Raw genomic sequence first — 60,948 nt, forward strand, 5'->3', positions numbered from 1 at the left:
AAACCTTACTTTACTATTGTAAATAGGAAAATGGTGCCCTAAGTAAGAGCAATTGTAAAAAATAAATACACTCAGAATGAGAACATCATGGTTAAAGTATAGTTAAGACCCTGCTAAGCCGGGCGTGGTGGCCCACGCTTGTAATCCCCGCGCTTGGGAGGCGGAGACAGGAGGATCACGCAGGTTCGAAGCAGCCACGCTGACTTAAGAGACCCTGTTTCCAAATAAATATATCAAATAGGTCTGCGAATGTAGCCCGGAGGTAGAAGGGTTTCCAGGAATCCCAGTACCACCAAAAAGAAAAAAAAAGATTCTGCTACCTTGGGCTCTTCTTTAGAAAGTAAAGATGTACTGGCACCAAGCCGAGCCCCATCTCCTTCCCTTTATCAGAGATTCAAAGGGAAGGAGGACTGACCTCCTCACCCTGCAAGTCAGAGTCCACGTGTGTCCCACCTACAGTTCCCCTGCATGGGGGCCACGTGCCTTAAGATATGTGTCTGAAGGCAGAGCTGGTTGAAAGGGACGCACACTTTAGAAAGCTTCCGAAGCCGGGCGTGGTGGGCACGCTTGTCATCCCAGCATCTGGGCGGCTGAGACCGGAGGATCACGGTTCACGGACAGCCTCAGCTACTTAGTGAGGCCCTCTGCAACTTAGCGAGACCCTGTTTCAAAATAAAGAATTAAAAAAAAAAAATAGGGCAGGGGGTGTAGCTTGGAAGTCGAATGCCCCTGCATTCCATCCCCAGACCCGCCAAAAAAAAAAAAAAAGCTTTTGATGAGCCAGTACTTGGGAGGCTGAGGCAGGAGGATCACAGGCTCGAGGACGGCTTCAGCAGCATGGCTAGGCTCTCAGCAACCTAGTGAGACCGATTTAAACACAGAAAAGCAAAAAAGGCTGGGAGTGTAGGTCGGAGGTAGAATGCCTGAGTTCAATCCCCAGACACACACACACACACACACACACACACACACACACACACACACTTTTGATATGCGGAGCCCAAACATAACCCAGTGTTTACTACAGGCTTGCTAAGAGTGCCCATTTTACTTTACCTTCATAAATATTAAGCATTACTAATAAAAATATTAAGATGGTTAAAATAATTAAAATAGTTAACATTTTAAATTATTCAGTGAAAATTATCCAGCACCCAAATTTTTAAGGCCTCTCTCTCTGTAAACAGGGTCTCACTGAGTCGCTAGTCAGCTGAGGCCATCCGTGAACGGGATCCCCCAGTCTCCGCCTCCCTGATGCTGGGATGACACGCGTGCCCACCACGCCCGGCAAGGACCCTCTTTCTACCCCGCGCCCCTCAGGACCCTGCTCTAGGGCACGGTTGTTATACGACCCGTCAGTTAGCTGGGAGTTTACATAAACTGATAAGGCGCTTGGTTTACCCAAGCTAAAGTAAACAGTCTGGCATGAGGAAGTGACTTCAGTATTTGCAAATTCTTTAGAACAGTCTTTGTGCCAGCAAAGGTCAAGCGAGGATCGCAGCGGCAGGAGTTCCAAGTGCACTTCTGAGTAATAGGAGGCCGGGAGGAGCACTGCTCACGACAGGCAGTTTCTACAGATCTTCAGTAAGTCAATAAAAATACAGAGGGAAATGCATTGCAGCGTGCCCGCCCGGCCTCAGTATGCAACTACACACGGAGGTTGTCAAAGACCAAGATGGCTGTCAGTAAGTTGGAAAGAGAGTCTGGTGTGGTGGGCACGCGGGTCATCCCAGCCTTAGGGAGGCAGAGACCGGAGGATCGAGGTTCCGGACAGCCTCCGCTACTTAGCGAGGCACTCCGTAACTTAGTGAAATAAAATATCAAGCTTTATTTTAATCAAAATGTAATAAAGTGTATCACGCATGGAGGCTACGCCAGTGAATAATTAAGCTGTACAGCAAAGACGATGGGGGCCCTTCTCCTAACGAGTTCTCCACAAGTTTGTGTTCTGCTGTTTTTGCTTTATATATTAGTATTGAGCTCTCTCAGATGCTTGAAATTTTCTTTTCCTTGGGACCTCAGATTGTAAGGAAAGGGACCTCCTTTACTTGCTAAGGGCTACCTACTGTACACCCATAGCTAAGATCCTACTTAATAAACTACATTTTTTTTTGGTAATGGGAATTGAACCCAGTCCTATTTTATTTTTTTATTTTGAAATAGATTCTTGCTGTTAAAGCACACTGGCCTCAGACCTGCGATCCTCCTGTCTCAGCCCTCCCCGTACTGGGATTACAGACGTACAGCGCCACGCCCAGCTCTGTCTATTCTCTTTAAGAAATGGAAGCAGACAAGGACATTTGCGATTCCCACCACCACAACAGGATTATAGAAGCAGCTGCCACTATGAGGAGATAATAAAGAAGAAAATCAAACATAAAATGGGAGGGGCAAAAGTCAGTGTTTGCAGCTGGCATAATTATTTACAAAAGAATCTCAAGGGAATCTGCAGAAAAGCAATCAGAATGATTCAGAGCCCAGAAAGGAAGCTGGATGTAACTCCAACCTACAAACCATTGCGTTCTCCGCAACAGTAGCAACCAACTCAAAATAGTAAGAGAACTTACTAGACAATAATGCAACAAAATATCACTTGTAATAGTAATATTACTGAATCTAAAGATTATCTTAAAAAGTATATTAAAAATTTGGCAAGGCCAGGTGTGGTGGCCCACGTTTATAATCCCAGCATTTGAGCCCGGCGTGGTGGCGCACACTTGTAATCCCCGCGCTTGGGAGGCTGAGACAGGAGGATCGCACAGGTTCCAAGCCAGCCTCAGCTACTTAGTGAGGCTCTCAGCAACCTAGTGAGACCCTGTTTCCAAATAAAGTATAAAATAGGTCGGAGGTATAGCCTGGAGGTAGAGGCCCCTGGGTTCCATCCCCAGGACCACAAACACACACACAAAAATAATAATCCCAGCATTCAAGAGGTGGAGACCAGAGCATGGCAGTTCACAGACAGCCTTAGCTACTTGGCAAAGGCCCTTTGTAGTGAGACCCTGTTTCAAAAAATAGAATAAAAATAGGACTAGGGGTGTAGCTCAGAAGTAGAATGTCTCTGGTTTCCATCCCCAGTACCTCAAAAAAAAATTGCAGATAAAAAGTTTAAAACTCTAGGAAAGTACATAAAAGCAAACATGAATAAACAAAAAGAAACTATAGATACAGAGATTCCCTGACATCGAAAGGTATTAATAATTATCCCCAGATCAATTACGACTTCAATTCAACTCCAGTCAAAATTTCAGAAGTACTTTTTATGAAATATCTAAATGGATCTTAAAATGTTTCAGGTGGAACAAAAGCCCGTGACAAGCTAAGAAGAGTAGAAAGAGCAAGAAGTGAAGGCGTATGACACAGCAGCAGTCACAAAAACAAACTCCAGCTGGAATAAAAGCGTGAGCATGGAACCGGGCACGGTGGTGTCGGCCTGGGTGCAATCCCAGGACCCGGGACGGTCAAAGGTTTGCAGCTACCTTCAGCAACTCAGTGAGACCCTGTTTCCAAATAAAAAAATAAAGTGGGGCTGAAGGTATAAATCAGAACTAGAACACCCCTAGGTTCAATTCACCTTCAGCAACTCAGTGAGACCCTGTTTCCAAATAAAAAAATAAAGTAGGGCTGAAGGTATAAATCAGAACTAGAACACCCCTAGGTTCAATTCACCTTCAGCAACTCAGTGAGACCCTGTTTCCAAATAAAAAAATAAAGTAGGGCTGAAGGTATAAATCAGAACTAGAACACCCCTAGGTTCAATTCCCCTATACCCCCACACAATGTGAACATGAATGAAAAGGTATAAATTTAGAAGAAAACATAAAAATTATTTTATGATCTTCAGTTGAGTATGAGTATTAATTTATTTTTGTGTTACTAGGATGGAACCCAGGGGCCTTCTACCTCCCAGCTAAACCCCTAGCCCCATTTTTTATTCTTTATTTTGAAACAGTGTCTCACTAGGTTGATGAAAGTCTCACTACTTTCTGAAGCTATCTTTGAACCTGAGATCTTCCTGTCTCAGTCTCCCAAGTAGTAGGATTACAGGTGTGCCCCACAACGCCCGGCTTCTGAGTACACACATGGTTAATAAATTCATAAAAAGATACCCAGCATAATCAGCCATCAGGGAAGCACGGGTCAACACAATCATGAGCTACAACTTCACACCTACTAGGATGTCTTTCCTTCTGTAATAAAAACGACAGCCAATAACAAGTGTTGGCAAGAACATGGAGAAACTAGAACCCTCCTCCTGTGCTGTTGGTAGAATCATAACACAGTGCAGCTGCTTGGGAAACAATCTGGAAGCTCCTCAGAGTGAAACAGAGTTAGCGCATGCCCCAAGAATTCTACTTCTAGGACTGTGACCCCAAGAGAAATAAAAATGGCCGGGCGTGGTGGTGCACGCTTGTAATCCCAGCACTCAGGAGGCTGAGACAGAAGGATCGCGGTTCGTGGACAGCCTCAGCTACTTAGCGAGGCCCTCTGCAACTCAGGGAGACCCTGTTTCAAAGTAAAGAACAAAAAATCAGGTTAGGGGTGTAGCTCGGAGGTCGAATGCCTCTGGGTTCCATCCCCAGAACTGAAAAAAAGAATAAAAAAAGTTAACCTCAAAGCTATTAGGGCTAAGAGGCAGAAGCCAGTCACAACAGACATGTTATATAATTTGATCAATATGAAATTCCCAGAAATATGTAAATCTATAAAAACAGAAAGTCGAATAATGCTTGCATAGGGCTGGGGAGGGGAACACGGAGGCAGCAACTGCTGATGGCTTCAGGGTTACTTTTTGGAGTAATAAAAAGGTTTTAAAATTGGATGATGGTGCTGGTTACTTAAACCTGTGAATACCATAATAGAAATCAAGGAACACTGTATACTGTAAGCAGGTGAATCTTACGGTCCATAAGTTACATGTTAGTAAAGCTGTTGATAGTAATAATAAGGAAAAGGAGAGTATAAATAGTTAACAGATGGGTTAACAAAACGAACAGAAGATGTAAACACCTACATCTGCCAAGGAATGACCGTTTTGGGGGTGGGTTACTGGGGACTGAATGCTGAAGTGTTCTACCACTGAGCTACACCCCCAGACCCCCTTTTTTGTGGTACTATAGATGGAATCCAGGGGCCTTCTACCTCCAGGCTATACTCCCAGGTCTATTTTATATTTTATTTGGAAACAGGGTCTCACTAAGTTGCTGAGAGCCTCACTAAGCTGCTGAGGCTGGCTTCGAACCTGCACGATCCTCCTGTCTCAGCCTCCCAAGGACAAGCATGCCCCACCACACCTGGCTTCCCTGCCCTTTTTAGCTTGAACCAGGGTCTTGCTAAGTTACTGTGGACTGGCCTCAAACCTGTGATCCTCCTGTCTCTGCCTCCCAAGTACTGAGAGTAGAGGTGTGTGGCATCACACCTGGTTGTATCACCATTTTAATAAAGATATTATTATGCAAATCAGATAGAAAAATACCAGAAGCCTAAAAGAAGGGCAAATGAGATGGACAGGCAGTTCACAAATGGCAAAACAACACCTAGAGATACTCAGCTAAAACAACCTTAGAAGAGCCGGGCGCGGTGGGCGCGCTGTCATCCCAGCACTCGGGAGGCCGAGACCGGAGGATCGCGGTCCACAGCCAGCCTCAGCTACTCAGTGAGGCCCTCTGCAACTCAGGGAGACCCTGACTCAAAGGATAAAAAAAAATAGGGCTGGGGATGTCGCTCGGAGGTAGTGTGCCCCTGGGTTCCATCCCCAGTACTGCAAGCAAAACAAAACAAAACAACCATGAAGAACTAACTGCTTTAACTTACCAGGTCGATTAAAAGTAGCAAATTAGAGAAAGCAAGTGCAGACAGATGTCAGAAAATGCACTGGGGGGGGGGCAGAGGAAGCCAGCAAGTATTGCCAGCAAGTATTGCAAAGCGACCATCTTCAGCGAGTCAGCACGCAGGTATTCTACAATCAGCCACGCCATATCTATTACCGACCTCTATCCACCCACCCACCCACCCATCTTTTGTAACAGCCAGGAGGAACAAACTGGCTTCACACACAGTGACATGAATCGACCAAAACATACAATACTGAGGGGAAAAATGAGATTTACAGCACAGTGGTGCTTACTTAGGCAAGTGCCACACAAGAGGAAAGCCTCCTGTCTTTCCAGACAGGCATCTTCCTCGAGCAGACATGACGAAGGGCGTTGGAAGGACAAGAGCCTTGTCTGCTCAGGGCGGCTGCTGAGGTTAGGGGAAGGTGTTGGCGGAGTTAGGACGGAGGGGAAAAGTAACCAACCAAGCCAAAGGAAAGAGAGGCTCTGAACGGACCAGGGACAGCTCAGTTTCAAGAGCCCAGCGCCTACGGAGAAGCCCACACGTTGCTTCCTAATGAAAAATTAATTAAAATAAATGGTATCACATGCTGCGGCTAACCCAATACTCAAGCTGTGGAGAAAGGAGGTAGGGGCACGGCGTCGGTTTCAGGAAGGGGGGAGCAGGAGCCTGGCCTGGGACAGTGGTGGCCCGGCTCCCCCCATCCCCTCAGCCCCTCTAGACAAGGGAGGAAAACCCATCCATGACAGGTTCCGTTCACTACAGGAGGGAGGGGGAAGGCGCAGGGGCAAAGGCGTGCTCCTGGTAGCAAGTCACAACACTTAAAACAGGAACTCTTAAAGACAGCAGCACTTACTAAAAGCAGCGAAGACTCCACGCCGCCCCAGGCTTTTAAGAATCGAGACGTCGGATCATCTTTTGTTGAATTCAGATGGCTTTTTCAAAGTTAAAGTTTTGTTTCAGTTGTGGGCCTTTGAGTGTGTGTGTGTGTGTGTGTGTGTGTGTGTGTGTGTGTGGTGCTGGGGATGGAATCCAGGGGCCTTCTACCTCTGAGCAACACCCCCCAGCCCTATATTTTATTATTTATTTTGAAACAGGGCCTCACTCCGTTGCAGAGGGCCTAAGTTACGAAGGCCGGCCTCCAGCCTGTGACCCCCTGTCTCAGCCTCCCAAGTACTGGGCTTGCCGGTGTGGGCAAACACCCCTGGCTAGGCTAATTGTTACCAAGCCTGTCCTCACTCAGATGCAAGCCAATGAAGATTCAGTAACTTTACCCCTAGGGCTTTGGCGTCCTCCGTCCCTCCTTGTTGGACACGCCTGTCCTGTGGGTAACCGAGTGCTACTTGAACTTTTCAGCCTGGGATGAAGGTGTGTACCCCTGGTGGCGGGCAAGCACCAGGCAGCCCTCGCCTTCTGCTGGGCTGGGCTGCACTGACAGATCTCCCGGTCTGGGGAGGGTCCCCGCTGCACCCCTCTGCAGCCCAGACCCTACACAGGGAACTTTTGCCTTCACAGGGAGGGCGGGGGGAGGGGCTGCTCTCTGGCCCAGATGAAGAGAGGTTCCCTGGGTTTGCTGCCCACCACTGGGAAGGCCCCCAGGTGAGCCCAGTCTGGCACACTCACCTGCGATGCGGCTGAATCCACTAGGTAAGGGGGCAGGGAGAGTAAATGATAAACTCTTCGCTCAGCCAATCACTGTTGGATTTTATCTGCATCCCCCCCACTTTAGTTCTTCACCCCCAAACCCCACCAGGTCGGTATCCTACAAACAGCAGGTGTACGCTCAGGCGACCCGACCACCGCGGTCCCACCTCCCACCCCGGACTGCAGGATTGGGGCGCGCTAGTTTGAGGCCTCCCGGGCCCTCCAGCCCGGCGGGGACTCAGACCCCCAAGCCCCGAAACCCCGAAGGTGGCCCCCAAGGCCCTGCGTCCCTCCCGCCGGGTCCGCAAGGAGGAGCCCTTGAGGCGCGCTCACCTCGCCCGGGACCCCGCTCCAGGCCGGCACCCGCGCCCCAGGTCCGCATGGCCGCTGCGCCGGCCCGGCCACCGCAGCTCAATTTACCCCGACGACATCAGCGCATCTGGGGGGAAAGCGAAAGCGAAAGCCCCCGGGAGGCGGGCGCCGGCCGGCGGCCAGGGCGGGGGGCGGGAGGGGACAAGGACCTGGAGGAGTCCGCGGCGCTAGGACCCGGCCGCGCCACCCGCCCGCCGCGCACCTGCGGGGATGCGCTTCGCTGGGATGCGCTGCGCTGGGAATGGGATGCGCTGGGATGGATGCTCTGGGATGGGATGCGCTGGGAATGGGATGCGCTGGGATGGGTGCTCTGGGATGGGATGCTCTGGGATGGGATGCGCTGGGATGTGCTGCGCTGGGAATGGGATGCGCTGGGATGGATACTCTGGGATGGGATGCGCTGAGATGGGATGGGGTGCTCTGGGATGGATGCTCTGGGATGGGTGCTCTGGGATGGGATGCTCTGGGATGGGTGCTCTGGGATGGGTGCGCTGGGCTGGGCTGCGCTGGGCTGCGCTGCACTGGGATGGGATGCGCGGCTCTCCCCCACCACCCTCCACGTGACACCCACTCGGGGACCTGGGTGGCTGGAACCAGGCCTTTGAGGGTCCCTGTAGGCTTCCAAGCACCTCATCCTGGGCTGGCAGAGAAATAAAAAGTCAGTACCAGCAGAGAAATAGGGGACCCTTCATCTGATAAGAAAAACTGGAAGAGGGACAGCAAGCCTCAGGTTTGGAGTGCCTGGTCTAAGCGCTGTCCATCATCCAGCGGGGCAAGCCTGGCCTGGCTCTCAGGCAAAATGTGTGGTGGTGGTGGTGGTGGTGGTGGTGTGTGTGTGTGTATGTGTGTGTGTGTGTGTCGTGCTTGGGATTGAACCCAAAGACATTCTACCTCCAAGCTATACCCCCAGCCCTATTTTATTTTTATTTCTTTATTTTGATATTTCTTTATTTTGATTTTGTACTTTTTATACTTCTTCCATTATTTTTTTTAAACAGGGCCAAAAAGTGAACCCAGAGCTTTGCGCGTGCTAAGCAAGCCCTCTGCCACAGAGCCAAATCCCCAACCCCTATTTATTTTGAAACAGGGTTCTCAGTAGGTTGATAGGAGTTTCATTTCTTGCTGAGACTGTATCCAGACCTGAGCCATCCTGTCCCAGCCTCCCAATCCCTGGGATGACACGCGTGTGCTGCCACGCAGGGCCGGGGCAAAGCGTTTAACCTTTAGCTTCCTCCTATGTAGGATGGGCATAATAATCTCCACCTCGGGGATTTTGGAAGGAAGTGGGACAATCTAAGGAAGAAAATACTTGGTCCAGTGTTTCCTGTTAGCCTCTCGGTGGGTTCCTTGAGGGAGGAGGAGCCCGTCCTTACTGGCCTAGACACAAGACGATAGCGGTCCTCCAACAGCCGTTGGGTAAAATTGGAGGTGTCCAGTGATAAGAGGCTAGCTTTTAGAGCTGGCCTGTGCCACCCGTAATGCCTCAGACTTAGCCTGACCGTTAGCCCCTCTATTTGGGGCCCTGGAGCCGGGTTTTGCTCAAGTAAAGCAGCGCTGCACAGGTGGATGGAGTTCCCTATGAGGCCAAGCTCTGTCTAGCACAGGCCACGAAGATCTTTTCTACCCCCTTGTTTTAGGAAACACTGCTAAGACTCCATATTCCGAATGAAGTCCGTGTGCGCATGCCCCATCAGAGAGCAAATATAAAGTGGTTTTTGTAGTAGAGCACAGATAAGGCAATCTAAGAACTGGAGCAGAAAAACCAAATAAACTGTTTAATCTGCCTCGAGTCCCTTTAGTTTGTGTAATGGTGATCTGAGTACATTTCCTGGAGGTCTCAGTCTGTGGCCAATGCAGGGCTTTCAGTATTCCCTTCAAGGGCAGGTGGGGATGGGGCCAGGCCCAGTAATGACCTCAACAAAAGAACTGGTGTTTCCCCTTGCAGAGGATGACGCTTAGGGTCTGTATTATGAAGGAAAAAGAAAAAAAAAAAAAGCCAAAGGAATGCTTTGGGACAAGCCTCTTTCTCGTTTTAGGACAGTTCGAAATTTGTTTTGAAAGGAAGGTCAGGGAAAAAAAAGAGAGAGAGACTGAAGGGAGAGCCCGGCCTCGGTTTATTTCACAGACATTGCGCACCCGAGCGCTGCCGGGAGGCCAGGGCGGGCTCACGCCGCAGCTGGTGACTTCCCGAGGTCTGCATTTGGCCCTTGACCTGGTGGCACCAGAAAATGCCATCTGATCTTCGGTGTTTCAGAGTTGGTTAGCACTGCTGCGTAAACTCAGAATCCCATCCTTTCAAACCTGGTGATGCAGATAAAAGTAAAACCAGCCTCTCGGGTGGTTCATTCGACAAACATCCTGCGGCAACTCCAAGACGCCTCGCGGAAGCCGGGGACTCAGCGACAAGCAGAGGCCGACGTGTCTCTGCCCTCGAATCAGTTCAGGAAGGACACGGCGATCAGACAGCTGAATCAGCTGAACACCATGGGAGGCTGGCGTGCACGAGGCGCTGGGCCCGGAGGAGCGGGGCAGGGCTTCCTGCACACAGGGCTCGGATGGCTCACAGGCAGGCCAGGCTTTGCCCCATAACCCACCCCTCGCCCCTCACCGCTTCTCTTTAGCCTTCCTCAGTAGTCTCCCTTGCAGACACTTGCACTTTTTTTTTTTTTTTTTTTTTGGCGGTACTGGGGATTGAACTCAGGAGCATTCTATCACTGAGCTACACCCCCAGCACCATATTTTTTATTCTTTATTTTGAAACAGGGTCTAAGTTGCAGAGGGCCTCACTAAGTAGCCGAGGCTGGCCTTGAACCTGCGATCCTCCTGCCTCAGCCTCCCAAGGACTGGGATTACAAGCGTGCGCCACCAGGCCCGGCACCCTTGCACATTTTATTCTACCTTGGTGATGGTTGAAGGAGGACCCACTCTCATTCAGTGGTGGCCGGCCTTGGGCTGGAGGACCTGGGAAGAGGACCATTGTGGAGAGCTTCCATTCTGCATGTGCTGGGGGAGGTGTGAGATGTCAAGAAGCCTCCATGAATACTTTCCCACTCTTAAGATACACTTGTAGCCAGGTGTGGTGGTGAATGCCTATGATCCCAGTACTTGGGGGGCTGAGACAGGAGTATCACAGGTTTGAGGTCAGCCTCAGCTACTGAGTGAGGCCCTCCACAACCTAGTGAGACCCTGTTTCAAAATAAAGAATAAAAAATAGGGCTGGCCGGGCGTGGTGGCGCACGCTTGTAATTTCCGCGCTTGGGAGGCGGAGACAGGAGGATCGCGCAGGTTCGAAGCCAACCGTGCTGGCTTAAGAGACCCTGTTTCCAAAAAAGTATAAAATAGGTCTGGGAGTGTAGCCCAGAGGTAGAAGGGCTTTCAGGAACCCCAGTACTACCAAAAAAAAAAAAAAAAACCCATAAGGCTGGGGTATAGCTTAAAGGTAGACTGCCCCTGGGTTCAACCCCCAGCACCACACACACACACACACACACACACACACACACACACACACACACGGCTTGCTCTTCACCACTGAGCTACCAATGTGTCTTCTGGTGAGCTGGTCTCTGGTCTTGTTTTAAAAATGTTTGTTCCATAGAAGAGCTCCAGTCCTTAGTTTAGAGCACAATACTATGGCTATTTCCCTCTAGAAAAAACTACAGCCAGCAATAGCAAAATAGAACACTTTGCTATCCCTGGAGAAGAGCCTAAAGTCAACAACTCAAAAGGGTGCCGGCTGGTGGTGCACGCTTGTAATCCCAGTACTTGGAAGGCTGAGGTGGAAGAATCCGGATTCGCAGCCAGACTCAGCTATTTAGTGAGGCCCTCTGCAACCTAGACCCTGTTTCAAAATAAAGAATAAAAAAAAATTGGGAATGCCCCTGGGTTCAATCCCAGCACCACAAAAAATCCAAAGGGTGTGAGTAATTGTTTCTGAACCATCAGCAGTAAATAATTTTGCTTTGGGGGATTTATTTTTGGAGGGGTCATCTTATATAAATGTTCCTTGAGGATAGCTCTTACCTTTTTGGCAGCCTGATGGAAATCTTGGTCATTCTGAAATTAAAGGGGAAAAAAAAGTGAGATCTGCAAAGACACCGGGCTCTGAGCTTAGTCCCCGAGTGAGGCGCCCCTGGGGGGCTGGCGGCAGAGGATGGCCCTCCGCTGAGCCTCACTACCCGGCTGCCTGAGGAAGTCGCTCGGCTGGGGTTGAGCGCGCCACAGTCGGGTCCCCCACAGACGCAGGCTGGAAGAGGAACCAGGACCTTCGTGTGAGCGCTTGAACTCCGAGCGCCCGGGAGGCCAACGATGGCACCTCCCTCACCAGCCGTGCACCCCAGGCAGCCCACACCCATCCCCAAGTGAAGAGCCGTAGGTGAGGGGTTTGGCTCCATCTGGAATGTTTCCGAGGCTCGGTGCTGAAGGCGCGGTCCCCAATACAGCGGTGCTCAGAGATGGGGCCTCTAGAAGTGATCAGAAGCCAGGGCTCTGACCTAATGGCCGACGGGATCATAGCTGAGTGGACTAAGCGCGTGCTCCCCGCGCTGGGGCTGTCTCACCAAAGGCCCAAGTGAGGGGCCCAGTGACCATGAGCAAAGTGCCCCCATGTATTGAGTCACGGTGGTGAAACCTGATGAACACTGTGAGGTTCTATGTTTATAATCGGGGTTTCAGAAGCCTGATGCCATTTGTCTATTTGGACTGAAAAAGAGAAAGAAGATTTGGGCTTTGTGAAGAATGTTCTTTTCTTTCTGAGAGCTGTCTCAGAAAAGTATGGATGATTAATGTATTTGCTAAATTAAAAAATACTACCAAATGTAAAGCAACGACATTGCTTAATTCCCTTAGAGAAAGGAGGCCTGTCTACCCCCAAACATATTTATAATCTCTTTTATGAGACCAAACAGGATATGATAAAGACTAATTACTTGCAGAGTCCATAATTAAATTAGGAAGGTCAAGAAGAGGACGAAGACTAGCGATGTTATTATTGTCAACGCAGATTTAGTATTGCATAGCATTTTATGCATGATCTGATTTAAGCTCCAGAGAACCCAGTGAGATAAGCACTTTACAGAGGAGAAGAGCTAAGTGGCCGCCCAAACTCGGGGAGCTAGACAGTGGGGAGTGCACCTGGACCTCACAGTCTGTCCCTCTAGGTCTGGAGCCTAAGCTCTCACGCCCCCAGGAAGGAGGCGCCCTTGTCAACCTTGAACATGGGTAGGTCAGGTATCAGAGATGGAGGAGGACAGATGGACAGAGGCAGGAAACAGAAAATTGGAAGTGTGCAATATTAGGAGTTGAACTACATACAAACATATGTTGGAAGGCTAGAGGAGTTTTAGAAAATGCTAAAAGTACACCGAAAAAAAAATTGTAGCCAGGAGTGGTGGCGCACGCTTGTAATCCCAGTCCTTGGGAGGCTGAGACAGGAGGATGGCAGGTTCATGGCCAGTCTCAGCTACTTAGTGAGGCCCTCACCAAGTGAGACCCTATTTCAAAATAAAAATAAAAAATAACTCAGTGAGACCCTATTTCAAAATAAAAATAAAACATAGGGCTGTGGGTGCAGCTTGGAGGTAGAATGCCCCTGGGGTCAATCCCCAGTACAGCAAAAAAAAAAAAAAAAAAAAAAAAAAAAAAAAAAGGTCAGGGATGGTGATTCACACCTGTATCCCAGTTACCTGGGAGGCTGAGGCGGGAGGATTGCAAGTTGGAGGCAGCTGGGCAACCTAGGAAGACCCTGTCTCAAAATAAGAGAGAGAGAGGGAGTAAGAGAGGGAGGGAGAGGGAGGGGGAGAGGGAGGGAAGGGGAGGGAAGGGGGAGGGGGAAGGGGAGGGGAGGGGGAAGGGGAGAGGAGGGGAGGGGGAGGGAGGCTGCTCTCACTTGCGCAAGCTAGGAGTATAGCTCAATGGTGGCCCACGTCTGGTTCAATCTGTAGTACTGAAAAACAATTAGGGAGGAATTTTAAAAATTGAGACATAATTCACACGTCATATGATTTGCCCATTCAGGTGCACAATTCAGTGTTTTGTTGTTTTGTATTGGGGATTCAACCCAAGAAGACAAGTGATTTCTGCTGAAAACCCTGTGATTCTGTCACCCCGAGCATCCTGTATCTCATGGGGTTTCTGTGAGAATTAAATGACATATAGATGCATTTTTCCAAAGTGTTTTTATAGGAACAGCACACAACAGAAGGTGCCAATGGGCTGCACCAAGCCTCTCTCAGCCTCAGCGCCCTGAAGGAAAAGGCAGGACGAGACACCTCCAAGGTTTGTGGTACTCCTGCCCCGAGAGCAGGGCTCTCTGCCCAGCACCACACATTCGACGACATATCCAGCACAATGATTCTCTCTGGCCACGACAGCCCTTCTTTGAAGAGAATCCTGATGGGAACAAACTAGTTGCCAAGGCCAGGAAGATAAGGGGCAGGTCCACTGTGCCTTGTACGATTCCCCTCCTCCTTTCCTGACCCCTCATATGTCCCTGGGTGAACCGCGCGTGCGGGTTTCTAGTTAGCGTCACTCACCGGGTCTTCCTGGTGGCCCTGGGTCATGCACGCCTCTCTGAGGGATCACTGACCACTGGTCCTCCCAGCCTCGCGGCTCTGATGGGAACAGGCCGCACTGCAGTCCAGTGGGCTCTCAGAGAGGGCTCGGATTTTCAGACACTTGGCTCAACCGAGGGAGCAGTGAGCTGGGCTGTTGTCCCGCCTCGGGAAGGCAAAGTGCTCAGGCTTTTGCCCTCAGGAGGCCGTGGATGGCTCGGCCCGGAGAGACTGCAGACACGGCTCACTCAGGCAGCAGGAGAAGGCAAGTGGCGCCGGAATCCAGAACTTGGAGGCCCTGTGAAGCCAGCTCATCAAGGCCCCAGCACAGGACCAGGTCTGAGAGTGGAGGAGCCAAGTGTTCCAGAAGATGCGGGTCTCCCCTCCTGCCTAAGCCTGAGGCTGCTGGGCTTGTTCTACAACATGCCCTTTGAGCTGTCAGTCCAACACTGGGCTTTTTATCCAGGGCCATCCACAATTTCTAGGTCTGCTCACCCTGGGACAGACAGTATATAAACCTCGGACACCTCGTGTGCACCACACCCAACTCCAATCCTCTCTGCCTACAACCTACTCCAGCCAGGGCTGCAGGGACCAGGTCAGACTCCAGTCAGCTCCAGAGATGCGGCAGGACCGAGCCTTGCTCTGGGCTTGCTCTCTATACCCGTGCAGCCCGTGGAGCCGACGCGTTGGGGCTGCCTCTGGTGAGCGCTTCCTTTATCCATCTGCGGATGGTCTTGAGGTGCAGCCCACAGTGCTGCTGGCTGGAGCATCCCTGCCCCGGGTGCCGGGGCTCCCTCGGCCTGCTCTTCTCCCCAGCCCTTGGCTCCGGCTTCCTGGAATCTTGTTTCCAGATAGGCCACCAACCTGCACAGACTCGCTGGTCTCAGGAACCCAGGCTCAGACACTTGTGCAAGAGGGCTCGGGCAGTTGGCTGTCAGTTTCTAGTCTAGTAACCTCACAGGCTAATCCAAACCCATGCTAGAGGTAGCCCCAAGGACACAGACAAGGTCAGGCATCGCCGTGGCAAGGGATTACCGACTTCTGCTAAGAAACGTAGGCACAGTTATTTAAAAAATCATTTTATTTATTAAAACTTCCTTGTTTCCTAAGGCACTTCAGTAGCTTTCACAAAAATACATTATTTTAAAAATCAGGTGAAGCATATGCTTTGGAAGTACCAGGTAACATAATTAGAAAAGAGAAAAGAGAAGACGATCACACTGGACACGCGGTATCTCCTAATGATCCCACGCGACGGAGGTGAAGCGGTGAACATGATTGACATTTCTGTAATCTTCGCATGATCGGCATCGCCAGAGGCGCACGCACAGTGACACCATTCTTGGCGCGCGGAGTCGTGCTAGTGGCTGAGGCTGGTGAGGCCTCGTGCAGTGGCGCCCAGATCTGGCCAGAGTGATTCTGGGTTGGACAAAAAAGACACATCCCATAGGCTCAGGACTAGCCCTTCCCAGGTCTCTGATGAAGGGCAAATAAGTTAAGGAGGAGGAGACGATAACAAAAAAAACCCAAACCAGAAACGACCACAAAACCCTACAGGTTCCGAGAGAGGAGACGAGGGCTCACTAGTACACATCCCCCAGGCCACAGGTAAGAGCGCTTACAGAGGCTTGGCTGACGGCAGTGGGAACCAAGGACGCAGTCCATGGGCTGGACGAGCAGGGGCTTTGGTCGGACGTACAGGAGCCCACCTAGGAGCCGCACTGCCACAGGTCCACAAGCCGCCAGCGCTGCGTCTGCGCCATCCCTCCTTCCTAATTACTGCCAGGTTTCCTGGATCTGTGCAATCCCAGCCAATGTCTATCGTAGCTGAGAAAGTGTGAGAAATCCAACTCTCCCACGGAATTCCTTCTTTCCCTCTACCTTTCCCATTCATGGAAAGCAGGGGGAAACTCAGACCCCCGGTTTTACCAGGGTCCTTTCAGGATGTCTGAGATTAAGAGCACACCTAGGAAGTGCTCTTCACGTTTCCACATCCGACTGGTTCCCACACGTCATTAGCTTCTTCAGAAGTGTCTACTCCACCACAGAGACAGCAAGGATTGGTATAAGGTGTCTGCAGGGCCATCCGTGTGCACCCTCAAGTGGGCACGCGTCCTCAAGCAGAGCAGACACAGGCCAACAGAGTAAATGGCAAAGTCCTGGTCTCTGAAGGGCTCAGAGTCTGGACAAGCCTCACCGGAGCAGGCCTCCCTCTTCAGCTCCTCCGCACCGGAGGCCGGGTTAGAAGGCTGTGCTCTTAAGGATCGTGGGGCTGTCTTCACTGTCTTTCAATATTCGCGTGTGGCTTGGGGTTTGCCTGTATTTTATTCTAGTAAAACAAGCAAAACAAATGTTAGTAACACATCTTAAAAGTATGCCTGCCAGTTTCAAAACAAACAACAAACCAGAGAGGATAACTTCATGGGGGGGGGGGCATAGAGCAACTGGGAAAGGTTCTGCCTGGCCTTGCACCCGCCTAGGGCTGCTGTTACCATGGAGACGTGCGTGGAGACAGGCCCCCACAGGATCAGACCCCCGCCCCTGAGAACCCTCTGACGGCTAAACTGGTAGAAGGTGTTTGTGAGCGAGTCTGAGGGGGCTCCACTACAAGGGCCCAGAGCCACGTCCACACCAAGGAAGGGCCTTACCCTTTGACCCTTAACATCTGGTCGATGGTGTCCGGGAGAGGGACCCCGAAGCTCTCGGGGAAGAACAAGGTGAGGATGGCCGTCAGGATGGTCAGACTTCCCATGAGGATGTAGGGCAGGAAGCGGTCGTAGGCACCTGTGGAAGAGCAGACGGGCCCCAGCCCCAGGCTGCGCTGAGCCTCACTCTCCCCTCCAGACCCCTAGCGAGGGGTCACCTCCTTGCTGGCCTCGCACTTCCCAGAGTCTGAGCTGCCTCGCTGGAACCTGGCGCCCAGACAGGCTCAGAAGCTCGAGCTGGCTCAGGCAGCCAGAGGGCCAGCCGTCCCCTGCAGCGAGGGCGTGCCGAGGAGCCCAGTCTGTTTCTCAGTGCGGGTTTCCAAGGGACAGCAGGCCCTCGCCCAGGGACGGGACAGCTCGACCTCCTCTGCAGGTGCGCCTCGGCCACTCCATCCGCCTTCGGGCTAGACGAGGGGCTCCTGCCTGCAACAGCCGCCCTGCATGCGCACAGAGCAGCTCCAGCCTGGGGTCACCAGGGTAGGTGCCAGCCAGGTGTGTGCCAGCTGGGGACATGTAAGGAAGGGCAGCTGCCCTGCGGAAATCACTAGGAGGAACCGAACTCCCCAGAATGCCAAGGCAGAGCTCAACGTGGCCCGCACCCCTGCAGACGCGCACAGTGCAGCAGGCTCCTTCCACGGACAGACAGCTTTGCCCTCGCGCGCCTGATTCCAAGAGTGCATTTCTCCAGTGAAGAACCCTGCTTCAGCCGGGCGTGGTGGTGCACGCTTGTAATCCCAGCATTTGGGAGGCTGAGACCAGAGGATCTGGGTTCGCAGCCAGCCTCAGCTACTTGGTACTGGGGATGGAACCCAGGGGCATTCTACCTCTGAGCTATACCCCCAGCCCGATTTTTTATTCTTTACTTTGCAGCGTGCTTGACAGGAGGCCGCCCAGCCAGGGCCCTGGCCCTGGCTGGACCCGCTGGCCTGTGCTTGTTTTCTTGTTAACGGGTGAGCTCAGCTTGCCCTAAAGCCACCCAGTGTCCCTGCCCCGACCCCAGGGTGCCCGTGGCCCACGGCACTCACCGAGGTAAATGAAGTAGGGAGACAGGATGCTGCCCAGGCGCGACGCCGTGGAGCTGACGCCCACGCCCATGTTCCTGACCACCGTGGGGTAGAGCTCGGCCGTATACATGTAGACCATGGAGAAGGCAGACGTGATGCCGAACTTCCCCACCATCACCAGGACCGTGGCCAGGTAGTACAAGTCTGGAGAGGAAAGGAGAGAGGGCGGCGGCTCTCCACACTGCCATCCACGGGCCCACTTTTCGTGTTGCCCGACACAAATACTTTTCCCCTGATTTTGGAGGGCAGCGACTTTGGGGTCAGTCTAGAACTTTCTGAGATAGGGAGCCCCAGCCAAGATTTCCCTCCGGGTGATGCTGATAACTGTGCGCTGATGCTGTGTGGACTTGCATTCTCAACTAGAAGCCTCCAGAGCAGGCTCCCCACAGCCCAACCAACAGGCCTTCCGGACACCACGTCGGGGAGCCGGCTGCCCATCTCCTGCAGGCGCTGCGGGACTAGCTGGTGACTGGGATGAGGGAGAGGCCAGCTCTAACGCACTCTATGCTTCCTTCTAACCAGACCTCAAAACACCCACAGACCCCTGGCCCTCAGGATGGTCCTCCCACCTAACCCCTCACGTCCAGCGAGAGGACCCGAGGTCCCTCGCAGCCCAGCCGACCTCTACATCGGCTCCTGGCTCCCCTGCCCTGCCACAAGCAGCCTGCTCCTGTACGGAGGGTTCCAGCCTGACGGGCCCCAGAGTGAGTGCTGGAGGCCCCTACTGTGGTGCACTGAACACCGGGGCACCGTGATGGACAGACAGGCGGCCATCAGTGTTCTGGACACTGTCAGGAAGGGCTTCCCCATCAGCTTGTGGGGTATTGAGACAGTCTTAGAAAGGAAACCTTGCCAGTGGCCTCTGGGAATTCTCCTTGTCGTCCTCTAAACTAACTATCTCTCTCTCTCTCTCTCTCTCTCTCTCTCTCTCTCTCTCTCTCCATCCATTCTTCCTTCCTTTCTTTCCTTTTTGTACTGGGAGCTGAACCCAGGGGCATTTTACCTCCAAGCTATACCCCCAGCCCTATTTATTTTTAATTTTGAAACAGGGTCTCCCTAAGTAGCTGAGGCTGGCTTTGATCCTCCTGCCTCAGTCTCCCGAGAACTGGGAGCACAGGTGCGCCCAGCCTTCCCGCTCGCTCCTTGCCAGCTCTCTGTCCTCCAGCACACCAGCCCGCCCTGTCCCTTCTTCCCGACGCCTCCCAGCCCTCAGCCAGCTCTCGGTCACTGCGCGTTTCTGCTGAAATGCCTGCTCCCGGTTCAGGAGCGCTTCCCGAGGCCCTTCTACGCACCGGCCCCACCGCCCTTCCTTCCCATCCACAGAAGGCAAGCCAGCCCGACAGCAATGGACATCTCATGTGTCTGCTGGGTCTTGACTAGGACGCGAACTGCACTTGGGCCCGGGCCTTTGCTGGCTTGTTTACTTCTGTCTGGTCAGCACCCAGCCCAGAGAAGGCTCCCTACAGCTCCTGCTGAAGGGACAGATGAGACGGTCTGGGCTGGCTCTTCTCTTTCCTTCCACTCTGGACAGGAAGCGCGTCCAGCCCTGACGGCCGGCCCTCCCACTCCCCAATGCCCAGGCCACAGAGGAACGCTCCGGTCCCGTGGGGACCCTCTCTTGGCGCTCAGGAGCAGAAGGCGTCTGTGCGGAACGCCGTGACGGGAGTGACTGTCCCCTTTGTAGCTGAGAAGGCAGCCTGGTGTGCGCGAGTGGCTGGCAGCAGGCCCGAGGCTGCTGACGCAGGGCCCCTACCTGGGGGCACCAGCTGAATGAAGAGCAGGACGCTGCCGCCCAGGAAGAGGGAGGCGGCCATGGAGTAGCGCCTGGGTGTGTGCTGCAGGAGCAGCCAGGCCAGCACGTAGGCCGGGACCTCCACCGCCGCCGACAGGAAGCAGTTCACGTAGATGTCCCCATGCAGGTTAGGAGTGTCCAGGGAGAGTCCGAAATAGCCCACCGAGATGGTCATCCTGCAGCGGAGCAGAGGAGGGCTGGAGGCGCGGCCTGGAGGGCGCATCCCCGAGCAGGGACCAGAGGTGGTGTGGCTTGAACCCCGTGCCTCACCTCACAGAACAGGGGAGACTGTCCCCAGCCCAAGCGGTCCTTGGGCTGAGCACTTTCAGAACATCCCACATAGAAGGGGTACCAACAAGCGGGTTTAGATAATTCAGACAGCTTTGCCTCACTGGAAAAAATATTCTAACCTGGCTTTCGGCCTCAAGTCCCCAAAGCCAAAGGTTTACAGAAGCCTGCTTCCAGGGTCTGTGAACCTCCCCAAACCCAGCCCTGCCGGAGCAGCAGACACCACACAAACTGTTAAGGGCAAAGGGCGGACGGGGGGAGGGGGCACAGCAGTAGGGGCGTCTGAAGAAAGCACCCGCAGGCTCTGTGGATGGCTCAGGCCTCGCGCTAGGACCACGGACAGGAGTGTGGCCGTGCGTCCCTGGGGAATCGGGAGCGGGCAGCGGGCCGGCTGAGCTGCCACGCGGGCGAGTCACGTGGCCAGCGGGGATGACCCTGTCTTGAGACGGTGCCCGGGAGCGGAGCTCTGCCCTGAGGGGCGCTGGGCCATTCCTTGGGAGTGGGTGACTCACAGATGTGATGCCTCACGCGGGCCGAGTCCGGCTCAAGGACCCTGGAAGGAAGCCGGCCTCTAGCTTCCTCACCAGCAGCCCGCACTCCAGTGCCCACGGGCTCAGGTGGTCACCGAGCACCCCAGGCTCTGGCCACGGAGGAAGGCTGTCCAGGCCCCCACGCCTTCCTTCTCCCCAAGGCTCACTTTGTGAATCACGAATCCCTTCCCGACACTTTATGAAACGTCTCCTTAGAAAGGAACCTGGCGAGGACGTCGAGGCCCAGGCCCCAACTCCAACCCAGTCCCCGGACACCCCAGGGGAGGCATGTTCCACTCCACATTTCTAGCAAGTTCTAGAAGCCTCTGTAGCCAATAGGCCAAGGTTGAGGATCACTCAGATCCTTTTTAAAAGCCCCGCCTGTCCTCCTCGGACACTGTCTTGCCCCAGTGGGTAGGAGAGGTTAGAGGAAGAACAACTAAGCAAGGGCCAGTGTAAGTACCCTCGCCTCGGCCCGTGAGAGCCGGTTTCCCAGTGGCCTCCCCTCCTCCCCTCCTCTGCAGGAGTAGTGACGCGGCCACTTCGTCGTCCATCCCAGGGGACACCCTCTCGCTTTCTGATGACACCAGCCTTCAGTTCTGGCCTGAGGCATGTCTGTACACAAGAAGCCCGACAGCCCCTCGGAAGCTCCCCGGAGGCCTCTGCGGGCCTCGCATACGCACCACAGGACTATGGACATGATGGTGATCGTTCGGATATTCCGGGTTCGGAGCAGATCCAGCACGCGGTGGGACTGCGGCTTCTCAGAACTTAGGTCTTGTAGCTTGGGATGGTGTGAGGCGGCGTGGGGAGGAGAGGACAGAGATTCAGAACACGTGGTGATGTGCCCGAGCCCTGGCGCCCAGCTCTGTGCTTCTGAGCTGGCTGGCGAGTGTTTTGTGTTTCTTCTTTGAAAGGGACAGTGTAGAGACAGTACCTGGGGCCACTAAAGGCTTCCCCGGGCCTTGTCCTTAACAAGCAGAGTGAAAGCGTGAGGAACCTAGGTGACAGTTCCCCAGAGCGCTGGCGATGCCGAGGCCAGCTGACGGACGGCTCCTCCTCCCAGCCCGTCCACCGCCCGTGGCCGCGCTCAGGGAGGCTCCGGGGAGGCTGGAGCAGAGCTCTCCTTCCCCAGACTGGCTCCCCGCCCTGTGGATCAGAGAAAGACACTGGCCGTGCAGCTTACTGATCTGACATTTTAAAAGAATTAAATGTTTTACATCCTCAAACCATGTAGTTATTGGTCTACTTCCAGAGGAAAAGAATTCAAATTGAAAAACAGGAAAATTGACCTGAGCTTCACCCAGAGTGAACTTCCCATGACACTCAGCACAGCCGAGGCCGTCAATAACGCGCATGTCTAAACACACTGTGCTGCCTTCTTAAGCAAACCCAGCTCTGGAGCCTGTTTTTCTCGTTAGCAGTTCAACCGAAGGTCAACTCTGGCCTTAGAGATCGCTAGAGCAGCCTCGTGTCCTCAGAGACACCAGTGGGGCTCAGCCACGCTGACCTTCACTCACAAGCCACCTCACTTGGAAACCTGCTCCGAGCCCAGCCTGGCGGCACACGCCCGTCATCCCAGTCTTGGGAGGCTGAGACGGGAGGGTTGCAGGTTCAAGGCCAGCATCAGCAACTTAGCGAGACTCTGTTTCAAAATAAAGAATAAAATAGGGCTGGAGGTGCAGCACAGAGGTAGAATGCTCCTGGGTTCCATCCCCAGCACAAAACAACCCTTCTCTGCCGCGCTCAGGCCCTGAGCCTGCTGCTCCGGAGCCTTTCCAGATAGACCTGCGCAAAGCCGCTCCTCCTCAGGCAGGGCCCGGGGCCCTGTCAGGGCCGCCGTGGTCACTGGCTTCTTTGCTGCCCACAACAACTGGTCCCTCCCCTCAAGCCCTGACCTCCGGCATCTCCAACACGCTCAGCATGGTGCCTGTGTCTGTCCTCACAACAGACCCTGTCTTCCCCTCAGACCAGAAGGAGACACGGCCCAACGCCACAGCAGCCAGCAGCTGCGGCTCCCAACTCCTCTGCAGGCCCGAGTCCTGGGAAGCTGCGGCGAGGGCGGGCGAGGAGGAGACTCCAGAAGGCCCAGCTCCAAGGCGACACGCACCACAGCACGGGAGGGCGGAGACCAAACACCGACGGCAAACCTAGCTTTCTACGTCAGGGACTGGACTGACTTTTTTATTTTTTCATTTGACCTCCAAGCTACACCCCCTGCCCTATTTTTTTATTCTTTACTTTGAAACAGAGTCTCAATGAGTCGCGGAGGGCCTCACTCAGTAGCTGAGGCTGGCCGCGAACCGCGACCCTCGGGTCTCAGCCTCCTGGATGCTGGGATGCCGAGCCACCACGGCCGGCTATGGACGGCCTTTTTAAGTGGAAAGTCATCTTGGGCATACAAACTTCTCCTGAAACGCCGATGTTCTGAAAGGCCTACTTCTCATAAAGGGTGCTTATTATTAAAAATTAAAGCTGGGTGTGGTGACGCACGCTTGTTATCCCAGTGCTTGGGAAGCTGAGACAGGAGGATTGCAGGTTTGAGGATGGCCTCAGAAACTTAGCGAGACATTGTTTCAAAAATAAAAAATAAGAGACAGCCATGGTGAGACATGCTTATAATCCCAGTACTTGGGAGGCTGAGGTAGGAAGATCGCAGGTTTGAAGCCAGCCTCCACAACTTAGTGAAGCCCTGTTTCAAAATAAAGAATAAAATAGGGCTGAGGGTATAGCTCAGAGATAGAATGCCATTGGGTTCCACCCCCAGCACCACAAAATAAATAATTAAGTAGGTAAATAAGGCCGAGTTTAATCCCCAGTAGCCCCCCTCCAAAAAAAAGGCACAAGAACGCAAACCCCACAAGAAGAGGCAAGACTTGCAGACAGCGGGGCCTGAGTGCCAGAGGCCCGGCTCGGGAGGCCCAGGCTCAGGCTGCTGCCCCAGTTCTTGGCCAGTGCAGCGCCCACCAGTCCCCAGTCGCCCACCTCGCTCGGTTCAAAGATGGTGGCGGGCGCAACGATCCCATTGATTTTGGCAGCTTTGCGGATGATCACCTCCGCCTCTTCAAACCGCCCCTGAGCGATGAGCCAGCGGGGGGACTCCGGGATGAACCTGGGAGGCAGGCAGGATCTCAGTGAGGCCTCCTGCCCGGCGGTGGGCTGCCAACGGGCAGACGGCAGGGCTGGGGGTGGGAGACGTGGTCTCAGATCCAGAGCGGCTTGTGGAGTGTCAGGCACTCACCAGCCCGACAGGGAGGGGCCACGCCAGTGACAGCCTGCAGGGGGCGCTCTGGAGCCTGCTGCAGCCTGGCAGGGGGCGTCTCCTCCAGCTGCCCCTCCACTTCTGAGGAGTGGTGGGCCCCGAGGGGGTGGGTCAGTATGGAAGCCGGGAGCCTGGCCTCGTGGCTGGGCCAGGGCTCTGCTCTGCCCCGCCCACCCGTCCCGGCGCCCACAGAAGCTCCTGCCCTGGCCCTCCCCATGTGTCCAGCAGACTTGTCAGCCTCCACCTAAAACAACATAGCTCTCCACGCACCTGGGGCCTGGAGCTGGCCGGCTGGCTCCCATCTCACTGTGACCAGGGAGCCCTTGGGTCACAACCCGGCCCAGCATGGGGCGCCTCCTCTCCAGGAGTGCCCGAAGTGCCCGTGCTCCTCCTGGACGTGCCCGCAGCGGCCTCTCTCTGCCTGTCTGTCCTGTCTCCTGTCTGTCCTGTCTCCTGTCTGTCCTGTCTCCTGTCTGTCCTGCCTGGCAGAGGTGCAGCCGCCCTCAGGTCCCCTCAGAGCCCTCTTCTCCCAGTGGCAAGAGGCCTCGGCAACCCACAGGCAGAACCAGCCCTTGTAGCCTTGCCCAGGGTTGCGTCCCACCTGGTCACGCTGGCCTGGCTTCTCACCGCTACCTCTTCCTCTCCTACACTTAGGTCAGCCAGGCCCAGGACTGGGAACAAGTCAGCTGCTGTCTAGGGATTCTGCTTTGTTTTGGCTCTTCTGCCGCTTTCTGGAACAACTTATAAATAACACACACTTCCTGCCTCTGGGAGCCCAAGCAGGAACCCAAGGGCTGCTGCTGCCCTCTAGCGGCAGCCCGAGGGACGGCGCCCTGCGGGAGGGGCTGGGCCGGCGCTCACCACCAGAGCAGGACGCACAGCACGCCGGGCACCGTCAGCGCCAGCAGCAGCATCCGCCAGTCCCGGATGAAGTAGGCGAACAGGGGCAGCACCATGTAGCCAAAGGCATAGAATATGCACACGCCGAGCGTGGAGAAAACGATGCGGACCGACTTGCCCAGGATCTCCGTTCCTGTGCAAAACAAGGGGGCCGAGTTAGCGCTTAGGTTGGGTTATTTCCTTACTAATCTCCCAAGGTGTCATTTTTCCACATAGAGACAGGGAGGCGGCCAGAAATATGTCTGAGTTCCTGAGCCCCAGGGAGGGGATGGACCGGAACCAGTCCAGCCCGACCACCTCCCGCGGGCGCCCTGCTGAGGCCTGCTGGCCCCTTGGCGACAGTTCTGTTATGGAAATTTCACCACTGCCCTCTGCCACATGCTAAACTTCAACCCTCGCATGAGGGAGAATCCATTAAAGGCCAAGTCTGTCTAAGTCCACACATGCTGCCTATTATCCTCGGAGGAAAATATATTCTATTACATGTGAAGAGAAGAAACAATCCTTTCAACGACACACCCCAAGGAGCCCAAAGACTCCACTGTTTGGAGTCAGATGCCTCCAAACAGTGAGACCAAGGACTGTTCAGGGGAAGGAGCTGGCAGGTCTGAGCCTCAGCCCTGCAGCAGGACTGGGATGCAAACCCGAAGGGGAAGCCGGGCGTGCTGGCCCACGCTTATCATCCCAGCATTTGGGAGGCTGAGACAGGAGGATCACGGTTCATGGACAGTCTCAGCTATAGGCCCTTTGCAACTCAGCGAGACCCTGTTTCAAAATAAAGAATAAAAAACAGGGCTGGGGGTGTGGCTTGGAGGTAGAATGCTGCTGGGTTCCATCCCCAGTACTGCAAAAAACAAAAACAAACCCAAAGGGGCCTGGAGCCCAGTCCCGCCCACTCCTGCTGTCCACTGGGGACATCAATGGCCACAGCACTCTACAGAGGGGGCTCTCCTCCTGCCTGCCGCAGCCCCTTCTGTGCCAGGCTTTTTAAAAAGGACGATCCCGGTAACCACTACTGGAATGGCTGTATTAACAAGTCCAAGGAGCTACACCCTGGAGGCCAGAAAAGAACCCAAGTCAAAGGTCAGGCTGTCGTGCTGCGGGGAGCCGAGGCTGGCCGCTGTCTGGCTCAGTTTCCCGGCCGAGCACCTGGTCCAGTGGGACGCTGAGAGATGTTGCTACAGACCGCTGCCCACGAGGGACGCCAGAGCTGTCTCTAGAAGGGCAGGAGGGCGGCGGGGATTCGCGGGGCAGGGTCCTCAGTCCAACCCGACAGCCATACCCAGCACAAACGCGGCCACGTAGTTGGAGATCTGGCCCATGCCCACGAGGACGAAGAGCACGGTGAACATCTCAAAGTTCCTGGAGAAGACCTGCAGGAAGCTGAAGCCGGTCTGCATGGCCATGGTCACAAACAGCACCTTCTTCCGGCCGAACCTGCCAAGGAAAGGGGTGGCCAAGACTTGGGGGAGGCGGTCGGATGGGCGGCACCAGGAGGGGCGCCCCTCCCCAGGGTGAGCATGCGGCCTGGGCACCACGTGCCCCAGGGCAGTGCCGCCATTCTCACCATGGCTACGGGCCAGTGAGACATGCTGAGTCTGCCTAAACCCATGCATTCATGGTGGTATTTTATTTTGTTTTGTACTGGGGATTGAACCCAGCAGCATCCTACCCCTGAGCTACACCCCCAGCTCTCTTTTATTTTAATATTATTTATTTGTTTATTTATTTGCCATACTGGGGATGGAATCCAAGGGCATTCTACCTCCAAATTACACCCCCAGCCCTATTTTTTATTCTTTATTTTGAAACAGGGTCTCACTGAGTTGCAGAGGGCCTCACTAAGTAGCTGAGGCTATCCGTGAACCTGTGATCCTCCTGTCTCAGCCTCCTAAATGCTGGGATTATAAGCATGAGACATCGCGCCCGGCTCCCCAGCTCTCTTTTAAATTTTCATTTTGAAACAGGGTCTTGCCAGGTTGCCGAGAGTCTCGCTACATTGCCGAGGCAGTCCTCAAACCTGCGATTCCCATGTCAGCCTCTCGGGTCCTGGGACTGTAGGCCTGCGCCACCACACTTGGCTTACAACGATATTTTAAAAACTCAGTCAGCTTTGAAGGATAACAGAGAAGTCACTCGTTATAAAAGAAGGCTGGTAAGTAAAGGGAAAGAAGCGTAGTCCTTTGTAAACTATAGGAACAGTGAGCAACAACAAATGAGTCGAGTCATTTACAAAAGTATTATGAACAGGAAGGGAAAATGACGAAATGAGAATATCACCATTTTACAGCCCCCCAAGAACTAACAGACACAGGCGCTCTGTAAGAACCACCGCTAACACCCCGAGGGCACGGTCTTGTGCTGCCTGGCTCCTACCCTCCTCCTGCCAAAGGGATGGAACTCAGAACCCAAATGAGTCTCTGGATCCAGCTGTCTATCTGCAAAAAATGCAGGGAAAGGGGGAACATCCTGAACTACACTAGAAATACACAGGTAGCAAAACCCACGGAAAGTCTACAGGTGGGACCGCCCAGGGGTCTTCAACAGATAAGCTGGGAGGCTTAGAAAGGGGTGGGAAGAGAACCCATAGATTAAGTAGGTTGAAAAACACATTAAATTTGCTAAGTGAACGAGACTAAATTTCTTTTCTCTTTTTTGTGGTACTACGGGTTGAATTCAGGGGATTCTACCTCCAAGCTACATCCCCAGTGCTTTTTATTTTTGAGATAGGGTCTTGGCAGGTGTGGTGGAGCATGCTTGTAATCCCAGCATTTAGGAGGCTGAGACAGGAGGATCGCGGTTCACGGACAGCCTCAGCTACTTAGTGACGCCCTCTGCAACTCAGTGAGACCCTGTTTCAAAATAAAGAGTAAAAAATTGGTCTGGGGGTATGGCTCAGAGGTAGAATGCCCCTGGGTTCCACCCCCAGTACCAAAAAAAAAAAAAAAAAAAAAAGAAAACAGGTCTTATTAGGTTGCTAGAGGCTGGTTTGAACCTTCTATCCTCCTGTTTCAACCTAACAGTACTGAGATTACAGGTGTGCGCCACTGTGCCCAGTGCAAGATTAAATCTGTGTCTGAGGATCCACATTTGAATGATGAAACTGAAACTACAAAAAAAGAAAAGAAAAAAGAAAAGAAGTCACAAAGGAGTCTGGTCAATAATCTCAAAAGACACAATCCTGAACTTGAGAATCCTGAAAGATCAAAATCGCTACAGTCCAAAATACCAAGGATTGAAATCCTAAAATTATAATCTGGAAAAAATAATTTAAAGGCCTTTGTTTACATTTTTAAAAGGGAGTTCGAGAAACACAGATCCATGCCACAACGCCTCACAGGCGCACAACAGAATAGGCAATACGCACGTATTTGGCAAGCACCAGCATCCTGGCTCACTAACGCCTGTCACACGAGTACAGCTACTCCGGGCAAACAAACAAAACACACTCACAAAGACAGAGATCAAGAGCGACTGCGTAAGAGGGTAGGTATCACTGCGGCTGGTAACTGCGCGTCAGCGTTGTAACTAGGCTCAGCTGGAATACTGGGATTTGTGGTTCGAGTCATTCTTGTGTTCTGCAGTGTTGGGTGTCATGCGAGGCAAGCACTGTACGGTGAGCTACACTCCCAGCCCGAGAGTCTCATGTCTTTTGATGAGCTCCATCACACAGGCAGTCACCCCAGGAGCTAAGATCTCAGAAATTTCATCTTTCATAACTGCAGATGTACAGAGAACATCTCAGTGGTTGTGGTGGCGCACACTTGTAATCCCAACATTTGGGAGGCTGAGACAGGAGGATCAGGGTTTGCGACCAGCCTCACCTACAACTTAGTGAGGCCCTTTGCAACTCCGTGACATCCTGTTTTAAAATAAAGAATAAAAAATCGGACTGAGGGTGTAGCTTGGAGGTAGAATGCCCCTGGATTCCATCCCCAATACCACACACACACACACACACACACACACACACACACACACACACAGGAACATGGCTTAATTTAATTGAGAATTGAAGAAGTGTGTTTTAAATGTGCATGTATACAAAATCAATGTTGTAATAATATAACTTTATAGAGTCAAATTTGCATAAAATGCATAAAATGCATTAGAACTCTCTAAAGGGCTTCACACAGTTTATACAGTCAGTGTTGAAAATTATGCAGAGGTGAAAAGCAGAGCATAGCAAATTATAAGAAATAATGCCAAAATGTTAAATAGTGGGAGAGGCTGGGAGTGTGGCCTGGTAGTAGAGCATGTACTGGGTTCAATTTCCAGCACTGAAAAAATAAAATAACATAGTTGGAAAAAGGAAAAAAAAGAAATGAAAAAAGAAAATTTTATGCATTCCAAAAGTACATTATAGGGATAGGCTGTGAGCAACTGTGTGGAGGCAGCCCACAGGGCTCTGACATCCCTCCTGCTGTGGCTCTGACATCCTTCCTGCCGTTGCTCTGACATCCCTTCCTGCTATGGCTCTGACATCCCTCCTGCCGTGGCTCTGACATCCCTCCTGCTGTGGCTCTGACATCCCTCTGGCTGTGGCTCTGACATCCCTCCTGCTGTGGCTCTGACATCCCTCCTGCTGTGGCTCTGACATCCCTACCTGCTGTGGCTCTGACATCCCTCCTGCTGTGGCTCTGACATCCCTACCTGCTGTGGCTCTGACATCCCTCCTGCTGTGGCTCTGACATCCCTTCCTGCTGTGGCTCTGACATCCCTCCTGCCGTTGCTCTGACATCCCTCCTGCCGTGGCTCTGACATCCCTCCTGCAGTGGCTCTGACATCCCTCCTGCTGTGGCTCTCACATCCCGCCTGCTGTGGCTCTGACATCCCTCCTGCTGTGGCTCTGACATCACTACCTGCTGTGGCTTTGACATGCCTCTAATGTGGCTCTGACATCCCTACCTGCCGTTGCTCTGACATCCCTCCTGCTGTGGCTCTGACATCCCTCCTGCTGTGGCTCTGACATCCCTCCTGCTGTGGCTCTGACATCCCTACCTGCTGTGGCTCTGACATCCCTCCTGCCGTTGCTCTGACATCCCTCCTGCCATGGCTCTGACATCCCTCCTGCTGTGGCTCTGACATCCCTCCTGCCATGGCTCTGACATCCCTCCTGCTGTGGCTCTGACATCCCTCTGGCTGTGGCTCTGACATCCCTCCTGCCGTGGCTCTGACATCCCTCCTGCCGTGGCTCTGACATCCCTCCTGCTGTGGCTCTGACATCCCTCTGGCTGTGGCTCTGACATCCCTCCTGCTGTGGCTCTGACATCCCTCCTGCTGTGGCTCTGACATCCCTACCTGCTGTGGCTCTGACATCCCTCCTGCTGTGGCTCTGACATCCCTCCTGCTGTGGCTCTGACATCCCTACCTGCTGTGGCTCTGACATCCCTCCTGCCGTTGCTCTGACATCCCTCTGGCTGTGGCTCTCACATCCCTCCGGCCGTGGCTCTCACATCCCTACATGGAGGGGTCTAGTTTTCGCAAGAGTCAAGGTTTGTGTGTTGGTGAGAGGAGAGTTGAGGCTGTGAGAGAAGACGCTGTTATAGGAGACTAGTTGTAAGCTTTTAAATTTTTATTTAGGATTTATTATAATCTTTATATATTTTTTTGGCAGAAAAGGCAAAGCCATATCCAGGTAAGTAGGAACTTTAAGGACAGAAAAAGGTTTTTATAGACATTATGGTAGGGTGTCAGACACTTAAATAATTAGAGAAAGTATGTTTTATTTTGTAAGGTCAATTTGAATTTAATTTTATATATTGACTTAAACTAAGGTTAGTCTGAACTTAATTTTTGGTTTAAACTTTATTTTTGGGAAAAAATTTTATTGTCTGAGTCTTTTATAAGGCGCTGCCCATCAATTTTAGTTATGATGTTTATATATAAAATTTTATTTATATATATTGATTTAAATAATCTTAAAATAATTTTTTGGAAAAGGAAATGTTAGACATATTTTATGGGGGATTTATGTCTTTGTGAGTTTCTTGACTGAGTTTTATTAAGGTCTGTATGAGATGCTGTAACATTTATTTTTTATTTTTTGAGAGTTTTTATTTTAGTTGTTAAGGCTTTTATTGTTTGGGTGGCGAGGAGGATGAGGACTGGAAAACTTAAGTAAAGAAGGATGATTATTCTGTAAAACATTTTTAAGGAAACTGTATAACTTTATTAAAAACGTATATTTAAAATTGATTGGAATTTAGATATAAATTGAGAAGTTAGATTAGTAGTTGAATTAATATTTAAATGGCTTTTTTATTATTGGTTTAGGAGACCTTTAGCATTAGTTGTTTATGAGGGGTTACAGGCAAGGAAAATTGTGGGAGGAAAAGGGAGATTGATGTTGAGGTAACTGGTTTGGGGAATCTTATATTTGTCTATAATAATTATTTATTGCTTTTTTGAGTTTTAGTTTGAGTGGGTTATGGGTGTGTTTGGTGATTTTTTATTGATTTTTTTTGGTGTGTTTTAGAGGCCTCGGTGTGGTGGTCTTTTGAGTGGCATCTTTATTGGGTTGTTGGACTGGTCTGCTGTCTACATGGGTGTGGTGTATTTAAGCTGTTATGTTTATTTCGAGGGTGTGGGGGTGTCAGGAGTATTGTGCTGGGTCTTTTTATTGGGGTTGAGTGTTTTTTCTTGGTGTCATCGGATGAAGACCTAGTCTATTGGCTGAAAGTCATGTGGAGTTGGCGGAGGTGTTGTTTCATATATGGTTTGTAGTTGTGACCACAACTTTTGGTGGGCTCGAGCTGAGCAGCAAATGTGGGTCTATGGCCGTCCAAGGTGTTTTTATAGATGTCTATTTAGGATATTATTTGGAACATCATCTGGAGTTTGATAGCTTAAGTCTGCGAGAAACAAAACTTATAGTTTTAGGAGCTTTATTATTTATGAGGAACCATATGGATTTTTATAGACAGTCTGGTGGGTTGTTTTTGAAACAGTTGGTTTTGAGGCTGCTGACTTCAGGCAGCTGTGATAAACTGAAGTAGTTAAACTGATATTTTGTTTTAATATTGATTTTATATAGATATTTATAGAAAACAGAAACATAGGAAATTATTTTACTTTTATTATAAACCTTTTGAATAATTTTTAAATATAATTATCTTTATTATATGCATTATTTTTATAAACCTTATTTTATATAATCATTTTTAACATGTTTAAACCTTTTGTGATTTGTTTTTAGTTTTTTGATATTATTTTATTTTTTTATTTGGGATAAACTTAGGATAAACTTTTATTATGTAAGACACTTATTTTTGTTTTTTTATTAAAATTTTTATAATTATATATTTTTATATATTTTCATTTTATATATTGGTTTATTATAATTTTTTAATTTATATTTTGAAATAATTTTGTATATTTTAATAAAATAAGAAACAAATTAACATCATCAATCTAAGTTTTATAGTGGTCTGTATTTTAAAGACTTACAGTCTTTTTTTTTTTATATGTTTATATTTTAACCAGAACTGACTGAAATAGCAATGTTTTAACCAACAACCTTGAATAGTAAAGTTTGGAATCTAAATGTAATTTTATTTTATTTTTGTTGTTGAGAAACCCCAAAGGTTAAACTTAAAAGTTGATTAATGGGAGTCGGAGTCCCAGAAATACAATAGGATATATATCTTATCTTTGTGAGATTAAACATAATAGCCAGGTTTTGAAATCTATTAATATATTTATTAAGGTTTATTGGTAACTATAACTAATTTTATGTAAGCTAACAGTATCGACAAAAATCAAATAGTTTTAGATTTTTATAATTTTAGAGAACATTAATAATGAAAATAAACTTATTTGACTGTTGATTGTATTTTTTTATATAATAAGACATTTATTTAGTCAAGACAAATAGATGTTAACCAGGTCTTTTTTTTTTTTTTTTTTTTTAATTCAGAAATTTTATTCACAGAAGTGAACTAAGAAAGGAAAATATAAATGGGAACTCAAAATACATTTATACTGACAAAATGGACTTTGTTGGGCTGTATTTATTGGAATAATACATAAAAATAGTTAAGCATTGAAAAATGCTTGGAAAATACTGTTTTATAACAAACTCTTTTCAATTCGTTAATACAATGTTTAATGTGGTTTAGTTTTCTTATGCAAAGGATCTTTATAAAATTTCAATTCTTCTTTTTCTTCTTCCTTGTTTGGTGCTGGAGATTGAACTCAGAGTCTCACACATAAAAAATACATGCTCCGCAACGGAGCTAAACCTCCAGCCTCCTAATTCTTAAATGACTTAACATAATGGTAAGATTTTAGAGTGCTGTAGATCTACAAAAATTGCAGCTAACCTGTAGAAAGTTAAGAAAAAAGTACACTAAGAACATTCATAATTGCTTTAAACCTTTCTGATAGGCAGCTTTAATGAAAACAAATTTTCTTTTTTTTCTGTATTTGTTGTGTTTTCAACCTTCAAATATGTTCATCCTCCAGGTAACACACTTTAGTCTGGTCACACATCGACTGTGTGTTTTGAAAGGTTAGGCACGTTTCAATGATTTTAGGTTGCTGTTTTATTATAAAACAGCTTACACAACAAACTCAAACTTTTTTTAAATTTAAAAATCCATTTCAAAATTTAATCCTGGTTTTAGTTTTTGTTTAAAAAAAAAAAAGGAAACCTTTAAAAGTATCAAATGTTACTAGTCTACAGTTCAGTGCCATGAACACTTAAGTTTGTAGACAGGGGAAATAAACCTAGGGCATCGATTTAGGCACAGTACTATGGCCAAAGGCCAGAAGTTAGGGCACATCTGTGAACTCAGGCAACAGTTAGAGGTCTGAATGGAGGGGTCATGCCTCAGCTGTGGACACCCCATCTCTGTCCTCCCTCAAAGCTGTTAGTAAGTCTCAAATCCCTGCATGAGAGATTGTATGCAACTTAGGTTAAAAAAAATCACACAATTAATTACACCTGCTGTCTAAAGTCTGTTGCGGAGCCAGGGCAGATGAACACAACTCAAGCCTCACTATAATGTGTAGTCTCGATCCTGAGTCACAGGACCATGTTAAGGTGAGATTAACCAGGTCTTAATATTGACTTTTTGAATTAAGATGACAAAAAAATCTTATTGTTTAGCTTTTATATAATATAAAACTTATACATATTTAATCCTTAACCTTTGATTTTTGAAATCTTTTAGTATATTAGATGACTTTAGATATATAGCAATTTAGTTTTTAGATATAAATAGAGCTATGATTATTGGTATATATTTTATATTTGGCTGTTGATGTTTAGCTTTTTATTTAGATACGATTTGTTTATTTATATTTACTTATTAACTATTTTTTAATAACCAGCCAATAGATTAAACCATGATTTTAACAAAACAAATCTTCAGAATGACATTATAATTTAAACATCTATTATCAGGAAGCCAATGGTAGTTGTCTTAGCCTGAAGAAAACAAAGTGTGTTAATCTTCAGTGATAATTTTGAAATTTTTAATAAACTTAAACCTTTAAAAATTTAAGCCACATGAACTAATATGTAATAAGAATAAACTTTTATATATAGGTAAAACAACAAAATCTTCTTTTGTCTTTAAGCTGATAGTCAAGAGCTATAGTCAGTGTTGACCTTGGTTAGTTAAAAGTTGGTTGTTATCTCAGCTGACTCTGAATGTTAAAACACAAAACACTGTTATTTAGAAGAAGTATTATATTTCTTATAATAGTTTGGGCTAAAGTTAAAAAATAAATAGCAAGTTGTATTAATCTAATCTTAATTATTAATGATATAAAAAGCTTTATCATCTTTATATTTTAAAGGACTATATTTTTGTATATTTTATTTCTATAAGCTAAGCTTTTGATATAAAAAACTACTTTTAGTAGATAGATGAAAAAGGCTAAAAACTTATCAAGGACACAGGTGGACAGTATATGTCTTAAACTTTAAAACAGTAATGTATTATGTAACCCCTGACTTTGTCAGCCAAGTAACATGTTTTTATTATAAATTTTATGTAAGAGGCAAAAATAATTGGTGGACCTGTATCTGTATTAGGAAAAAGAAAAACTTTTTGTCAAGTAGGATGAGAGAGGGGAGATAACTAGAAACATAAACCCATGTAGTAATTTTAAACTGTATAATTTGTAAGGCTTATTTTTATAACTTTGAGGACATTTTTAGTATATAAATACTTCTGGAGGTTATTAGACCCTTTGATGATGACACTGGACGAGTGCGGGAGGCAGGACACTGAATGTTTTTTTGTTTTGGGGCTGGAAGAAACTTTTTAGCGGCCACCCCCAAAAGGAGTTTGTTTAACTCTGTTTTTGTTGGGTTTTTTGAACAAAGGAAAGACTAAGAAGTTATACAGCTTTAACACAGACAGATTATAAAACCTGAACAGAATGAGTGGATTTGGGTGGCGTTGGTTTTAAGTGTCTTCTGATGAAGGGAGGAGGGAAGGAGCAAAGGAAAATTTAGAGTGGGGGGAGGATGATGAGAGCTCCCACAGATCTGGACTTAGAAAAGAATTATAGGCAAGATATTTTTAGGAAAAGAAGGCAAAATAACAATAAAACAGAATGTGAGCGAGTTGTCTGAGCTTGTCGTGGTGAATGAAGATTGAGATTAGCAAGTTTGTGTTGAAGATGGCCAGCCGTTGTCTAGAAGGTCTGTGGATATGGGCGAGGTGGAATGTGAGGCCCCCCGCAGCAATGCCAGCATAATGGTGAATTAACCGACCAGGAATCCACAAAGGTGACTGAGCATCCTGTGGAAAAACAAAGGCATGCCCTCGGCCAAAGGTTAATAACGCATTAGGTTTTATTTTAGAGGAGAGCAGAGGTGCTTGCTCCCAGGTAGCCACTCTAGTGGCCAGACAAACTGCCTCATGAGTTGTATTTAAGGCATCTTTAAAAAGATTTTATAGGGAAAAAGCTTTTATAGGGACCCTTTCCGGTCCATGATTAGTATAATATAGTTTCATTTCTTTTTCTAATTTGTTCCATGTTTCTAAGTTTAAAGTTACTTCTTCAGGAAACCAAGAGGAACATTCTTGTAGAAAGGAGAAAAAGCGCCTAAGTTGTTTAGCAGAAACTGAGATACCTCTTTTCTTTAACAAATGCTTAGCGATATCGTTTGCGGTGTTGATGAAGAAACCTCTTTCTTTTGATTCAGTATGTCCCACCTTTAACGTAATTGCCTTCTTTACCTGCTTTATGAAGACGGGGGTCTGCAGCACCCTTGAGCAATCTCCTGACTCTCTGAAGTCAAGGAGGGGATCACTCACCAGCCGTGCCCCACGTTGGGCGCCACTATGTCGGGGCCTAGCCCTAGCAAGAGTTGAGGTTTGTGTGTTGGTGAGAGGAGAGTCGAGGTCGTAAGAGAAGACGCTGTCATATGAGACCAGCTGTAAGCTTCTTTACCTTTATTTAGGATTTGTTATAATCTTTATATTTTGGGGGGGCAGAAAAGGCAAAGCCATAGCCATGCAAGCAAAACTTTAAGGACAGAAAAAGTTTTTCATAGACTTTAGGGCAGGGTGCCAGACATTTAAATAATTATAGAAAGTATGTTTTGTCTTATTTTGTAAGGCCAACTTGAATTTAACCTTATATATTGGCCTAAATTAAGGTCAGTTTGAACTTAATCTTTGGCCCAAAGTTTATCCTTGGGGAAAAAAATCTTTGCCGTCTGAGTCTCTCACAAGCTGCTGCCCATCAATTTTAGTTATAATGTTTATATATAAAATTTTAATTATACATATTGATTTAAATAATTTTAAAATAATTTTTTGAAGAAAGAAATGTTAGACATACTTTATGGGGGATTTATGTCTTTGTGAGTCTCTTGACCAAGCTTTTTTAAGGTCTGCATTAGATGCTGTAGCACCTATCTGATATGGCTCTGACATTCCTAGCAACCGTGGTTCTGACATCCCTCTGCTGTGGCTCTGACATCCCTACCTGCTGTGGCTCTGACATCCCTACCTGCCGTGGCTCTGACATCCCTACCTGCTGTGGCTCTGACATCCCTAGCAGCCGTGGCTCTGACATCCCTACCTGCTGTGGCTCTGACATCCCTACCTGCCGTGGCTCTGACATCCCTACCTGCTGTGGCTCTGACATCCCTAGCAGCCGTGGCTCTGACATCCCTCCTGCCGTGGCTCTCACGTCCCTACCTGCCATGGATCTCACATCCCTACCTGCCGTGGCTCTGACATCCCTCTGCCGTGGCTCTGACATCCCTCTGCTGTGGCTCTGACATCCCTACCTGCCGTGGCTCTGACATCCCTACCTGCCGTGGCTCTGACATCCCTACCTGCCGTGGCTCTGACATTCCTCTGCCGTGGCTCTGACATCCCTCCGCTGTGGCCCTCACATCCCTACCTGCGGTGTCGTCTCGCAGTGTGATGCATTTGCTCCTTTTCTTTAACTCCTGGCTCTTCTATACATTTACATTCATTTTTCACGTGAACCCCCCACCCTGCCTGCTCAGATTGGCAAAACAGTCTCACATAAGAGAGACCCGAAAGAATGCTCCACCAGGATTCCTATTTTCACCCCACCGGACGTGATACACCTCTCTGTGGACAACCAAAAATACACTCATTCCTCCTTCAGAATTAGACTTTCAATTCCTCTTAGCCTGTTTTTCAATGAGAATTTCATTTGGGGTATTCAGCTCTAGGGATTTCAACATTCAGGGTTTTAGTCTCTGGGGATTGTGATGTTACGGATTTTACACTTTCGGGATCATGGACTCGGGGTTGTGTCTTTAGGGTTTACGACCGGCACCGACCGGGAAGTGGTAATTTTAAGTCATGTTAGTGGTTACTTGTGGGAGAGCGAGGGGGTTGTAACTGGAAGGGGGGCGGGCTCCAGGACAGGGATTCTGGTGGGCTGTCAAGTTCTACTGCCTGACTTGGTGGCTATAAGATTATTTTCTGGAATGATTAAGCCACATATTTGTTCTGTGTGGTTTTCTATATCTGTGTTCATTTTAAAATTAAAAGCAAAAGTTTTTTTCCCTTGTTTTAAAGAGAATGCCATGACCTTAAGAAAGTCGACCTGGTGGGGAGCCGTGGATGCAGCTTATATCTGGCAGGTGCTGACACCCAGTCCACCTCCATCCAGCGGATGTTTACTGAGCACCTATCACTCTAGGCACTGGGGAGAGTAAAAGAATTAATCCTGTCCCTGGCTGGTGAGACAGACATTGTCACACCTTAATCAAACAACCGCACCACCAAACAGTTACACACGGACTCAAGTACGCGGAAGAAAATGCTCCCAGGTCCACAGGGCGCAACAGAGGAGCCACCCAGGCCCGGGGTGGGCTGGGCACCCAGGGAGGCCTCCCTGACAGTGCTGAGCCAGAGGCGCTGCAGCTGCTGGTGCAGGGGGTTTAGGGTGTAGGACCCGGGCTTCCGAGAGGCTCACGGTCTAGTGGGGGGGGGCATGAATCTTGCAGTATCATTTTCCATCTGCCCACTTCTTTTTTGTGGCACTGGGGGTGGCACCCAGGGGCTTTCTACCTCCAGGCCTCACCCCAGCCCTATTTTATATTTTATTTGGAAACAGGGTCTCACTGAATTGCTGAGAGCCTCACTCAGTAGCTGAGACTGGCTTTGAACCTAGGCAATCCTTCTGTCTCAGCCTCCCAAGCACGGGGATGACAAGCGTGCGCCACCACGCCGGGCTCCCAGCCCTATTTTTTATCCTTGATTTTGAAACTGGGTCTCACTAAGTTGTAGAGGGCTTCATGAAGTAGCTGAGGCTGGCTGCAAACCAGCGATCTTCCTGTCTCGGCCTCCCAAGTACTGGGATTACAAGTGTGCGCCACCACGCCTGGCTCATCTGCCCACTTCTAATAGGTGCTCTGAAGGAAATTACTGGAAGCGGGGTGATGCAAACCAGTCGCCCTGAGTTGGCCTGCACAGTCGCGGCCTGCGGGGGTGGGGCGCTGAAGGACATACACTGCCCTGGCTAGCGCGGCAGGACAATCACAGAGCCAGGGCGGCTCCGGGAGCGGGAGCGCTGGGGCAAGAAGACCTCAGGGGGAGGCTGGGAGGAGGGAGGGGCCAGCAAGACCCTGCAGCATCTGGTCTTTCCTGCGTGCAACAGCTTCTGTTCTTGGGTTTGTGTGCTTTGGTTGTACAGGTAGGCGGGTGTGGCCAGCATCTAGGGGGCAGAGGTCTGAGATGTGGCTAAATGTTAAGTGCCCAGGGCAATGCCGCAGAGCAGAGCATTAACTGGCTCCAAGTCCTCGTAGGGCTGAGGCTGAGGAACCCCGTGGAGAAGGAGCCTCCCATTCCGCCTGCCTCGTTCTGTAACGAGGGTGCTCCATGCCGGCAAGGGAAGTCCCGCCTAGCAGGCGCACTGGCATAACCTCTGCCTCTCCTGCTTTGCCTTGAGAGGGTGGGGAAGTCCAGGAAGCCCTACAGAGCACTAGTCCTGGGCAGCTCGGCTAGGAAAGTTCACTCTTAAAGTCTGCCAGCAGAATGGTACCCACACACCTATCTACCAAAACAGGAGATATCCGTCTCCTTCGTGACTCATAAGGATACAAACAGGGCCAGATAAAGGCTTTGACAACTCAGGATTGTTTTAATTGCTCTTAAACTTTGGACTTAATAATATGCCAGAAAGAAGGCAAAACCTTTGTCCCATATAAAGTTGCGGCTGATAGCCCAGACAGCAAGTTGAAGACACTAATCTATCGCTCTGGGTAACGTCCTGGGCCTGGGCTTCAGAGCTGATACAGAGGTCGTGAGAGCAGAAGGTGCCCATCGCGCGGGCGGGGGGCGGCTTGCGGGGCAGTGCTGCCAAAAGCAGGGGCTACCCTGAGATCACACACACTGCTGGCTCTTTTACTGATTCGACTTAAACAATCCCACTTAAAGGAAAGTTCTGCTACCAAATTTTTACAAAAACTTAAGGCATACTAGGTTAGCCCTTCCACAGGGGAAGATGACCCTCAACACACTCATACATTTTGTTTCACTGTTTCCTGGCCAGTAAAGCCCTTTAGAACTTAAACATTTGCCTAGGTTTACATGGAAACAGGTTCTTTTTTTTCTTTTTTTTTTTTTGTGGGTCTGGGGATGGAACCCAGGGGCATTTGACCTCCGAGCTACACCCCCTGCCCTATTTTTTATTCTTTATTTTGAAACCATGTCTCACTGAGTTGCAGAGGGCCTCACTAAGTAGCTGAGGCTGTCCGCGAACCGTGATTCTCCGGTCTCAGCCTCCCGGCTGGGATTACAAGCATGTGCCACCACGCCTGGCTCTTAAACTGACCCATGGCGACAACTTAACCCCTGACAGAGCTGGCGCAGAAGAAGCCAGTGCCTTTCCTCTCTGAACGCAGCTCCCTGCCGGCTTTTCACACCCCCTTGATCCCCGGAGCCTCACCACCTCCACCTGCAGAGGACCCCAATCCTCATTGGGCCCAGCTGGCTCCTGCGCCCTCTCCTCCTGCACTCTCCTGGGCATCTCGTCCACATCTGAGGCTTTGCCAAGTGGCCACGTGACGACCCCAACCCGTTTCCCCAGGCCGAACCTCTCCGGAGCCCCAGGGCCGCCTATCCGACCTCCCGGCTGCTCCCGAGGCCTCTCGGTCACCCCAAAGCCAGCCGGTTCCACCTGAACTCAACGTCCTCACAAAGCTGGCTCTCATCCAGCGGCCCGTCTCAGGGAAGGGCACCGACTCTCATCCCGGCCTGCTGCCCTCCTCTCAGCACCAACAGAAAGTCCCGACTCCTCCGCACAGGCCAGGCCGCCAGCACAGAAGCGTGCGGAGCTGTGGGAACCCGAGGGCCTCTGCACACCCCTCTCGCTTCCCTTCAGTCCTTCCTGACAAGGTTGTCAGGGTGTCTTCGGAAAAACGCAAGCCTGCTTGTCAACGTCTGCTTGAACACTCGCCAGCGTCCAGCCCATCTCTCGCTGAGGCTGACTCCTCTCTGTGGCCGGCTCGGCCTGCTTGCCCTTGGCCCAGGCCTCTGCCTGCTACCTGGCCTCCCCTTGCACCGCCGCCCGAGCTCTGCCACGCCGGACAGCTGGGTGTTCCTAAGCTGTGTGTGCATGTGTTCCTGAGGACTGAGCCATGGGCATGCTCCCTCCAAACTCTACCCCTGCCCCTGTTTTATTTCATTTTTTTTTTACTTTTTGCAGTACTAGGGGTGGAACCCACAGGCATTCTACCTGTGAGCTATACCCCCGCCCTATTTTTATTCTTTATTTTGAAATAGGGTCTCGTGAGTTGCAAATAGGCCTAAGTAGCTGAGGCTGCCCACAACCACAATCCTCCTGTCTCAGCCTCCCGAATGCTGGGATAACAAGCGTGCGCCACCGCATCTGGCTTCTATTTTATTTTTTATTTTGAAACAAGGTCTCTTGTCGAAGTGCTGAGGCTGGCCTGGAGCCTGTGATCCTCTTGTCTCAGCTTCCAAGTCCTGGAATCACAGGTGTGCACCACCTCGCCCGCCCGGCACCAGGCCTCTGGTCCAGGCTTTAGTACACGCCCCCCCACTCCCTTTTGGTAAGCTCGCCCTTCTCATAGTTCACTCTCGCCTCTCACGTCCCTTCTCGGGAGGCCCCCTCGCCCCCTTCAGGTGCCCCTGTGGCACCCCGTTCTTCTCTACACCACTCCCCGTGGCCGACGGTGGCTTCTCAGCCCTGTCTAGGATGCTCTGCCTTGCTAGAAGACGAATTCTAGGAGAGCAGGGGCCTGGAGCAGCACTCCACCCGGAGCAGAGGAGCGAGGCGACCTGGGCCCGCACCCTGTGCATGGGCGCGGACGTCCTCTCACCTGTGGCATATATATTCACCTATAAAATGGAAATAGCGACAGTCCCTACTGTATGGGCTTGTGAGGACACAAGCACTTGATTTTCTAAAAAACCTGTGCGCTATTTATAACAGTGTGTGGCACATGTTTGGTACTGCATGCTGTTCAATCAGTAAGTAATCAGCTGGTGCTTGTCACTGGGTTACAGAGAGAGAACCAAGGCCTTCCCCGCAGGGACTCGTGTCTCCAGTTCATCCAGAACCATCCGTCTGTGGTCCTGGTCTGTGGAACTCTTGGGTACTCGTTGGTACCTATGGGCACCTTTCCAATGTTTTTTTCTTTTTCGCGGTACTGGAGACTGAACCCAGAAGCATTCTACCTCTAAGCTATACCTCCAGCCCTACTTTTTATTCTTTACTTTGAAACAGGGTCTAAGTTGTGGAAGGCCTCACTAAGTAGGTTTGAGGCTGGCCACAAACCTATAATCCTCCTGTCTCAGCCTCCCAAGTACAGGATTACAATGGTGCGCCACCACACCCAGGTCATTTTTCCATTTTTCTTTTCTTTCCTTTTTTTTTCTTTTGCGGTCCTGGGGATAGAACTCAGGGGCATTCTATCTCTGAGCTCCACCTTAGCCCTATTTTTTGTTCTTTACTTTGAAACAGGGTCTCACTGAATTGCAAAGGGCCTATGTAGCTGAGGCTGGCTGAGAACCGTGATCCTCCTGTCTCAGCCTCCCAAGCACGGGGATTACAAGCGTGCGCCACCCATCCAGCTTGCTTTTCCATCTTTAATCACAAGATGACACTCGGAGAAAGATAAATCTAGTGAGACAGGCACATACTTAGAAGTTTCATGAGGAAAAAAACCTGACAATAATCCATAGACCCAAATGATGCCAAAATAGCTGCCTCAATTTGCATCCCGGGATAGAGAGACTTTGTTCCTAAGGGAATAGGACGTTCTCATCCTGGAGGAGCATGTTGTATATACTTTCAAGGGCACGTGTGTGTGTGTGTGTGTGTGTGTGTGTGTGTGTGTGTGTGTGTGTGACTGAGAACAGAACCCAGGGGCATTCTACCTCTGAGCTACACCCCACCCCTATTTTCTCTTCTTTTTTTGAAACAGGGTTTCACTAACTTGCTGAGGCTGTGAATTTGCGATCCTCCTGTCTCAGCCTTCCAAGTACTGGCCTTCTTGGGAACCCAGGGCTGGCCACCACGGGACCACTTAAAGATCGCCGACACGGGGCATGCGTGTAGTGTCCCACACTCAGGGACGTCAGGGTGCCACACGCACCAGGGAGGGCGAGCCAGCATCTTACCTGGCCTCTACCTCGAGGACACACGCGGCTGGGGGAGCTTGGGTTTCCTTACTCTGTGTGACTCAGGCAGTGGCGCAGAGGTTATAAGCTCAGTTTACTTGGTGGGAAGTCTATCCTAGACTCAGCTTCCTCTTTTATTTTTTTAAATTAGTTAAAAAAAATTTTTTTTTGCAATACTGGGAATGGAATCCAGGGTCCTCCTACCTCTGAACTATACCCTTAGATCAATTTTTTATTCTTTATTTTGAAACAGGGTCTCACTAGTTGCAAATGGCCTCGCTAAGTAGCTGAGGCTGTCCTCAACCGCGATCCTCCTGTCTCGGCCTCCTGAATACTGGGATTACAAGCATGCCCACCACGCCGGCCAGCTTCCTCTTTTAAGATGCAAGGCCCCGGGGTTAGAGAACCCTACTGGCCGAAGCCAAAGCCAGGCGGATGCTGCTTGCTCGGCGCTGGGTGCCCCGCTGCCCTCAGTGACAGGAGACAGACACCTTACCTGTCTGAGAGCTGCCCCGAAATGAAGGAGCCCAAAAGCACGCCCACGAAAAACAAGGAGATGGTCAGCGGGGGCTTCCAGTCGTCCTCGCACACCAGGTTCCACTGTAAGAGGAGCAAAGGGATGCGTCGCTCACTGCCTTCCTTTACGGAGGCTCCAGGTGTAATATGGCTGCTGGGAACGTGAAGTCGGGTGGCCACGCTAGCCGCCCTGGTAGCGGGCAATGCAGAGGGGCAGACACGAGGCACAGGAGGCGCCGCCCCGTTTTGTTCTTCACAGCGTGAGCTCCGTATCCCACTTCCATCTGAGGAAGAGTCAGGCAGGGAGCCGCTTCTGCCCAGACACCAGCCTCACGTGTTGAGGAGCTGGCTCACTCCTGAGAATCCGGACAGGGCCCGGAGCTGAGGGAGAGGCAGGGTGCCCTTACGCAGTGGGGCTCACCACTGGCGTGGTGAGGGAGCCGGAAGCCCAAAGGTCAGCGCGTCCGACAAGGGGCTGAGGCAGTGAGCCCAGGGTGCACCAGCTGGGCCTGCCTCGACTGCTCAGGCTCTGCCTTGGGCCCGCGACCCTGGGTCCCTGCCGTGACAGTCAGAACAGGAGTCCCTGAGGCCACAACACCAGGCCCAGCTCTAGTGTTAGCTGGCTGTCCAGCTTCCAGACGGGCCCCCGCCACCACACTCTGCCTCAACTTCCCCGCTTGTGAAGACAGGTTAGGGTAGGGAACAGGACGCACTGCTCCAGCTTCTAGCAACGCGCGGCTCCATATGTAGTTACCCTGAGCAGGGAAAGAGGTCTGCGGGCAAGACAGGAGAACGTGGACACTCAGCCAGACACAGACATCAGGCTGCTCCTAATCATCAGCCAAAAAAAGGAAGGAAGCAAAGCAAAGCAAAACAAAACAAGCAGCAAAAACACGTGGTGGCTCCCAGGGGGTTAAAACGTTTTCCAGACAGACGGCACAGTCGTAACTTTTGCAAAATTCTCACGTGCCAGGCACTCTTGCAGAAATTCAGACCCTTGCCTGCTTGGCACGGGCTCCTGCCTGCCACACCACGGAACCTGCTGGCTCCCCAGCAACCAACAGAGATGGAGGAGTATGCGGCTGGTGGAACAAAGCTTCTCTCCCAAGCCAGCAACAGAGGGAAAACAGGTCACCCCTAGGGCATGCTGTGCCGTGTGCACAGCCTCCAGGCAGCCCCCTAGCTGGCCACAGGAACCCCACGGCTGGCATGGCGCACCCAGGCGTGCTGCTGTCTCTCCACTTTGGGACAGGCATGCACCTGGAAAGGTTGAGTGTGCTGGGGATCCCCAACCCGGGAAGACTTGGGAGTAGCCAACCCCCAAATCTGGAGAAGTTCAGATGAGCAAGAGTCAAGAATACTGAGCACCAGCTGGGCGAGGTTGCACACGCTTGTCATCCCAGGACTTGGGAAGCTGAGGCAGGAGAGGTCCACGGCCAGCCTCAGCAAGGCCCCCTGCAACTTAGTGAGGCCCTGTTCAAAATAAAAACAAGCCGGGTGTGGTGGCGCACGCTTGTGATCCCAGTATTTAGGAGGCGGGGACAAGAGGGTTGCACAGGTTCAAAGCCAGCCTCAGCTACTGAGTGAGGCTCTCAGCAACTCAGTGAGACCCTTTTTCCAAATAAAAAGTATAAAATAGGTCTGGGAGTGTAGCCCAGAGGTAGAAAGCCCCTGAGTTCCATCCCCAGCACCACTAAATAAATAAATAAACAAATAAAACAAAATAAAAAATAAAAACCAAAATAGGGCTGGAGGTGTCGCTCAGCAGTAGAATGCCCCCGGGTTCTACCCACACCCTCCCAACAACAACCACAAATTACTGAGCCCCACGGTCTGAACGCTCGGTCCTGGCTGCACCTCCTTGGTGATGCTGGCACCCAGAGGCCTTCTCTCTGGGGAGGTGGGTGAGTGTCCCTATCTGCTACAGTCAGATATGAAATGTCCCCTAAAGAGCTCACTTATTAATATTTGAAGTTGGTATAACGGAGTCTGAAGGCTGCAATCCCAGCAGTGGAGACATCCACTGTAATGGGCTTACCTGGTACCCAGCAGGCTGGTAGGTTATGGCTGGAGGAGACGGTCCCTGGGATGGGCCCTGGAGATTATATATGGTTCCTCCTCCTCCTACTCTCTCTTGCCCTGGCCTCCATGATGTGAGGAGTGCAGCCCATGTTCTCTCCCTCTCTCTGCCTCCAGCCGCCATGCCCTGAGATCTGTGGTCCCCAGCCTCAAATGGACTGAACCCAAAACCATATGAAAATAAATCTTCTTTCTTCTAGGTTACGTGGTTTTTTGTTTTTTTGTTTTGTTTTGTTTTTTGCGGTACTGAGAATGGAACCCAGGGGCATTCTACCTCTGAGCTACACCCCCAGCCCTATTTTTTATTCTTTATTTTGAAACAGGATCTCAACTGAGTTGAAAAGGGCCTCACTAGGTAGTATCTGAGGCTGTCTGCGAACTGTGATCCTCCTGACTCAGCCTCCCAAATTCTGGGATTACAAGCGTGTGCCACCACGCACAGCAATGTGGCCAATCTTTTATTGTTGATGTTGTTGTTATTATTATTATTTGTGGCACTAGAGATTGAATCCAGGGGCATTCTACCTCCAAGCTACAATCCCCAGTCCTATTCTTTTTTTAATTCTTCACTTTTAAAACAGAGTCTCACTAAGTTGCTGAGGCTGGTCTTGAATCTGCAATCCTCCTGTCTCAGCCTACAAGCTTGCGCCCCCACTCCCAGCTATGGCCAGTCTTTTAGATCATAGCTGCATGAATGCTGCCAGGAACACCATCCGTCCATGGCTGCTGAGGCCAGGACTGGGAGTACGGGGTGGGCCGGGGATAAAGCTGAAGGCATCGGGACAGGGCCAGATTCTGGCTGCCACTCTTAAACATGACAGATGAAAGGGTGGGTAAAGGGCCAGTGGCTGTTTCCCAACAGGTCTACCATGAGGCTTGAGAGCTGATTCGGCTGAGGCCGACTAGAGATCCACATGGGTTTCTGCAGTGAGTTCTGGGGTGTTCGACCCTAGCTGGGTCTCCCCCCAGAACAGGTGTCTAGGGAATTGTAGGTTGGCAGGCTGCATACCACCCCAAACTGAATCAGAGCACTCATTAGGAAACAGGACCACTGCAACGCTCACCTTGGGACAGGCCTCGGAGCGCCTCGCAGGCTCCTCACCCTGCCCCCCACCCCGCTCCTGCCTGGTCCAGTCTACCCTTGGTCTAGGTGACTGTGAAAGTCCTGGGTGGGCCGGCCCCACCACAGTCCTGGCGACTCTTGGGCCTGGCCACGGGCCCTACAAAAGCAAACGGCATTTATACATCTCTCCTTCCTGCCTAAGGAGGATGGGTGAGCAGGGTCGGCAAAGGAGACAGGCAGGCCTCAGAAATGAGCATGCAGGCAGACGCGGAATGGGTATGAGTCAGTGAATCCAGCCTGTCACTTACCTGTCAGCCATAAGCCAGACAGCAGCGGGCTGGCTTGAACCTGCGCTCCTCCTAGGACTTGGCCCGAGTCTTCGTTAGGAGGGAGCTTGCAGAGCCTGGCCAAACACTCCTTGCTTAATGTGTTTACCAAGGAATCCAGTGTTCCTGCACCGAGCTCCAGGCTCCGAGCTGGGCCTAAAGCAGCCACAGAGCAGCTTACAGGTGCCTCTGCTTGGCACGGGCACTGGCCGTACTGGCTGAGAGTGCCAGGTATCAGTGTTAACACGGAGTGCGTGGGCATAAGACTCAGGGCGTCACACCCGCTCGGCTGGGTGGGCCGCGAGAGCAGGTCTACCCTGACAGAGTCTGAGAGCCGCCCTCGTGAGGAGCCTGGACGCGCCGTTCTTCCTGGTCAGAGATGCGCCTACCCGTGCTGATGGCTTCACGGGGGCAGAGATGCACACATGTGTCGAATATGTGCAGTTTCTTTATATCACTCGTGCCTGGGCACGCTGTTAGGACTTTCCTACGGAGGGAGAGCTGGGGTCTCTCTGGAGATGCCTGCATTCTCTCTCAAATGCATATTTCTTGTTTTATAAATAAATTTTCATTTCTCAGGAAACGGGGTGGGGGGGAGGGAAAACTATGTCTTTTGTACCTTGCACGTAACTGGCACTGCCTTCTAGTTAATAGGACGTAGAGAAATGACATAGTTCCCTGGAACAAAACGTTCTTGCCTGCGAGCTGGGTGGAAGGGACAGCAGATCAGATCCCTGCCCTTGAGGTAAAGACTCCTGCCTAGGGTGTACCGAGTCTGAGCGCATCGGCGGCCAAGCAGCTCGCTAGGCACCACCTGCTACCGAGGCCAGGTACCCTACACACGCTTTGTCCGCCTTCTGTTGCAATCAATGGTTGATCCTCACTGGGTGCGGTGGCACAAGCTAGCAGTCCCAGCTGCTCAGGACGCCGGGCAGGAGGATGACTTGAGCCCAGGGGTAAGAGAGGAGCCCGGGCCACCCAGTGGCCTCCATCCCAAAAGTCACTGTAATAAGCCGGGTGTGGTGGCGCACGCCTGTAATCCCAGGACTCAGGAGGCTGAGCCAGGAGGATCGAAGGTACGTTGAGTGAGGCCCTCTGCAACGTGGTGAAACTCTTTCAAAATAAAAAGAAAACTAGGGCTGGGGTGTAGCTTGGAGGTAGAATGTCTCTGGGTTGATAGTAATAAAAAACTTTTCAACGTTAATGGTGGATCATTGCTCAAGGCTGTCGGGGCAAAGGGAAGAGGTATTTGCTACCATATCTCGACAACGCCGGGCAGAGCCTGTGCGGAGGAGCAGCCCCTCTGCATGGTTCACAGCTGAGCCAGTGAACCGGGAGGAAAGGTTCCCAGCCCTCCATACGGGAACATCCAAAGTCCAGATGAGCCTGGCACTTCAATCCCTAGGAAAAATGGCTGCTCCCTGACCCCCAGCCTTGTCAAAAATCAGAACTCGAACCCAGAGTGACAGGCCTGAGCTAGCTGGCGAGGGGCTCCGTGTTTCTACGATGGCTGTGCATGCACGTGGGCCACAGGGCTTGGCAAGGGGCTTGCCATGCAGCTGTAATGACACACACGAGTTTCTGGGCTTCCCCTGAGAGGGATCAGCAGAGGGGCAGGCTCTCCAGGACTCTCCAAGCCAGGGCAGTCCTAGCCCCACTTCCGAGGGGCTGGGACTTACTGACTGACTTTATTTATAGGTACTGGGGAATGAACCCAAGGGTGTTCTACCTCTGACCTACACTCCCAGCCTTATTTTGTTTTTCATTTTGAAACAGAGTCCACGAAGTTGTAGAGGGCCTCACTAAGTTGCTAAAGCTGGCTCAAACCTGAGACCCTCTTGTCTCAGCCTCCCAAGTACTAGGATTACAGGTGTGTGCCACCAAGCCTGGATTTTCTTGTTGTTGTTTCAGTACTGGGGACAGACCAGGGGCATTCTACCTCAGAGCTGCACCGCAGGCCCTGTTCTTTATTCTTTATTTTGTAACAGAGTCTCACTAAGTTGCAGAGGGCCTTACTAAGTTGCTAAAGCTGGCCTCAAACCTGAGATCCTCTTGTCTGAGCTTCTCAAGTACTGCAATTAGAGGTGTGTGCCACCACGCCTGGATTTTTTTTTTTTTTTTTTTTTTAATCCTAGGGCCTCTCCCATCTTTCAAGACTATGTAGGCATGAGACACGACTGATACAAAAGCTGGTCCAGGCCAACAGGGAGCCAAGTGGAGTCCTGCCATGGACTGGGCCGGGGGCTCTGGAGAGCAGGGCCGGGCAGGGAGCCAGGTACGCAGAGGGCCGCCAGGTCTCAGTGAAGGAGCCCCAGCTCGTAGTGCCAGAAGGCGTAGAAGGTCCTAAAATCTGGGCTGGGGGAACCAAAGATCAGTGGGCCAGCAACCTGAAAAATCACCCGGCTCCCAGAGGAAGGGGGCAGTCCTAGACCCAGAAGAAGTCCTGTAAGGTAAGCTGGATGCTTCCCCAGTTCCCAGGGACGGTTGAGGGGCTGGAGGAGGGCCTGCCTAGAACCGTGTGGACCACCAACTACTCCTGCAACAAGGGGTCTGCTTCATCTCCAGGCAGGGAGCGAGGCCATCCATCGCCAGACAGTTCCCCTCCCTCCTGCCAAAGGCAATGCCTTTCTAGCTCCAGATACACAGGGCACCAAGCTCTGGTCAAGGGGGGAGTCGCATTTCCCTTCAAACATTCAAGGTCAATCCATCCTTTTCCGCTCCAAGTTTAATTCCTAGAAGGAATTAAACTGCCCCTGTTGCTGTGGTTCTTCAACTTTAGAGAAGATTTCTTAAATTCTTCATGAGGTCATTCTATAAAAATTTTCCTGAGTAAAAAATTCCCCTGTGTCTAGCACTGGGTCAGGAATGAAAAGAAATGCAAAAAATATAATATGTATGCACTTTAATTTGAGAAAGGAAAAAAAAACCCACACCAAAATCAAACAGGAGACCTAAGGTTTTAGTCTTCTGTCAAAAAACAGAAATAGGAACTCAATGCCAGTGTCCTTACAAACACTGTTTTGCTCTGGGACAGAGGGCAGGCTGGGGGACATTTAGCAGGGACGGGACTAGCTGCAGTGGGCAGCAGGCCAGGTCTCGCTTGAAAGAAAACGGGCCTTAGAAAAAGTCGTCAGAAGATTGCTGCAGCAGCTTCCGCAGCGACTCTTCACTTGAGATGCACCAGCAGCCTTGAACTTCAAATCAGGCGTGCCAGCATCCCCAAACAAAGGGCTAAGTAAAGCATTAATCTTGCAAAGGCCGACCTTTAAGTGGGTGAAAGGGCACATAGCTCTTAGGAAACTGCTAAGACAGCTAAGTGAAGTCTAAACATATTAAAAGAAGGTCGACTGACTCTGGCAGCAAGGTGGGGTCGGAGGGTCATGACCCTGGGGCACGCTGAGGCCAGTGGTCAGTGTACCACCACTCCCGGGAGAAGGCAGGGTGGGGACCGCAAAGCAGGAGCCGGGCTGGCCAGGTAGGAAAGATCTCAGGAGATGCCACGAGCTGCCCAACTCCATGCCTCCCCTTCCTCTGGGCAGCCATGGGCAGAATCTGTAGGGACTCCTGTGCCGTGCCCGCAACTCTGCAGACCCATGCGGGAGGCCAGAACCCAGGATCTGGGAACAAATGAAAATTCCAGTTCTGCGCGGACTTGCGGACCACAAAGCAGCGGGCCTCCTCCACTCAGAGTCTCTCGTGTCCAGCAGAGATGCTCAGGACACTGGAATGCTGCCACTGGCTGAGGAATCCCAGCAGGGCTCAGGCTAACTCCTTCCCTGGGAGGGGTAGGCAGGCACAGGTGCTGGGGACATCAAACTTCCAAACGTACGGAGAGAACACCTGTGTGCACACTGAGTCTCCCAGGGCAGCTCACAGACTGTCACCCTTCAAGGGTGACAGCTCCAGAGGCCACGTACCTGGGACCTCAGAAGCCCATGCAAGGCCCTCGGAGGAGCTGGGAGGGAACGTCAGTATTGGCCTCTGGCAGAGCTTGATGCCCCACCAGGACCCAGGGCTTCTCCTAGTCATTCTTGCATCTTAAACTTCCTGGATTCACTGAGAGGCCTCCTCCTCCAGGAAGCCTTCCCTGCCCATAAATGCCGACACCTGGGGAACCTCGTCCCTAATGCCTATCAAGGACGGCTCTGCTTAGTTCTGCTGAGACTCTGGAGAATTAGTGTAATTATCTACGTTAAGTCCCAAAGCACATCCATAGGCACTCTGTATTAATTAATTCATTATTTATTTATTTATTTATTTATTTATTTTGTGGTACTGGGGGTGGAACCCAGGGGCATTCTACCTCCAAACTCCACCCCCAGCCCTATTTTTGATTCTTTATTTTGAAACAGGGTCTGAGTTGCAAAGGGCCTCGCTAAGTAGTACCTGAGGCTGTCTGTGAACTGGGATCCTCCTGTCTCAGCCTCCCCAATGCTAGGATTACAAGCGTGCGCCACTATGCCCGGCTTGCAAGCACTCTTAACATCATGTCACCCGCTCAATGACTCTGGGTCCTCTAGGGGATGGTCAAAGCCGCCCACCAGGAAAACTCGAGGGGCTGGAGAGAGGTGCCCATCCCCCATGCGTAAGGCGGTATGTTTTAACTAAATCTGGTCTCAGCAGCCCAGAACACGGTGCAGGTCAGAGTCAGCCGTAATAGATGCTCAGGTTCATGGGGTCCTTAAAAAATGACCACTGCCCGTGGGCAAATGGAAAACAATTCCTCACGAGGCATGACCAGCCTGTCACTTGGGTGGGAGGGGAAGGAATAACTACAGAAAAGAGGGAAGAGAGTTTTCTAAACATGCCTTCTTTAGCTTTAAAAGATGTAGAGACAGCTGGGCATGGTGACGCATCCCAGTGCTTGGAGAGGATGAGACAGGAGGATCTTGGGTTCCCTGCCAGCCTCAGCTACTTAGTGAGAGGCCCTCTAACTCAGTGAGATCCTGTTTCCATAATAAAAGAATAAAATAGGGCTGAGGTGTAGCTCAGAGGTAGAATGCCCCTGGGTTCTAAAAAACCAGAAAAAGTTCTGGAAACAGTAGTATTTGCTTTCTCTGAACAGATGCTTGAAGGCTGGATGAAAACCGGTCACAGGCCCCTAGGCCCAAGTCTGGGCTCTGCTTCTCACCATCCCCACCATCATCTAAAGAAAGCCTGACTACTCCGGGTCTTAGCGCATCTCTGGGGCAGAGAAGGCCTTCCTGGCTCCATCTCCAATATGGCCATCAGGACCGGTGGGGAGGGGGCAAGCCCGACTCTGCTACTGTGATGGGCAGGCGCTGGCTGAAAGTCACTTTGGGAAGCCTTTCTGAGTCACCCTGTTGGAGAATGACCATCACCAGGGTGTTGTGTGTTGGAGGAAGGCACCTGAGACGGCGTCCAGCGCACACCTGTGGGGGGGGGGCTCGAGGACCACAAAGGTCCCTCGTCCCCTGAGTCTCCGCGTCAGCACACTCCAGCTGCCACCCACCTCGGTCACGATGGTGGTCTCGTAGACGTCGCGGCTGAAGTCCCAGCCGTCCAGGCAGCTCTCCTGCTCCAGGCCGTCCAGGTCCACGTCGCGCCCCGGCTCCAGCCCCAGCGCCGAGAAGTTGGCGAGCGCGGCCAGCCGGTAGCGGCGGCAGCGGTGGGGCAGCTCGCGGCCGTCCAGCAGCACCGTCGGGGCGCTGTGGTTGCGCCAGGCCAGGCTCAGGTTGGCCGAGTCGGGCACCCGGCAGCGGTGCTCCGGCGTGGCCGTCAGGAAGACCACGGACATGCCGTTGAAGCCATTGGGGATGATGCTGGCGCTGAGCAGGAAGAAGACGAGGCGCTGGAAGGGCCCCCACTCGCCCAGGAAGGCGGTCACCTCCTCGTAGTCCCGCATGCTCCCCGCCGCCCGCAGCCCGGGCCTGGGCGCCGGCGGGCGGACAGTGCGGCGCGAGCGAGGCGGCGAGGCGCGCACCGGACCCGGCTCCGACCCCGCAGGCCGCCGCTCCCGCCGCCGCCGCCCCGGCCCCGCCGGCCTTACATAGGGCGCGGGCCGGGGCGGGCTCCGAGCAGGGCCGCGGGCCGCCCGCCCCGCCCCCGCCGGCGCACGGGCAGCGCGGGGGGCGTGGCGACGCGGCGCGGGGGGCGGGGCCTGAGCGGCGCAGGGGCGGGCGGGGCCTCGCCGAGGCTCGGGAGGGGCGGGGCCTGCGCGGCGCCGGGGCGGGGCGAGGGGCGGGGCCTCGCCGAGGCTCGGGAGGGGCGGGGCCTGCGCGGCGCCGGGGCGGGGCGCGGGGCGGGGCCTCGCCGAGGCTCGGGAGGGGCGGGGCCTGTGCGCAGAGGCGGCGGCCGCGAGGTCCTTGGCTTGGAGGCCTCGGTTACCCCTCCCGTACCCTGCTTCCAAGTCTTCGCGGAGGTCCGGAGGGAATGTGGCTGACCCAGGGTCGCAAGCACAGCGCTCGGTGACACAGGCCTGTAATCCCAGTACTTGGGAGGCCGAGACAGAGGGATCTCAGGTTCAAACCAAAAAATAAACAAGGGGCTGAGTATGTAGCTCAGAGGTAGAATGCCCCTGGGTTCCATCCCCAGTACCACAAAACACAAAATTAAGGTGAGATTAATTTTAGTAACATGTTTAGTTAATCTGCTATATAAGTACGTTATCACTTCATATAATTGATATGGAAATTATTGAGATATTCTACATTCTTACCTAAAAATCATTGATCCTCCTTCCATACTGACTCTTAAGAAATCAGTGTGTATTTTATGACACATTTTAATTCGGATTCTCTGGCCGCACTGGAAATGCTCAAAATCTACATACAGCTAGTGTCCGTACGATTGGACGGCACTATTGTAACGCTTTAATTATTGGGTTACTAAATTTAGCACTGCAAGGTACTCCTTTCTCATAAAGATTTTTTTTCTTTTTTATAGTGCTGGGAATCGAACCCAGGGCCTCATGCATGCTTGGCAGCTTTTTAACAAAAACAGTGACTTAGGTATGGAAAGAAAATTAAGTATACATTAACTTGTAATTTGTAGATGTAAAGTGTAATCCTTTGGGTAAGCAGCATGTAAAGAGACTGTCTTCCATGTTGAAAATAAAAGTGCAGAAGGAGAAGCTTATGTTGCCAGAAAGTTTTACACAAGGAATGCAGCCCTTTCCATAAAACATACATTTTTAAATGGTGGTAACGTGTTAGCACAAGCGTTGGTCATTCCTCATACTTGACTGTCCGCTCTCTGGGCTCCTGAAAATGCAGGGCTATGCCTTCAAAAGCCTTAATGCTTTCTGACTTCTTAAGTAACAGTCTCATCTGGAACTAACTGAAAACGAAAGCACAGCCTCTTGAAAATAAAGCTGCTTCTTCTATCTTAAAATATTATTATAACATTTCAAAATAGATGAAAGTTTCTAAGAAGAGAATGTTGACTCCTGTCCAGACCAAACGAGGTGAAAAGAGTCTTATTTTAGCATTAGGGAACTATCAGTTGAGGATCAGAAAAACACTCATGAAAGGGTCTGAGAACAATTCAGTGCACTGCAATTGTTAAGAACTTGCTGCAAATCTTAAGAAAACAAACCCTTTGTCATAAATGGCTGCTCGCTCACAAGCTTGAAGAGCCGCCTACGGCGGCCATTAACATTGGAATGCTGTTGCGTCTTTTTAAAGATGAGAGAAATCGGGATCTGAACCAGTTCCCTGAGGCCCTTTGTTCCGCAAGATTCTAAATTAGAATGCCCTTATTTTACTAATTATTTATTTAGTGGTTCTGTGGTGGGTGCGGAAACCAACCCCAGGGCCTGGTGCGCGCTAGGTAAGTGCTCTGCTGCGAGCTACATCCCCAGCCCAGCAGATCCCCACGTATCTGTAAGAGAAAGTAAAGCTGCTTTGTATGGCAGAGAGCAGGTTCAGGGTTAGAACCCTAGATTCGATGGGTTCAAATGCTGGATGTGGTAGCTGGTCTCCTAGCAGGTCCCTGGCTCCTGCTCTGCGGACCATTTGTAGGTCTCTCCCACTCGGTACCAGATTGTTCTTGGTAACCCATCCCGTAGAGGAAGCCGTGGAATTAACATGCTTGTAATGATGACAATGTGAGGGATTCTCATCCTTCTCTGGGAGAAGAGGGGTGCCATGTTATATGTGCAGCCCTTCGGGGGGAGGGATGTGACGGCAGAGAATGGGGCCTGCGGAGGGTCAAGAGGCCCTGGGCTGCACGATCTTGGATTGAAGGCGCAGTGCCTCCTGCAGCGCGTCTCCAGGTGGCTGCGATGGTCTGACTGTCACCCCTCGAGGGACTCTGAGCAGAACCCCGCAGTTAAGTGGCCCCTGGTTTCCTGGCCCTGAGGAACTGAGAGAGCTAGAGGATGTTTGTTGTAAGCTGCCAAATTGGGGGATAATATGTTAAGAGGCACTAGATATCTTAACACGCCGATTATGTGAATCAAACGATAGGATGCAGCCCAGAGAATGAACATCTATAACTCCTTGATTCGTTTGACTTTTTATCCCAGAGTAGATTTTTGCAGATAATCCTATAATGACTTCCAAGATGAGAGACTGTAGAGTGTATCGATAAAGGCCATAGCCTCTGTCTACGGTGCAAAGAACAGAATCCAGTGGCCGGCTCTGAAGTTTCCTACACCTCGATTTCCCAGGATGATAGTGCTAAGCGCCTAGCACACCTTGAGCGCAAAAGACATCCTAGTCGAATCCTTTTGAATTATCCGGGGTAAAGAGGTGCCTTGGAAAGCCTGTGCTGGCCAGATGCGGGTGTCTGGAAGTCCTGTGGGCCGGAGCCATCAGCAGTTCCTTGCCCAAGGGAGAGGAAGTATCCAAAGGAGGAAAACAGAAATGCATAGAAAGAAGAACCTCCGCCGGCTGTCAGCCCAGCATTGGGAGGCTGAGGCCGGGGACCGTGGTTCCCAGCCAGCCGCAGCTACTTACTGAGGCCCTCCGCAACTCAGTGAGACCCTGTTTCAAAAGAAAGAATAAAACACTGGGGCTGGGGGTGTAGCTCGGAGCTGAATGCTCCTGGGTTCCATCCCCAGTACCACACACACACACACACACACACACACACACACACAGAAAAAAAAGAAGTGAGGTCTGTCAGAGCAAAAGCGCTGGGTGGGAAACAAGGTCCCCGAGTGGAGTGGAGTGATGGACGGGGGGTGGGGCCGGGTGTGTCTCTGGCCCCGAGGGAGTGAGGTACGGGCAAAGGTCAAGGGGTAAAGGTCAAGCACCGGGAGGCTGAGGTGTAGGGTTAGTCATCCTTTGGAGCACAGGTCACCAATCCTGGGCTCGGGAGAGTTCACCAAGCGCGGTTTGTTTACTGGGCAGCCTGGGAGCGGCACGCGCAGGAACCTGCCAGCCTGCGTCTGTGACACGAAGGAGCCCCGGGCTGGGGGTGGCTGTGGGGCCGAGGGAAACGCAGAGAGCCGGCCTGCCTGGCTCTCAGGCCCTTGGGAAGTAGGGAAGAAGTTGTCTGTGTGTGTCAGGATGGGGTGGGGGTGGTATTCAGGATTGAATCCAGGGGCAGTCTACCTCTGGGCTACATCACCATCCTTTCTATATTTTATTTGGAGACAATGTCTCACTAAGTTGCTAAGGCTGGCCTCGAACCTGTGATCCTCTTTTTTTTTTTGTCACTGAGGACTGAACCTAGAGGTATTCTACCTATGAGTTACACTTGCAGCCTTATTGTTTGTTTATACTTTGCAGTACAGGGTTGGAACCCAGGGGCATTCTACCTCCAAGCTGCACTCCCAGCCCTATTTTTTATTCTTTATTTTAAAACAGAGTCTCACTGAGTTGCAAAGGGCCTCACTAAGTAGCTTGAATAGCACTCCTCCTATCTTAGCCTCCCAAATGCTGGGATCACAAGTGTGAGCCACCACATGTGGCTTTATTCTATATTTTGAAGCAGAGTATCACTGAGTTGCTGAGAATCTTGCTTGTTATTGAGGCTGGCCTTGCTTGAATCAGTGATCCTCCTGTTTCAGCCTCACAAGTACTGGAATTACAGCTGTGAGCCGCCTCGCCCTACCTGGGTAGCCTCCTTTAGAGAGACAGGCCCTGAGGGCAGGGGAGTGCTCAGAGAGCAGCCGGGCCTCCCTGGAGTCAGGGCCAGGAGATGGACAGAGCCCCAGGGATGTACCTGGAAGAGGAGCTTGGCTGTGGAAGGGACAGTTCCAGAGGATGCAAGAGCAGGGAAAGCCAACCAGCAAGGTGAGCAGGTAGCCATGAAGGGTGGGGAGCACCAGGGCCACTTAGAATGGGAGCCTCACAAGAAGGGTCACGTTTATACGTCTGCAAGGAGTTTATCGCAAGCTTCTCAAATTCAGGTTTTCTGTGCCAAGGCGCAGAGCCTCTGGGTGATAGTTCAAATCCATATAACTTTTTACAATCGGTTTAACAGCCACTTGGCTATAACCTTGGTGATAAAGTCATTTCCCTCAGAAGAACCGGCTTGGCTTGGCTTGAATCAGGGTAGAGGTGACGGCTGCTCAGGCAGAATGAATGGAGAGGTATAAAGTGGCCAGCTCTGGATGGGAGAATCCAGACCTGGGTGGCAGCTCCCCAGCTCAGCCAAGGCCACAGGCAGGCTTTCCCCACGTCTAGAAGGAGCCCACCCACAGCAGCAAATTTGCATCCCTTCCCTTTGCGCTGGCATCAGGGGCGGGTAGAGGTTGGTGGAGGAGCACAGGTCTAGCATGGTCCAGGCCCTGGTTCCATCCCCAGAACCACAAACAACCACAACAAGAAGAGAATTCTTTGGTTGCGGTGTAACTCAGCAGTAGAGCTCTCGTCCAATTAATGTGAAGCCCTGGGTTCCGTTACTTAGGAGACACTCAATAAAAGTCTTTTTCTTTAACTTCCTTATGATTAAAAAGTAATGTGTTAGCCAGGCGTGGTGGCGCACGCTTGTAATCCCAGCATTCAGGAGGCTGGCACAGGAGGATCGCAGGTTCATGGCCAGCCTCAGCTACTTAGTGAGGCCTTCTGCACTCAGTGAGACCCTGTTTCAAAATAAAGAATAAAAAATAGGGCTGGGGTGTAGCTTGGAGGTCGAATGCCCCTGGGCTCCATCCCCAGACCCGCCCACCCACACACACAAGTAATGTGTTGTATGTGAAGCATCTGTGAGGTACGGCCAGACAGAAGAGAGACTAATATGGAAGTCATGGTCATCTGCAATCCATCCAAAAGCACCTACGTGTACATGTTTGCTTAGCAGTGCTGGGGACTCCAGGCTTTTTTCATGCCTTATAAACACACTTCATTTATTTATTCATTCATTATTTAGTTAATACTCTGACTCTCTTTGTGTGTGTGTGGTACTGGGGATCGAACCCAGGGGCATTCTACTTCCGAGCTACAACTGCAGCCCTGTGAAACAGAGTCTCACTAAGTTGCAGAGGGCCTTCTAAGTTGCTGCGGCTGGCCTCAAATCTTGGATCCTCGTGTCTCAGGACTTAGGAAGGGGACTAGTGAGCACAGACTTGAAGAAGCAGAGCTAGCCGGGCAGATGAAGCACCCCCAGGGACCGGGGACCAAGAGGAGCAGGTGGCACGAGCCTGTGATCCCGGGATCCCAGGACCTTGGAGCTGAGACAGGAAGATCACAGGTTTGCGGCCAGCCTCAGCAATTTAGTGAGGCCTCCACCAACAGAGCGAGACCCTGCTTCAAAAAGTAAAATAGGGCCCAGGGTGTTGTTCAGAGGTCGACTGCCTCTGGACTCACAATTCACTCCCTAGTAACACACACACACACACACACACACCATAGCCAGAAGGAGGAAAACAGTGGAGGGTGTGCTAGGAGTTGGGAGAGTCGGCCTATAACCGTGGTGACCATAGAGGACTGTCCACATCAGGAGACTTTCTGAATGAAAGGCCGGAGTGGAGGCCATTCATAATACACCGCCCCGGGAAGTGGCTTGTCCAGGACAGACGGTGACAGGCGATCCTCTTTCTCACAGCCCCTTGTCAGGACGCGCACTTTTGAAGATTACTGATCAGCCAGTCCAGAGAGTGAAGGGGCCTCCGTTTCCTCTCCTATGCAGAAAGCAGGGAGTAATCCGGCCGCAAGAGGGACTTCGGTGATGGAGGAGGGACCCCAGTGGAGCCGGGGAGCTGATCTAGGGGAGGATGGGGGGGGAAGGAAGGTGAATTCATGCAGGCAAGGCTTCCACTGATGCGTATATATGTGAGACTTCCAAGGGGATCTCGATGTCAGGTATGGGGAGCGGGGGAGCGGGGGAGCGGGAGCCCCCCAAGCACTGTGCAGGCCTGGCCCTATCACCCCAAACCACGCGATGGTGGGAGACTGCAAGGCACCAAGCACAATATATTAAAAAAGCAGCAGCCTCCGACGGAGACTGGAAGCTGGGGAGGTTCCGAGTGATCTGATCAGGACGGCTCCGTGGGTGTGTAAGTAGGTTAAAGGGAAACAGGCGCAGAACCCAGGGGGAGGGGCCTGTCAGGAAGCCAACAGAACCCAAGCAAGAAACCAGATTCTAGACGTGTTGAAACTGTGGCCAAAGACTGTGTCCACGGGCCGTGTGAGAGAAGGAGCGGACAGAAAAATCGAGTTGCTGGCTACTGAGACGAGAGGGCTTGCGGTGGCGCACGTCTGAGGGGAAGTTAGGAGCCCCAGTTCAACCTGGGTATCTCCAATTCAACACCCAAGTGAGGGCTCTGAGTCAGCCCGTGAGCCTGGGTTTCTGGGCTCTCCCTGAATCTGGTGACTGTCAATGTAGAAATGATTTTCGAGGGAGACTGGGATTGAATGCATACGCATTCTACCTGCAAGCTACACTCCCACCCTTGTTATTTTGAAATCGTGTCTCTCCCTGAATTGCTGAGACTGGCCTTGAACCCACAATGGATCCTCCAGTCTCAGCCTCCCAGATATTGAGATTACAGACGTGTGTCATAGCCCATAGTTTTATAGAGATGATATTTAAAACTCTCAGACTGGACTTTTTAAAAAAGAAGAGAATAGCCAGGCGTGGTGGTACATGCTTGTAATCCCAGCCTTTGGGAGGCTGAGACTGGAGGATCACAGTTCATGGTCAGCCTCCGCTACTTAGTGAGGTCCTTTGCAACTCAATGAGACCCTGTTTTAAAATAAAGACTAGCCGGGTGTGGTGGCTCACGCTTGTAATCCCCGCGCTTGGGAGGCTGAGACAGGAGGATCGTGCAGGTTCGAAGCCCGCGCTGACTTAAGAGACCCTGTTTCCAAATAAAAATATAAAAAATAAGTCTGGGAGTGTAGCGCGGAGGTAGAAGGGCTTCCAGGAACCCCAGTACCACCAAATAATAATAATAATAATAAATAATGACTAAAAAATCAGACTGGGGGTGTCGCTTAGAGGTAGAATGCCCCTGGGTTCCAACCCTAGTACCGCAAAAACAAACAAATAAAAAGGTAGAGAACCAAAGTCTGAGTTCTGCACTCCAGTGGTAGCAGTAGGCGTGATAAAGAAGAACCAGGAAAGGGGCTGGAGCAGGAGCCGCCCACCGGGAGAACGCAAACCGGGCCAGGGCCTCGTCCTAGAAGTTTTTCAAAGAAGGAGCAATGAGCTTGTCAAGGGCCTCCAGAGGCTGAGGAGGAGGACGGCAACTTGGCCATGTGATTAAGAGACACCAGGGTCCCTGGGGAACTTTATCAAGCTTTTTAGTGAAGGGTCGGGACTAAAGCTTATTTGTAGTGGGTTCAAGAGAAAATTAGAAGAACAACTGGAAGTCAGCCAGGTGTGGTGGTGCATGCCTGTAATCGCAGGTTCAAGGCCAGCGTGTGGTCACTTAGCAAGACCCTCTATCAAAAGCAAAATAAAGCTGGTTGTGGTGGTGCACGCTTGTAATCCCAGCATTTGGGAGGCTGAGACAGGAGGATCTGGGTTCTCCACCAGCCTCAGCTACTTAGGGAGGCC

At 51.1% G+C, this 60,948-nt stretch overlaps 1 protein-coding gene across 2 annotated transcripts; it reads right to left on the reverse strand.

Annotated features, from left to right (window-relative positions):
• Nucleotides 1-16,646: 16,646 nt before the first annotated feature.
• LOC308264899 (organic cation/carnitine transporter 2) lies at nt 16,647-52,900 on the reverse strand (the record flags this gene model as incomplete). 2 transcript variants are annotated; one of them, XM_080698479.1, is made up of 10 exons in its annotated part: nt 16,647-16,734; nt 17,054-17,189; nt 18,136-18,318; nt 19,928-20,142; nt 21,471-21,568; nt 23,770-23,896; nt 24,908-25,079; nt 26,229-26,383; nt 43,547-43,650; nt 52,508-52,900. In XM_080698479.1, 10 exons carry the CDS (start codon nt 52,898-52,900, stop codon nt 16,647-16,649), a joined length of 1,671 nt encoding a protein of 556 aa, XP_080554605.1. The 2 variants fall into 2 exon arrangements, with proteins under 2 accessions (XP_080554605.1, XP_080554604.1); XM_080698478.1 differs by having other exon boundaries at nt 21,468-21,568.
• Nucleotides 52,901-60,948: the final 8,048 nt, after the last annotated feature.

The sequence above is a fragment of the Muscardinus avellanarius genome, assembly GCF_963383645.1.
Source record: "Muscardinus avellanarius genome assembly, chromosome: 7".
NCBI lineage: Eukaryota > Metazoa > Chordata > Mammalia > Rodentia > Gliridae > Muscardinus > Muscardinus avellanarius.